We start from the raw sequence: 72,089 nt of genomic DNA, 5'->3' as shown, positions 1-72,089 counted from the left end.
AGCATCACTTCTTGATTTTCCAATCCAAAACCCTAACTAAACTAATTCAAAACCTAGGGATAAGAAGGCTTAAGCATACCTTGATGTTTTCTTGCTATAAACTAAATGATTCCTTGCTCAAAAGCCTCTCAAATTTGGTCTCCCTTAGTCTGGACACAAAGTGGCAGCACCTCCCCTTATTTTTTCTAATTTTTCAACATTTTTCTTGTATTTTAGGAGGGGATATTTATAGACAAATGGACCTGCCATTTTCCCTCTAATTTGGACACCCAAAATAATAGAAAATGAGGTGAGTTGGCAGCCATCAAGTACATCACAACTTCAGATTTAACCATGTGTCCAAACTCTAGATTTTTCCAAGCTTTATCCCTTAATTTTGCAATTTATTTAATTAAAAATAGTGTTGTCCAGAAGCTACACGAAATTGGGCTTGAATGAGGCCTAATGGGGGCCCTACATTTGGTCTACAGTGGCCTAAAAAGGACCACAAACCAATTCAAAAGCCTAAATCATTCCGACACTTTATCGGTTACTATTCACTAATAACATTCCATAATTTTTCCAAACCTCCAAAAATTCATTTCTCCATGATAATTCGCCTTTTCATATAAGAACATGATTTGAAAATTTACAGAATTTTCTTCGGTTAGGCCTCTATCGGTGTTATTATGGGAAAATAAATTCCCTAAAATTAATTCTTGAGCTTCCAAAGTCTAAAATCAACTTCATAAATTCAAAAAAAATATTTAGATGATTTATCCATCTTTTTTCCAAATTTATTGAGACCTCTAACTAATTAAAATAATTATTTTTCTTTAATTTTTTAATATTTTTTTGAAAAACCTTCGTTTACAGGAAATTTCATAACAATTTATTTTCACAATAATTCCACCTTTTGTGCCTCAACTGAGTTTTCAAAACCTCTAATTTTTATTTTTCCTATTTTTCAAGAATTCTCTAGAAATTTTCTCAAATTTTCTCGTTTTGCCCTTCTTAAACTGATAATTGCAAAAATAACAGCCCGGGCCTTATTGGGGTTTCACATCAAAAGTTGTTTCATCTCCCCGTCTAGTTTCTACATTGCCCCTCATCCCAATTTTTAACTTTCTAAGTTCAGATGAAATTTCTCAGGATGTGACATTCTTTCACCAACTTCTCTATAGTTTCCTCCCTTTCTCTACCTATTCCCTTCCCTATCTCCACTCCATCACCTCTCTATATGTCCACTCCACAACTCCCAGCTGTATTCTCTCACGTTCCACCTACTTTATCCTCTTAGGTTCTCGCTCCTATCCCTTTAAACCTTCTTGGTAATGACAAAAAAAGGAGAAAAGTAGCAGCTTGGATGATGTTGACCTTGATTGGTTAGAGTCATTTGTCTAATTAAGTTGTTTTATTTCCAATACTCTTTCTTATGTTACTTTTAGTGTTATTGCTTTTGATATTCTAACTCTGACGAAAAGTTAAGTTGTGTTATAATTTTTGAATGATGTTGATCTCTTGCTCAATTTCTTGTTTCTATGATTATTATCAATTTATTTTCTGCTTTAAAGAGTTTTGCCATCATCAAAAAGGAGGAGAATGTTAGTATTAGGGTTTTGATGATGACAAATGATTTCAGGTTCCTTGCAAAACTCAATATGTACTCAAGTTCCAGCTAAAATACTTTATAAGTTAATTATGGCTTTTCTCGATAATGTTATCAAGTTTTGTTGGAAATGTTTCTAAAGAGTTTTCTGAAGAAGGTTAATAATATTTTCTAGTTTTGAAGTTTATTTTTTGAAGTCTCTAAAATAATCTTTCACCCAATGCTTTTTGACAAATTTATCGAATTTTTTCTTACTCAAGTTCAAACTCGAGTTTTGGCCATTGATATTAAAGAAACTCTTTTCAGAAGATTGTGTGTTTTTACTTAGTTTCTCAAACATATTCTCGAGTTTTCAAGTGTCTTAGTTGTTCTATGACAAGAAGTTATTTTTGCTCTATCAAGCTTGAATATGAACCCCCGAGAAAATTATCGAGTTCTCTTTTGTAAGGATTTTGTTTTAAGCCTACTTTCTTTTGGACGTGATCGAGTATCTATCTATTCATGTATCACCTTATGTTTTATAATTCCATCTCCTTTTATCCAGCATTTCAACTTGACAAATTTTTCAAGAACTATATCTATTGTATGACAAGGATTTTTGACATTTCACAATAATATTTTTGAGTAACCTGTTTCTCAATAATCTGCTCGAGTTTTGGTCTTCATGTTAAAACATCCTTTCGATTATCAATAAAATTTTCGAGTACTGTTTCTTTAAGACTCTCAATAAAATTTTCGATTATCAAAAATCCAGATAGTCACTAACTTTTTTACGTCAACTATATTAATATAAAAAGTTTATTTTTTGCCACATAAGAACTAAGAAGAGGGTAGGGTGTATATAAAACTCTAAAATTCAAATTTTTTAATCTAAAAAAATTGTTGGCAAAAAAAAAATGTAAGAAAAGGAAAGAAACAACAAATTAATTTAGATGTCATTTTTTAATTGATGCAGATGTTTAAAAGTTATGTCCTTGACTTTTTTGTAAAATTAACATAGCAGGCTAAAATAAACTATGTAAAAAGTTTTCTTACTTCTTGGTGTAAATAAAATTATATTAAACTTCATAAAACTGGCAAAATGACAAAAACAAATAGTGAAAATTGCAAATTTCAAATTAGGTATTTTCACAAAAACTGCATTGTTATTTGCAAATCAATTATTATTAAAACCTGTTAAAGTATTGTAACGAATCCCAACATAAGTTTTTTGATATTATAATGAAACTTAATTTGAAATTTTGCGATTTCAACAATCTTTATTTTTCATTTTCCCTTTAGCAACTGACCCTTGCTTCTTAAGGTACAAAACCATATGTTGCCTAATTAGAGTATCAAAAGCTACAACCGTAGTAGCACATGTAATACGTAGGGATTAATTAAAACTACTAGCATAAAACCAAATACAAAACTACAATTGCAAAATTTGACACAAAAGGATGGCTATAAAATCAGATACAGAATTATACTGCAAAACCAGACACAACCCTAGAAACATATCGTACAATTAATAAACTCACCCACATATTATTATATTCAAACGGGCTTTGTTGGGATATGTACCAAATAAAATATAGCACATTTGGTTTCTCCTATTTAAAACTATGAGTAGGCACAAGTTATAGCTACAAATCCAAACACAAAACTACAAACAACAAAACTAGAAACAATGTGTAATAAATTCAACTACAGATTCTTATTATATGCAAATTGGATTTGTTGAGACATGTATCAAACACCATAAATTACTCGTAGTTTCTCTCCTTTAAAAGCATGACCGCAAAAGTAGATACAAAACTACAACCACGAATCAAAAGCAAACTAGGTGCTTGTGAACACCTAATTTTATCCGGGCCCCACAAAATTACTAAATTAAAGAAAAAAAAAAGAGTAAATTAATATCCTCCCTGATTCTTTCTTGGAGGCTAAGTTTAAGAAGTCCACTATATGGCAAATCAAAAAAGGAAAATATCACTCTTACCATAAATGGCAATAAAATAAAATATAAGAATTAAAAGCCAATTTAGGAAATTTGAGGTGGAAACATTAAGGAGGAAAATAAGAAAAATCAGAAAATAAAAATAAATATTTCTCATTTACGATGTTTAGCTCCCCAATTTAGAAACATATTTTGGTGTTATGATAGTTAAAAAAAATAAAACAAACAAAAATTAAAATAAGAAATCATAATTTGATGATGATTTGGTGCTCAAATAGAAAGTTACATTATGAGTTATAATTAAGAAAAAATAAAAAACGAAAATTAAAATAAAAAAAATCACAATTTGATGATGATTTGGTACTTGAATAGGAAGTCACACTATGAGTCATAATTAAGAAAATTTAAAAAAAAATGAAAATTGGAGAAAATTGGAAAAAACCTATGTGAAGCTTATAAATAGGAAAGCAAGGGTTAGAGGAACTTAGTCAGAATTTCCCTGTGAACAAAGGAGACAAGGTAGGGAACTCTTCTATCATCTTATTTCATTGCGATAAGCTCTTTTGGGGAAAGAGAGAGAAGGCCTAACAAGAAAAATAAAAAATCCTTTTTTCCATCTTCTTTCTTCTACCCAAGAAAAGCCTATGCTTTTGTAATTGTTATCACATTTATAAGCTGGAGCAGTGATGGCCAGAGGGTGGATCTAACATGATTTTAGTTAATCCTTACTACTGCCATTTTTTTTAATTTATTTGAAATATGCCTTTATCTATTTATCCTCACATGTACTCATTTCAATATCCACTTCCTTCTTTTTTTTTAATTTTCATTTATTCTATTTTGGTTCATACCTTTTTACCAATATGTGTATATGGTTTTTATTTATTGGCTTATTATGCAATATTTTTTTTTTATATAGCCAATTGATAAGTGAAACATCAAGTATGATTTTTCATTCCCATCTATTATGCTTAACTTGAGTTTCATGTTGACTCTTTTTTTTTTGTGTTCTTTCTTTTTGTTTTTAACAATGTTCCTCGTTTTAAAATCTTTACCATGTGAGGTTTTTAGAACCTCCGCAAGTGTCTAGATTCATTGCTAAGCCGTGTGAGACTATGGGAGTCTCCACAGGAATACCAATCTGGTTATGCAAATTTTTCTTTTGAAATAAAAAGAAAGAAAATAAGTTTGGCGCCATCTTTATAAATAAATAATATAATAGAAATTTTTTTTAATATGTATAAGTAATCTAAAAATAATTTTTTAGGGCCGTGTGAGGTTTTTACCCGTGTGAGGTTATGGGAACTTCCACAAGGAGGATAACCCAAAATTTCTTCAAAAAAATACTTTTAAAATAAGAAAAAAGCTTGTTTTCATATATTAAAAAATACAAATCCACCAAAAACCCCTTTTTAATTGAATAAACCTTTTCTAAAAAATACCAACCAAGTGATGCACATTTTTATCTTTGAATTACATGGGCTTTGATCCCCCTAAAGGGTACGTAAACCCTGGGTTTTTATCCTAGGTCAAGTCCAACATTATAAATATTTTTTCATTTTTTTGTAAATAAAAAATTTTTCTTTATTCTATTTTTTTTAGGGTAATTAAAATATAATTAAAAAGGCCATATTAATTTTGAGTAGTTGACTTAGGATAACCGTTCTCTTGAACAGGTGTTGTGGGGCGCCTAATACCTTCCCTACATATAATCAACTCCCGAACTCTATTTAGTTTTCATAGATGATAGATCACACTTTTTTAGATTCCTAAATTAACTTTTTTAAAATTTTAGTGCCGACTCCTCTTTCTTTCCCTTTTACGGGATGACCAGGATCCGGGCGTGACAATTTGGCGACGCCACTTGGGACGTCTTGAGAGTTAAGCCTATTTAAGTTGATTATTTAAAAATAATATGGCCAAAATTGTATTGTTATTACCCTTTCTTTATTTGTTTATTTATTCTTCATTTATTTCTTACATTTATATATTACTTATCTTCTTTTAATGTGTTTTTTCCCTTTTTTATTTATTCTATGATCTGATTAGCAAATGAGGGTTGGGTAAAATCTAGGTCAACAAGTTTGTATACTCTCCTCACACACTGAACACCTACACTATCTATCTCACACACACATTAGCCCCTATACCTGAGTCTGTGAGTAACTTAACACTACAAAAAAACAGTGAATCACTAGCGGTCACTTTCTAGCGGTTAAAAAAACCGCTACAAAAATAAATATTTCTAGCAGTCATAATACAAACCGCAAGAAATCTGCAGCGTTTTAACCAGAAATGGTGTGGACCCCACATATCTCTAGTGGTTTTGACCCAATCGCTAGAAAATGACTGCTACAACTGTGGCGCCATTTGGCACGAAGTTGGTGTCATAGTGCCAACATTTAATTTCTAGCGGTTTTGTTGCTGGAACCACTAGAAAATGTTGTGTTTTCTAGCTGTTCAAAAACCACTAGATGAGATGGTATTTATAGAGATCAACACTACAAACTATCCTATCTCCAATTCAACTATCTTATTAAATTCAATTCAATTCATTTGACACAATTATAATTTAATTACTTATTATCTATCACAAAATTTAAATATATAACATGTAATACATTGGTAAATACACATATTAACATAATTCTCTAATATAATCTATTTAATAGTTTTTTAATTAATAATATTATATTTTATAATAATGAAAATTTTGAATTTTATCTTTTTTTGCCTGGAATGAATTTTGTAGCGGTTCAGAAACCACTAGAAAAATAAAAAAAAGGGGGAAAAATTTTGTAAAATTTAAATTTGGTCCATCTGGCGCCAAATTTCTAGCAGTTAATAACCGCTAGAAAGGTTTGGTGACAATTTGAAAATTTCGTTCCCCAGCAAAATAAAATTTCATGCACAACTTTTTAGCGGTTCTGTGAAACTTTTTTAGCAGTTTTGAGTCGCTAGAAAATTTGTCGCATTCTTGTTTTTTCTAGCTGTTCATGGAACGACTAGAAATTTTCTGGTGTTTTAACCATATTGTGTAGCAGTTTCTTTAACTGCTAGAAAACTGTTTCTTACACTTGATTTTCTAGCGGTTTTTCTAACCACTACAAATGTTGTTTGTAGTGGTTAAAACCGCTAGAGAAGTCATAATTTAACCGCTAGAAAATACACATTTTTTGTAGTATAATGAGCGGAAGTTTCTAACGGTTTCCCTATGGGGTTTTCAGAACACTCGGAGATTACTGTGAAGACTTCATCTTAGTTGTTACCTATTTAATGGAGTTAATCTCTGTGGAACTTTTGAGTTCTCGGAGGGTCAACCTCATTAAATAGGGTCTTCATCTTTATGATGAGGGCAACTAGGATACCTTTGCCTGTGAGTAACTCATGACTGTCGCTCCATCTGAGTATGTATCTCACATCACTCTGCATATAGATATATCATGATAACGATGCATGCATTAGATAACTAACACTAGTCTGAGGGTCTCTGACCCTAACAAATCACGAGAACATCACATTCATCATTTTAGAAATATTCCCATAAGGGATCACCTTTTAAGGCCCATGGCATATCATTATAGCATGAATAATAGTTTAATATGGGCCTTGGACATAATAATTATTTATAAAACCTTTAGCCGTGTATTGGTCTGGACCATTCGCAAGTTAATGCGCATTTCATTCTCCTTGTGAGGTATTGGGCCTTCGGAGGAGGTGAAACTCTTTCTTAATGTCCATAAACTATATTAAGACTTGAAATACATGTCATCATTCATATTACATGCATATTGTTAATCACATTCAAAGCATATCTTGACAGTCCATTCTTTCTCCTTTCTTTTTCTTTCTTAGGGTTAGCAAGTCATCCAGTAGTTGTGAAAAGTTGGTATAGGGTTTAATGGCATAAGAATTAAGTTCAAATCAAGCCCCCATAGGAAAGATAAAGAAAGGAAAGGATATTAGGCTAGTTGCAGAAATCAAGCCACTTAAGAGTTTAGCACACCTAAGCTGCTTCATTAAGGGTTTAATCAAGCTGGGCTTTAAGAACAAATACAACAATATCCTCGATATGTTACAAGTACTGGTGCATAAGGAGGCTTTAGTAGAATTGGGCCAATATTGGGATGCCATGCTAAGATGCTTCACATTCTCCAACTTCTAAATAACCCTAACCACTGAGGAGTATGGGGAGATCCTCAGGACGCCTATTCAGAAAGACAGTCAAATCTATCAATATAAGGGCATTTGCCTTCCCAAGGGGGGATAGCAAAGTTATTAGGAGTTCACACAAGTGAGATACAAATCATTTGTCCTAGACAAATCATAGGAATTGCTAGAGCTGACGTGGAAGCTTGCTTAACACACCTTGCGGCATAAGAAGATTGGGAAAGTTTTTACAGAATCTTTGCATTGGCTATTTACGGTACCATTATTTTTCCTTCATCAGTAAGGCTGACTAACCTTATGGCTATCAGTGCCTTCCAATCAGTAGAGTATCATCAAGCCAATCCAATACCTATGATCTTGGTAGAGACCTACGTGTCGTTATCTCAGTGTCATATGAAGAGAGGCAGTCGGATGAGATGCTGCCTCGCAATGCTTGATATATGGATGCTAAGCCACTTATACGGCAAGTAGTTACTCTTCAGAAAAAGGGATGATAAACATAGCAATCTACTCACTTCATTTAAGAACTTACCAAGACTCAATGAAATGAATCAGAATGAGTAGAAGATGACCTTTTCACAGCTGACAGAAGATTCCTCTTTGCGGAAGATAGATTGGTGGGAAGGCAACGATGTCATCTATTGTTATGGGGATTTTCCAAATGTGCCTCTCATGGGACCCAGAGGGTGTATTAATTATAATCCCTCAATAGCACTAAGACAGCTAGCATTTTGACAAAGGGTTCCTTCTGAGAGAAAAGTGCAGGCCATACACCTTCTCCACAAGAAAGATGATATAAAGAGGATGTGCCAAAGAATTAAAGAAGCTTGGGGTAAGGTGATGTATAAGGGAAAGGTTGAGCTTGGGAAACGAGAAATAGGTGTAACACAAGACTATAAAGTTTGGCTGAAAGAAAGAATTGAAGGGGCTAATCCTGTTTATGCCCCTCAAGATCCCTTATTAACAACGATGCCCAAGTGGTGAATAAAGAGTTGGCAAAGCGTTTAGAAACAAGGGAGCGAGAATTAGAAGAGCTTGCTGAGATGGACTTAAGAAGCAAACAAAATCTAAGCCAATTAGAGAATGAGTACACTACTCTTTGGGAAAAACTGGCAGAAAAGAGAAAGAGAAGAGACTTAGATGAGAGCTCAAGAATTATGCAACTAGAAAAGGAAAATGAGAACTTAAGAAAGGCCATAAGGGAAAACGAGAAACAAATGAAGAATAATCGAGCTTGACTAATGAGGATGGCTAAAGAAAAAGAGTCACTCGAAAGAGAACTACAAGATATTAGCTCACTTATGGAGGTACAAAAAGAAGTTGACAACCTCACTCAACTCTTAGAGAGCAAGATGAATGAACTAATTGCCATACTGGGAAGAATAGCTGAAACAATTCAAAATCTCTTGAGTAAGTTGAATGAAGAAAGAGAGGCATCAATAAGGTGGGAGGCCCTCTATCATGAGCAGATGAATATGATAAGGAAGTATAGGGAGCTTATTAATTTTGCTACTACCAATATCCCAGAACTCATCAGAGCATTCAAATGCGTAGAAGGCATGATTAGCCTGCTAAATTCCCCTAAAGAAATATCTAAAATTTTCAATTTATGTAACCAAATCATGGAAGAATGAAGAACATAATGAAATTTTGATATTGTTAAGAACTTATTACTAAATAAAAGAATATTTTGGCATACTATTCGATACCTTTTATGATCATTAATAAGATCTTAGGTTGAACAGGATTCAAGATCCTTTCTATCTAATGATCAACTCTAAGTCTCCCTGTAGAGTAACGCATTCTCAAAGGACATTAGAGGTATTTTATGAACTGACAATCTACCATGAGATTATAGGACTCAAGGCCCTTCTTAATGATCAACTTTAAAGTAATGCACTTTTAGATGGGGGCTAACGACAATAATTAAGGTCTTAGGTGTGATAGGATTCAAGGTCCTTCTCATCTAACGATCAACCCTAGACATCACTATGGAATAATGCATTCTCGGAGGAGTCTAGGGGGTGCTAGAAATTCCCTATGCCAATGTGATGCCAGATGACTCACCGCAACCTAATAAGACATAAACTTAGTTAGTCTAATGTAAATTTTTTTTTTCCCTTTCTTATTAGGTGATTCAATATTGCTCCATCCAAGCATCCTAACCAAAAACCCCCGGCGTATCCTTATAACACATTCCCTGTAGTCGAAAAATGGTAGCTAGTGAGAACGAGAATGAGGCTCTAAATGAATGCATGTCACACATGGAGTCTCAAATAGCTGACCTGAAGGAAATGCTGGCTACTTTAATCGTGGCTCTCAAGACTAAAAAATAATCAAAGGAGCCCGAAACGTCTAAGAAAGATGTTGAAGTAAGTGCAGTTAGAGGTGTGGGGAAAGAAAAACAAGAAGAAACAAATAAGACCCCAAATCCACTAGAAGCTAGCACTAAGGAGGAGCCAGGTGATGACGAGACCTACTCTTTCCATATTCCCTGCCATAGTGGAAAGAAAGAGGAATGGAAGGAAGAGCTCAGTGAAATAAACGACCAGCTGCAAGCCCTCCAAGGCTCAACCACTTGGAGTTCACTTGACTTAAAAGAGTTGTGCTCAACACCATCTGTTGTGATCCCCATAAAATTTAAGGTGCCAGAGTTCGATAAGTACAATGGCACTAGAAACCCAATATATCACCTCAAAGCTTATTGCACCAAGATGTTTATGTGGTCTCAAGATGAGAATTTTCTATTGTTATTCTTCCATGAAAACTTGAAGGGACCAGCATTGGAATGGTTATGTAACTTGACCAGTCTACGATCAAGAAATAGAGGGACTTGGTTGATGCATTTGTTAAGCAATATAAGTTTAATATTGATACTGCTCCTACAAGAGAGCAGTTAAAAAGCATGAGCAAGAAAGCTACCAATGTCACACCCTGATAATTTTATCCCAATTGATGAATGATTTGAGACTGAATAAGGTCAAGTAGTATAGTAGACTGGTAGAGGATCCAGGCTATGAGGAAAAATCAAGATAGGGACATAACGGTCATTTTTGAAAAGATCGGTCAAGAAAGGGCAGTATTGGAAATAGTGTCCGAAATTCCTGAAAATTCTCAGAAAATCATGAAAAATAGAAAGGAGGGTACAGAATAATGTTTGAGGCTTAGAAGGTGAATATAGAATAAAAATAACTTATCAGGGAATTATTTGTAATTATTGGAATTTTTGGTTAATTAAGGAAAATTAGCCAATTTCCATTATTTAAAATATATAGAGGCCTCAAAAATTCAAGGAAAAATAGGGATAAATTATGTGACATATTATCCTAATTTATAAAATTACTTCCCACCTTTGGATGTACAGAGGTTAGCTTAAAGAATATTTATTACCGAATTATTATCGGTAGAATACTGATTGTTGACGGAATAAAACTTAGAAAATTATAGTGGGAGGTAGAACTTGAGAAAAATCATGGAATACCCTTGGAATGAGAGGAATTTAAGGAGGTGTTGAAATCAAAATTTTATGACAGTAAATTGGACAGGATTGTTGGAAAATCGGATCGAAAATACACAAATAATCAATAGATTGTACTGAATATTGGATGAGTCATTTTTCTCTCAATTTTTAGAGTAATATTTCGGCCAAATTAAGGGGGAGGACAAAGTTGGAATTTTCTAAATTGTTCAAGGGTATAAAGGGAAATAAGAGACAAAACATTAAAATAATATTTTATTACCACATGAAAATCACATGGTGAATAGGTGTCCGTCCATGTGTCAATTTCTTGTGGTTTGTGCTCTAAGATTTGTCCATGTGTAAAGTGAAAAAAAAATGGACGGCCGAGATCGCGTCTTTTTCCCGAAGGGCATTCTTGGAATTTTGAAAAATTAAAGCCTATAAATACCCCCTCTCATGAACATTTCGGCCAAGATGGTTGCTTGGTGAGGGAATGTTGTGTTTTTGAGTTCTAGGAGAGAGAAAGGAAGAAAGAAGAGAGAGAAGGGAGAAAGCAAAGTTAGACACCTCTAATCGCCGATTAAGGGCTAATTAAGGTATGTTTACCTCCCTAAGTGTTAATTATTTTTAGTTAATTATTTATTTGAGGAAGATTAGGATTAATTACCTTGATTAATTATGGTTTAGCAATAGCTAAGATTAATCATGTTATTTGATTAAAGATTAGTAAGTAATTAAGGTTAGCTACCTTGATTAATTAGTGATTAATGATTAGTTATGCTAATTGAATGATGATTCATGTTGATTAAGGAATGATTAAGGGTTAATCATGTTAATTAGAGAATGATTAATGTTAATCCATAAGGGATTAGTGACTTAATCTTAGAGGATTATGTTGTACTAATGACTATGTGACTTGAGGACCTTAATTAAATATTGGATTAAGGATTAAGGGTTAGTGATTAACCAAGAAAGCGTGATTAATCATGGATTAAGGAAGAATTCCAAGACCTTAACTGAGGATTAAGGCTTGGTCAAACCAAAGTCAAAGGATTAGGAAAGGTATACATAAGTTATAAATTGAAAGGCACAAGGGTAGTATTATATTGAGAAAGAATTGTATACTGGATATGGAATTTACCATACCCTTACTGTATGGTTGATAGGCAATTTCTGGAAACCTAGGAGGACCTCAAGCAAGGAAAACAAGGAGGAAATAGTAAGCGTGGAACTGAGGTAGCGTGAACTTGCAATTATTTTGTTGACCTGCATTTGGTGTTTCTGCTATGTGTGTTTATGTGCCATGAGAATGTTTATGCCCAGATGATGTGAACTCCTTGCAATGTATGCCTTGGCTCTTGCATGATTGAGTTTTGACTAGAATGATTATACGCTCCATGATATGATGACATGGATACAGAATGGTTATGGCATGACATAAAGACTAGCAATATTATTTTACTGCATGTAGCATGACATCTTATGCATGTTGACCTGATGGTTGTATGTTTGACGCTACCGGGATTTCTATGAAATCTCATTCCTCCTATAACATGATATCCTAGGTGCCACTACTTCCAAGGAGAAGGGAAAAGAAGTAATCATAGCTTGAGGAAATTATGATCTACATATTGTATTATATGGTTTTAAACCTTTCTTTTCCAAGCCATGTAAGCATATTCTGATCATGAACACATAACATGATACCCTTTTTGGATATATATTAATGGTAGAGTACCCTTATATGCGAGTATGGTATGCTTATAGTGAAAAACGAATTGGTGCTAGGATTAGTGAAAAAAGGGGATAAAAATGGTCTAAATTTGACCAAACTTTGACCAATTAAGACCCCGGTCAAATGGTTGACTTTTTCTTGAAAATTTGGCATACAAATAGATCTTATTTTTTCCTTTAAAATGAGTGGTAAAGTGTCATAATCGGAGCTCTGTACACGAAGTTATGCCTTTCCGAAGTTAGGCAAAAATCCTAGAAAATAGAAAAACGACCAAATGAACAGTACTTTTTGAAATTAAAATCGGATGCGTTTCTGATTAAAGAGGAACCTGAGGTCATTTTTTCTTGATAGATGATGTTAAGAGCTTCGAGTGAGACTTGGAACAACCTTGTTTCGATTTTTCTAGAATTACTTATGATTTTCTAAAGTTATGCCAAGTTTAAGGTTACGGTGAATAGTAATACGGGAAAAGAAATTTTTAAACTTAGATTTATCAACCCGGTAACCTGAGATTGCGCTTCCGAATATCTTAACTTGGCATAATATAAGGTCACAAACGTAAGGTGTTACAACCAAGACCTTCAAAGACTATGCTCAAACATAGAGACTAGTCGTTGCGCAAGTTTAGCCTCCCCTTATACCATCTGAACTTTACTCCTACTTTATCCGTACCCTACAGGATCCATATTACAAATACATGGTGGGAACACATGTCACAAACTTTTCTAACTTGATTGAAATAGGGGAGAATTGATGCCGACATACGCAATGGTAGGATTATCATTTCGCAAGGAGAGAATAACCTGAGAAGGGGGCAAAACATGAAGAAAAAGGATAGTGATGTGAGTTTCATCCAAAATACTGGACAGCCGCAAAAAGGGGGAAAAGGGTTTAGGCAAGCAAAAACAATCCAATGTCAAATAGGCAAGGATAGGTTATGGGATAGAGGAATTGGCTGTAGAAGGATAACCGTCAACGGCTAAACTTTGGCATACAAATGTTGAACTATATCATTAGCTTTTAGAAGCTTGATTGATGGGGCCACATACTTATAAGCAACCACAACCCCCTTATCCAGCTTGGTGCGATTTGAATGCCTATTATGAGTATCATATGGGTGCCCGGGACACTCAATAGAGGATTGCACCACATTCAAAAGGAACATATTAGACCTAGTTGACTCCAATCATATCCAACTAAAGAAAAGTGATAGTTCCACTATCAAAGCCAATCCTTTGCCTAACCACGAGAAGCAAGTGAATGTTATTGAGAGGATTGAATGCCTTAAAAGTCCCATGACTGACGTTGATAGCACATGCACTCGTCTCAAAATAGCAAGCTACATATCTCGTAAGGATGAAGAAGTAGCCATGGTAGATAGGAAGCCTGTTGAGTTCATTATGAAGGAACTAGCTTCAAAAGAGGATTCTAATGTTGTCTCCTTCACTATCACGATACCCAGCAACAGCCCTCTGTGACCATCAATGTGCTAGCTCCATTCTCATATTGTAGTAATCATGCTGTTCCATGGAGATATAATGGCACTATAGAAAATCCTTCAAGACAAGTAATGGACACTGATATCAATAAGGAATTGGTGACTCGTCTAACAGAGGTCACACGAAGTGGAAAAGCTTACCTTCTAGCTGATACTGGGAAGAAGAAGCGTACTGATAATGAAACCCTATTGGACTTTGACCCAAAGAGAAGCGATGAAGAATTTTTGTAGATAACGAAGCAAAGCGACTATAGCATCATAGATCAGTTACAGAAGACCCTAGCAAAAATTTCGGTGCTTTCCTTAATTCTGAGCTCTAAACCATCGAGTGCTACAAAAAAACATTAGAAGAATCATATGTGCAATCCAATACAACCATAGAAAAGGTAGCAAGCATCATGAATATTGCGAAAGTGATGTCTACTCTCTTATTTATGGAGGAAGAAGTTGTTCGATCTGCTGCTAATTAGTACAAAGCTTTACACATTACTCTAAAGTGTAAAGGGTTCATTATGGCCAAGGCACTAATAGATGGAGGGTCAGTATTAAATGTATTACCATTATGCACATTTGAGCATCTCATAATAGAAGCTTCAGAGATTGAAGGGAATAATGTGGTGGTCAGAGGATTTGATGGTACTCGAAGGGATGCTCTAGGAGTAGTCTGATTGCCTTTGCAGATTGGACCAACTGAGTTCATAGTAGACTTTCAGCTAATGGACATTGACCCATTATATTCGATGTTGCCAGGGTGACCATAGATACACTTAGCTGGAGCTGTGCCTTCAACCTTACATTAGAAGGTAAAATTTGTTGACAAGGGAAAGGTTATAATAGTTAAGGGGGAAGAAGAAATCATGCTGAGTCGGCTGACTTCTCTTCTATACATGGAAGCTGCTGAACATAATGAAGGGACGATATTCTCAAGCTTTGAAGTTGAAAGGTCTAAGGATAGCATAAATGTCAATTCTATAGTCTCCAAGATGATGGAAAAGAATAGATTTAAGCTCGGTGGAAGATTAGGTACGCACCTCCAAGGCATCATATCCCCAATAACTCTGCCTGAAAATTGCAAACATTAAGGGTTAGGCTATGAACCTTCTTTAGAAAGGCAATTGAAAGAGCAAGCAAGTTTGAAGGATGGGGCGTCCCATGAGGTTCCTCACTTAAAGATGACATTCCCAAAGCCTATGAAAGTCTTGAATAAGCCAGTCATTGCAATGGTTTCCTCAATTAGCGAAGGCAAAGACACATGGATCTTAGCTAATGATTCTGGAAAAGCACAAGAAAATTGGGAGTTTAAGGACAACTTCGACTTTATTACCTTAGAGTAACTTGTTTAGATGAAAGTTGTCATTTTATATTTTCTTTAAATGTCTTTAGGCAAAGCTCTTATATGAAGTATGAATAAAATACTATGCAAATAAAATTCTTTTTCTACTTTTTATCTTCTTTCTCTCTATTCATTCATCGTTCTTTCTTTTCAACCTCCAGGAAATCGATTTCTTCAGAACTCCTATCCAACGCAGAGGTTCTCGAGTCCTTGAACGATGATTTGCTTGTCACTATTGATATGCATGATTTTAAGAGTGATAATGAAGAGTTAATCCAAATATACATAAAATTTCTTGAATCTGATGAAAGATAATTGGGCCCGCATAAAGATTTAATTAAAGTAGTAAACATGGGCACTAAAGACGAAAAGAAAGAATTGAAGTTAGTGGATAACCCAGAGAGGAAACAGATGATAGAGCTCTTCAAGGAATACATGGATGTGTTTGTATGGTCTTACCAGGATATGCCAGGTCTTAACCCGAATATCGCCTCTCATAAGATCCCCTTGTTCCGTGATATCAAGCCTAAAAAGCAAAAGTTAAGAAGGTTGGCTTCTGACATGTCATTAGTGGTTCAAGATGAAGTGATGAAACAGTTGGAGGCAGGATTTATAGAAATGGCCAAGTATCCGCAATGGATAGCCAATGTTGTTCTTGTTCCAAAAAAAGATGGCAAAGTTTGAATGTGTGTTGACTACAGAGACCTAAATAAAGCCAGCACAAAAGATGATTTCCTGTTACCCCACATTGACGTCCTCATTGACAATACAACTCGCAGTTACAGGCACTTATTTATGGATGGGTACTTAGGGTATAACCAAATCCCTATGGATGAAGAAGACAAAGAAAAGACCACCTTTATTATGTAGTAGGGGACCTATTGCTACCGCGTGATGCCCTTCGGGTTGAAGAATGCAGGGGCAACCTACCAACGTGCTATGGTAGTGCTTTTCCATGATATGATGCATAAGGAGCTTGAAGTATACGTGGATGACATGGTAGCCAAGTCTGTAGAAGGTGAAAGTCATGTTATAGTACTTAGGAAGTTGTTTGAGAGGCTGCGTAAGTACAAGCTTTGATTGAATCCTAACAAGTGTGTCTTTGGGGCCTTATCTAGGAAGCTATTAGGATTTATTGTGAATCAGAGAGGGATTACAATAGATCCTAAAAAAGTAAAAGCAATTCAAGAAATGTCACCACCCCAAATAGAGAAAGAAGTTCAAAGCTTTCTAGGGCAGCTAAATTACATTGCGTGGTTCATTACCAAATTGACCTCAACCTGTGAACCAATCTTCAAATTGTAGAAGGAGAACTCTACAAAAAGGTGGGACGATAGCTGCCAGTAAGCCTTTGATAAGATCAAGGATTATCTTTTGAATCTACAAATTCTAGTCCCTCCTATACCAGGACAGCCATTAATCCTTTACTTAACAATACTTCCTCACTCCATGGGTGCTATGTTGGGGTAGTATGATGAATCAGGGCATAAAGAACAAGCAATCTACTACTTGAGTAAGAAGTTTAATGATTGCGAATCTTGTTATCAAGCGATTGAGTAAACTTGTTGTGGCCTAGTATGGGCTACAAAGAGGCTGAGACAATATATGCTCTATTACACTACTTGCCTAATCTCTAGAATGGACCCATTCAAGTACATCTTTGAAAGCCCACATGTTGCGGGTAGGGTTTCTAAGTGGCAAGTAATATTGTCTGAGTATGACATAAATTATGTTTCTTCAAAATCCATTAAAGGGGGCATAATAGCCAATCACCTGCCTCTAGATTCTCACTTCCCAGATGAAGACATATGTGCTATGGGAGGAGATCAAGATGAAACAAATGAGCCCAAAGGATGGGAAATGTACTTTGATGGCACTCCAACATGCATGGGAATGATGTTGCAGCAGTAATTATCTCCCCGAGTATAAAACAATTCCCTGTTACCATTAAGCTAGAATTCGACTGCACCAATGACATGGCTGAATACGAGGCTTGCATTATTGGCCTTCAAGCTGCCATTGACATGAACATTAAGAGCCTACAAGTTTTTGGTGACTTGGCCCTTGTAATTTATCAAGTGACTAGAGAATGGCAAACTAAAGACCCAAAATTAATCCCTTATCAAGGGTATTTGGTGGGGTTAATCAAACAATTTGAAATGATCAGCTTCCATCATATGACCAGAGACAAAAATCGCTTCACTGATGCTTTAGCTACTCTAGCAGCCATGATTCAGCTTAATTGTGGGGTCTATGTCTAGCCAATTCAAATTGAAACCAAGAGGTCACCAACCTTTTGCTTGAATATTGAGAGGGGCATGATGAGCTACCATGGTATCATGATATCAAGGTATACATGAAAATCACACTTATCCACCAAACACCACGCAAAACCAAAAGAAAGCCATTCGACAAATGGCTATGCGCTGTTTTATCAGTTATGATATCCTGTACAAAAAAGTTTTGATGGAACGTTGTTGCATTGCGTGGATCTTAAAGAAGCACATAAGATCATGATAGAAATACATGAGGGCATATGTGGTACGCACGTAAATGGTCACACGATAATCAAGCAAATTCAAAGATGCAGCTACTATTGGATCACAATGGAGAAAGATTGTATCAATTATGTTAGGAGGTGCCATGAGTACCAGATCTACTCTAATAAAGCTAATGCTCCCCCAACTCCTATGCATTGTCTGGCATCTCCTTAGCCATTCTCTATGTAGGGCATTGACGTTATTGGCTCGATCAACCTAAAGGCCTCAAATGGTCACCGATTCATCCTTGTTGCTATTGACTATTTTCACTAAATGGGTAGAAGCTAGTTCCTTTGCCAGTATTACATAAAAGACCTTCCTCAAATTCTTAATGGTCAATATCATCTGTAGATACAAGTTACCAGAAAGGATCATCACCGATAATGTGCCAAACCTTAATAGGACAGCAGTCAAAGAGTTATGTGATCGGTTTAAAATCAAACATCACAACTCGGCACCTTATAGGCCACAAATGAATGGTACAGTCGAGGCAGCAAATAAGAACATCAAGAAGATTATTGGAAACATGACCGTGACTTATAAAGATTGGCATAAGATGCTTTCATATGCCTTACATGGGTATCATACCACCATGTGTACCTCAACTAGGGCAACTCCTTATTCCCTAGTATATTGGCTGTAACCCCAATTGAAGTAGAAATTCCATCTTTCAGAATATTGGTTGAGTCTGACTTATATGAAAGTGAATGGATACATTCTCGATTTGACCAATTAAACATGATTAAGGAGAAGAGGCTCTCTGCAATATGTCATGGGTAGTTATACCAATCAAGGATAGCAAGGGCCTATAATAAGAACCTATGACCCATGAAATTTAAAATGGGAGACTTGGTCCTCAAAAAGATCTTGCCAAATCAGGAAGATGATCGAGGTAAATAGGCCCCAAGCTATGAAGGACCGTATATGGTTAAGCATACTCCCTTTAGAGGCATATTGATCTTAACAGACATGAAAGGTCAAGAATTAATGAGGTCCATCAACACAGATGTTATAAAGAAATATTATGTTTAAAAAGAAAAGAAGAGAAAAGCTTGCTAAGTTGAAAATTCGAAAGTGTGGCTTAAGAAAAAATTAGAGCAAAAAAAAAAAAAAAAGAGGAGCTCGCTAGGTTGAAAACCCATAAGGGCAATCAAGGCAAAGATAGAGCAAAAAAAAAAAAGAGGAGCCCGCTAGGTTGAAAACGTAGAAGGGCGATCTAGGCAAAAGTTAGAGCAAAAGAAAAACAAGAAGGAAAAGCTCGCTAGGTTGAAAACCCAAAACGGCAGCTTAGGAAAAAGTTAGAGCACAAAAAAAAACAAAAGGAAGAAAGGAAAAGCTCACTAAGTCAAAAACCTAAAAGGGTAGCTTAAGCAAAAGTTAGAGCAAGAAGAATAAACTAAGACATAAAGAGTGAGACTGAAATGAAGTCGTACGCAAATGATAAAGGGAATTCCTAGCCCTGTAGACTTGGCACATCTATCGTATGGGCATCTTGAATAAAGAATGCATATCTCCGACGACAAAGCAAGACATCTAAAAGGGCTATGCGGAACCAAAAGTGAAGGATCTCCTATCTGCCTCAGGACTTTTTCTTTTAAGTTTCATGTGCTAATTTACACTCCTATCATGCTTTAAAGGGACCATTTCTTTCAAATGGGTCCTCATCCTTTTTGATTCTCTATGCTCTTTCTTTCTTAATCGCATATACCCTGGTTTCATACTATGTGTAAGAGCTAGTTTTTGATGAAAAAGCAACTCTTTTCTAAATAAGTATTCATAGTAATAACGAATGGTATCCTCTACTCCCAAATAACTTGTGCAGTTTTAAGATCATTAACAGGGGTCCTAAATAGATTTTGCACTTTGGGGTTAACAAATTAAAGAGAACATGACTTATGTTGGAGGGGTCAGAAGTATGGCACTCATATGAACAAGTGATTACGAACATCTTACAATATCAAGTGAGCATAGGGGGTACTGGTTAAGAGTGCGACGGAGTGGAGGCATCATCATAGTTCCTTTCTTTTCTCTCTCTCTATCTCTTTTTTGTACTCATCATCCCCATCTTGTGATTTGCATCTCATCATAAGCATTGTTAGCATTATCACCTCCTTATCATACTGCATTTTTGAATCAACACATCATCATCATACCAGTTGTCATCATGTTCATCTCCATCCTAAGTAACATTTCATCATAAGCATTATTTTGATCCGCACGCCTACTCAATAATGCATCACATTATAAGAGATATCATAGGTTTAGTAACACGTCTTCTTAAAGATCTGTAGAAGCAGGCACTCTCAAAGCCTAGTAACAGTTGGCACCTCTTTAAAGCCCTGTAGCAACAGGCACTCTCAAAGCTCAGTAACAGCTGGCACTCTCAAAGCCTAGTAACGGCTGGCACTCTCAAAGCCCTATAATGGCAAGCACCCTCAAAGCTTAGTAATGAATGGCACTTTTTTTTAAAGCCCAGTAACAGCAGGCACTCTCAAAGCCTAATAATGGTTGGCACTCTCCAAACCCTATAGTGGCAGGCACTCTCAAAGCCCAGTAACAGCTGGCACTCTCAAAGGCCAATAGCGACTGGCACCCTCACAACGCAGCAATGGCTAGCGCCTCTCTAGAAGCCTAGTAATGGCTGGTACCTTTCAAAGCCCAGTAGTAGCTAGCACTTCTCCAAAGCCTTGTAGCAGCAGGCACTTCTAAGGCCTAGTAGCGGCTAACACCTCTCCAAAGCCTAAACAGTTGACACTTATTCAAAGCCTAGTACCAGCTAGCACCCCCTCCAAAACTCTGTAACAATGGTCATCTACTAAAGTCCCATATAAACAGGCACTCCAAAATGTGTGAATGATTAATTCTACTGGTCTGTTTTCTTTGTCTTCTCTCCTATGAACCAAGTAAAGAGGGGCACAGACAGTGTATTTTATTAAGACTTTCTTTAGCATCTAGAACAACTTGGTTCCATCTACTTGTATTACATGTTTAGCTAGACAAAATATGTGTTCTTGTCTTTACTTGCTTCATAGGCGAGAAACTCACTTCTCTCACCTGTGAACAAGTAAAGAGAAAATACTGTGGACACCTAATTTTGTCCGGGCCCCACAAAATTACTAAATTAAAGAAAAAGAAAAAAAGAATAAATTAATATCCCTCTTGATTCTTTCTTGGAGGCTAAGTTTGAGAAGTCCACCATATGGCAAATCAAAAAAGGAAAATATCACTCTTACAATAAATGGCAATAAAATAAAAGATAAGAATTAAAAGCCAACTTAGGAAATGTGAGGTGGACACATTAAGGAGGGAAATAAGAAAACCAAAAAATAAAAATAAATATTTCTCATTTAAAATGTCTAGCTCCCCAATTTAGAAACATATTTTGGAGTTATGATAGTAAAAAAAAATAAAAAACAAAAATTAAAATAAGAATTCATAATTTGATGATGATTTGGTGCTCAAATAGAAAGTTACATTATGAGTAAATCACAATTTGATGATGATTTGGTACTTGAATAGAAAGTCACATTATGAGTCATAATTAAGAAATTTAAAAAAAACAAAAATTGGAAAAAATTGGAAAAAACCTAGGTGGAGCCTATAAATAGGAGAGTAAGGGTTAGAGGAACTCGGTCAAAATTTCCCTGTGAAGAAAGAGCAAGGTAGGAAGCTCTTCTATCATTTTATTTCATTGCGATAAGTTATTTTGGGGAAAGAGAGAGAAGGCCTAACAAGAAAAAAAAAAATCCTTTTTTCCATCTTCTTCTTTCTTTTACCCAAGGAAAGCATATGTTCTTGTGATTGTTATCACATTTATAAGCTGGAGCAGTGATGGCTAGAGGGTTGGATCTAACATGATTTTAGTTAATCCTCACTACTCCCCCCCTTTTTTTTTTATTCGAAATATCCCTTTATCTATTTATCCTCACATGTACTCATTTCAATATCCACTTCCTTCTTCTTCTTTTTTTCAATTATTCTATTTTTGGTTCATAGGTTTTTACCAATATGTGTATATGGTTTTTATTTATTGGCTTATTATGCAATGTATTTTTTTTATATAGCCAATTGATAAGTGGAACATCAAGTATGATTTTTCATTCCCATCTATTATGCTTAACTTGAGTTTCAGTTGACTTATTTTTTTGGTGTTCTTTCTTTTTGTTTTCAAAAGTGCTCATCTTTTTGAAATCTTTATCGTGTGAGATTTTTAGAACTTCCGCAGGTATCTAGATTCATTGGTTAGCCGTGTGAGACTATGGGAGTCTCCGTAGGAATACCAATGTGGTTATGCAAATTTTTCTTTTGAAATAAAAAGAAAGAAAATAAGTTTGACACCATCTTTATAAATAAATAATAGAATAGAAATTTTCTTTAATATGTATAGGTAATCTCAAAATTTTTTTTAGAGCCATGTGTGGTTTTTAGAATCTCTGCAGGCTCAAATAATTATTCTCTCGTGTGAGGTTATGGGAACCTCTGCAAGGAGGATAATCCAAAATTTCCTTCAAAAAAATACTTTTAAAATAAAAAAAAAATTTTGCTTTTTTAATTGAATAAACTTTTCTAAAAAGTACCAACCAAGTGACAAGCATTTTTACCCTTGAACTATGTGGGCTTTGATCCCCCTAAAGGGTATGTAGGCCCTAGGTTTTTATCATAGGTTAAGTCCAAATAAATAATTTTTTCACTTTTTTTTGTAAATAAAATTTTTTTCTTTGTTTATATTTTTTTGGGTAATTAAAATATAATTAAAAAGGCCATATTAATTTTGAGTAGTTGACTTAGGATAACTTTTCTCTTGAATGGGTGTTGTGGGGTGCCTAACACCTTCCCTACACACAATGGACTCCCGAACACTATTTGGTTTTCATAGATCACACTTTTTTAGGTTCACAAAATTAACCTTTTTAAAATTTTGGTGGCGACTCTTCTTTCTTTCCCTTTTATGGGATGACCAAGATCCGAACGCAATAGTACTTATCAATAGTACATAAAGAGACTTCTTGTAGAAATTTTCTTGTGGATACCTGAATTCACCAACTAATATCTCATACTTGTTTTTGGCAATAGTATGCTTGAAAACGTTTTCAACAATATGGGGCGTGAGAATGATGAAGAAGATGGAAAAGAAGAATAAATTAAAGGCACATTGTGGTAGAGTCTTTGCCTTCTTAAAACCCTTGTCCCCATGCATATGGCAACTTTAATCAGCACAATAGGAAGAGAAATTCTCTTCTACATCATGTTCCTATAAGGGCCCTTGTAGGACTATTAGTAATGTTATCTCATCTCTTAAAAAAAAAACTTGCTTTGTGCCTCTCTCTCCACATTTTCATGAGATTCAGCCCATTATGCCAACTATGGAGAAAACAATCTTCAATTCCCTATTACGACATTATATTCATAGTCATGCCTTGCATACATGATTCCATCAAGTAATTTAAGTGCATTCTCTATGATATTCTCTAATGTGCGTTTTACACCTATGTTGATTTTCACATACTTTGCATTGTAATTTTCCTTTATGCATCAGTAGCAAAAACCATGTCTCTTACTACCAAATATTGCTTAAACAACATTGATTCAATCTGACACAATTGTTATTTATACTAATCTAGTTATCTCTTTCATATGTTGTAGAAACCAAGCCCATTTATCATTTGTTTGTCTACTAACAATACCATATATTAAGAAAAACAACACATTGTCTACATCAAATGTATAAACTGATAACAAAGTATGCATGAAAATTTCAAAAAAATTCTATAAAATAGGAAATGAGGTATAAATACCCATTTGAGATTAAAAATAATGAAAACATACTTAGAATAAATTTTAATAAATTTTTAGTAAGTTGGTTCATTATGAAAATTTTGACTGATTAAGAAAAAAATTAGTCAAAATTGATTATCTAAAATATGAGGAGGCCTCAAATAATCAAACAAAAATTGTGAGTAATTATTTGAGGAGTATGTAATTTGCTAAGGGACATGTTTAGAATTAATTGAAATATATAATAAAAAAATTCTTTCTACTCATAAGTGTAATTGGGTGGCATGCTATGTGGCATAATCTTGAAAAGAGAAAACATGGTCAAGACATACTAGCATTTTGATGAAATTACATGGCTAAATCATAAGGGATCAAGCTTAAGAAGAAGACAAGTGTTATGGTAAATGGTAACTTAACGTTAACCCAAGGTAAATGGTAACTAAAGTCTTATAAATACCTCTTTTTCCCTCTCATTTATGTGTTTAGATGACCAAGAGAGGAAGAGCAAGGGGAACATGTGATTTTGAGGCCAAGAAGGAGAAGAAAAAGAGCTTCAAGTTTCATGCAAGACCAAGCTTCAAGATTTTTTAATGTAATTCATGATGCTTTATGTCTTGTAAAACTTGGCTATGGCTTTTGATGATTTTGAAAGCATGAAACCCTATGATGATATGCTATCTAATTGTGTTTAAACCATGGAAAGAATTGATTGATATTAGATTAATGATTAAGAGAAAGAAAAGAGTAAAAATCATGCGGGTTTTGCAATGAAATTGGAAAGAATCCAACTTCCCCCTAATTTTATGAGAATTTCTGTCAGATATAGGGGTGGTATTAGGTTGGAATGTGATGATTTGATGTTTCAATGTGTTTATAATGAAATATTGTGTGGGGTAAATGTGAGAAAGTAAGTTTGAAAGCATTGGAATTGAAAATAAAATTTTTGCTAAAAACCTATATGTTTTAGCCAAGGTTTGTTCATGAGAAAGGAGTTTGATTTTGTTTTGATTTGAGATTGAAAATGGATTCTACATGCAAAATTACATGAGAATAGCATATGGAGTTAATTTTATAAAGACTAAAAATTAAACTCAAAAATTAGAAGTCAAGGTGGCTTAAAGAGAGCAAAATGTTAATGTTGAATGTGACCATGGCTCTAACGAGTGAATGGCATGATATGCCATTGTATTTAGAGCCATGAGACATTAGGAAAGATGAATGAAAAATTTTAAGCAAGCAACCTAAATGGATGAAGGCAAAGGGAGCAAAAGGAAACAAAGAGGAAGCTTAATGACACTAGATAGTAAACTTGCCCTTATTGTGTGCTTGATATGTATGCTTTTATATTGATGTTGTTTGATGATGATTTGAAATATGAAAGATTAAATATTACTTGATCTCTTGAATCTTCCATGTCCATGTGTGAATGAAACATTAAGCATTAGATCATGTCATTTTATAGGCATGAAAGCATGAGAGCATATACTAAGCATGTCATACCCCTAGCATTTATCTTGCATGCATATTGGGTAATATTCACTACTAAGATTCTTCTAAATCTTACCCTTCCTTACCTAAACCTAATAGGTGTTCATGAGCAAGCAAGAGGATGTCTGAAGTGGAAGCGAAGAAAAGAAGAATTGAGGAAATGTATTATATCACATTATGCAATTTCTATGTTAATGTATGTACATGGATGGCACTAATGATATTATGTAATGTTAAATGATGATGATAGTATGGATGATAGAGCATGTTAATTCATAAGAATGAATTATACAATGTTAGCATGATTATGAGGATGCAATAAATAAATATGAATTGTTAATTGAAAGTAAAGGAGATAAATGACGCTTAATGTGCAGTAAAGCGGAGACAAAGCAAAAATGAAGTAAATGAATGAGTTTTTCCTTGAAAATGTGTGAGCACTTAGTACATGTCCCAAGCTTTTAAACAAGTGGTAGATCATGTGAAATTGATGTGTGCTAAGAGATATGATTGCTCAAATTTAGGACAGAAAGGCTGAAAAGTACTGTTTGAAAAATGAATAGTAAACTTTGGCAAATTAACTACATGAATTTAGAAGGTTTAAGTCCAAGTTTATATTTTTCCCCTAGATAATTAAAAGAGCTTTTAATAGAGACTCAAATCATCTCAATACAATATTTTTATAATTAGTTATAAATTTTCAAAGTTGGACCAAAAATCTAGAATTTACCCGTGAATAGTAACGTAAAAGGCATAATTCGAAATTTTAATCTACGGGCTTATTGTGTGATCCATTTGAACCGTAACACTTCCAAACACATATTGAAGGAGGTAAATAGAAGGATGTTTCATGGACGCTATGCATAAAAAATGCAATTTGAGTCTTTTATTGGCTTGAGAGGGATTAGATTTGCTATAAAAAAAAGTGCATATATAAGTAAATCTAGAACTTTTGAGTCATAATTAAAGTAAAAAATAGGTGCATAAGAAAATTTGTTTTGTTAGTGCAAAAACTAAAACATCAACACTTTTGCCTGTGTAGTTATGGCAAGCACTTAGTATGAAAGAAGAAAGAGCGTAATTTTTAGCAACTAATCCACCAAGTGTGAGTGGAAGATATTTGACTAAGCCTGATCCACCCTTGTTGGATATAATTAACTGAAGACTTAGGGCTATCATTTTTAGAATACCCTTTATTTATTTGAAATGTTTGGAGGGAATAGTTATAGCACGTAGAATTTTAAGAAATACCGATGAGTGGTTTTATTCTATGTGGGAGTGCATAACTGATATTCCCTCTCTCATATTTTCTCTCTGTAATATTTCTATCTTCTCTTCTCTGAATTCTGCACTTGTTGTATCAAAAACTTTGACTCATCTTTGTGATCGGACCACATGTGGACAACTAGGTATGCTCCAAAATCTCTCTCTCTCTCTCTCACACACACACACACATATTATGGGGTGGGGTGTTTGGATTTTTAAGTTTAAAACTAATATAATCCTAGTAACTAATGTTGCTAATGGCTGTCAAGTGAATTTTTGATATGTGGGTATAAAGGTACTTGTTCATTGTTACTAAGCCATTTGAGAGCTAGAAAATTTAATAAATTTTTTTTATTGTTGCTTCTAAGATTTACCAGCTAAATTACATGCTTAAGACATGGTTAAGAACTATAAAATGATGACTAAAATAAATATGGTTTTTGAGTCTAGAAAATTCCATATTGGTAAGGCATAAAACTATCATAAGTTTTGAAAGTGGATATGAATTGATGTTTGAAAGTAAATACTTCTTAGGCAAAATTCTTAGAGGCTAAAAGTTAATATTACACTTATTAAATGAGGTGTTTGATGCTCCTAGTGCTTTATAATTATGTTTAAAGATACTTTTTAGATTCAAGATTACAGTTGCTTAAACACATATACAGGGCTTCAATGCTCAAATGACAAACTTAGTTAAAATCCCTTAAATGAATATCAGATTAATACTTGATGAGGTAAATTGTGGAAGTATTAATTAATTAGTTAAAGGTAAAAATAAAATTTTGACCAAGATGACCAGTTATTGCGTAAAGGTACAATTTAAAAGAGAATTGGGATTAAGAAAAAAGGGAAGTCATTTATAATGTCTTTAAATATATATATTTCTACCTAGGATAACTAACCACTTTCATAAGGGTAGAATTTGAATAAAGTTAGAATTTAAGAGAAGTTATTTGAAGTTAAAAGTGGAACAAGTATTAACCTACCCTTATGTACATATAAATGATAGGTTTTTATATTTACTCAAGTCTGCTAAGAAAATAGAAGAAAAAGAGGTCTATAAGGTTTGAATTGGAAAAAATCGTATGGGATAGTAGCTATTTCCTATCTTTTGATTATGAATTCATTGCTACATGTCTGTTTGTACCATAATGTTATAGTTAAGCATGAAAACATATAATCTTTTCCTTGCATAGATTATTTACCTATGGCCATGTGAAGCTGATAGACATGGGACAATCTACCATTTATATGTGCAATAATTATCTAAGCTTGTCTATTTGTTTATGTGTGCATAGATGCTTAATTGCATAACTTGCAATTTGTTGTTTCTCCATGGCTTGTTTTGCATGCTTAGTTGTGATCTTGCATGATTATATGATGAAATTTGCGACTACAAGAATTTTTTCAAAACTCACTGCTTTTTCTTTTATATTGTATAGATAAGGCCGATAGCTCTAAGAGCAAGAGCATTGTGATTGAAGTAAAGGAAGGTAGAAGAAGCAGGAATGCCTGCTTACATTTTGTACTAAACTTTAATATATATATATATATATATATATGTTGCATGTAAATATATCTTTTTGGCAAGTTGTATTACTTGTATGTGTGTTTGCGTGTATTCCCTCAATAAGGAGGAGGAAGTAAACAGCTAGAGATAGGTAAGTTCCATTTACTATAATGACTGTATGATGGTAATAAGAGTAGAAGGATCATATTTTGGCCTATTATATTTACTTGTTGAAGTAGATAAAGGCAAGTGTATGTATCATGCTCACAGATAGATGGGTAACTAAAGTGATGAGCATTTAGCATTGATATATTAGCTAAATACAGGCTTAACAATGTTAGAGTCTGGCTCTTAAGATAAAGTTTACCAATGTTTTTTAAAAAAAGGGGTTAAATGAAGTATTTGAACCACTAAACATGTTACATTAAAAGAAACTTTTCAAAAAATTTAAATTTTTTAGAAAATTCCATCCCTCATTCAAGATCAAACCTGTATTTGGAAGAAATTCTTAAAATGATTTAATAAAAGAGTTTCATTTTTTCAAGATGAAACCTGGCTTTTGGTGGGTTGAAGTTAATTAAAATAACTCTATCAGTGTTTTTAAGTAAGATGTTACAATTATCATTTAATTTCAATTTCAGGTCATGCAAAACAACAATTTTTAAGTTTTGCTATCTTTTTTTTTTTGGCATGAAGTTTTGTTATCATTAAAACATGTGCTTTAATAGAGCTAACATATGCATGTTGATTTGGTGATTTTTTTTTCGTTTTTCTGATCGTTATATTGGACTTGGATGGGGTGTCTGTGCACACTGATTATTTATACAACTGCAGTGTTATCTCAATCTATTTATTTAATTTGTTAGATTATAGCTTTAATTTACTGTGACATGTATCGCAATATTGTTGGTTGAAGAGACACAAATTCGACAACCACATGTAGCATTCTGAAAATTGCCTACCCGTAGTACCAGTGCCAATGCTTCTTTATGTTAAACAGTTAAATATTAAAGATCAGATGAATGAAAATGATATTCTGAAAATAAACAATGATCATCATATATACATTTATATATATATATATATATATATTCATTTTATAGGTTTAGGTTGGCTTACAAAACAAAAGATAAAAGCATTCGTAATAATTAAGATTAAATAGAATGGAAATGAAATATTTTCTTCAACTTTATTCATATTTAAGAGTCTGAATGTAAGGATGAGAAACCCTACATTTGGCTTCAAGTAATGTAACAAGGATAATATTTGTTCTTGCAAAAGAGGAACTAGGGTAATATTTGGAAAACGTTCATTAATAATCCACCTAAATTACTTTTTTTTGCCGCCTTTCACCAAGTTACTTATGTTATGTGGACCGCGAATTTCGTTTAGAATATGCTCTATATATTTGAGATCAAAAGAAGATTATGATCGCACGAAATTGAACAAGGAACCAGTTTCATCGTGCACTAAAGAGCGGATAACAAGTACCCTTCTTATCCTATTTATAGGCACTTCCAACATATTTTACCCAAACTAAGAAAAATATTAAATTGATGCATTAACTTTTCTTTTAAAATAAAATAACTTTCTAACTTTACCCCTATTTAATATGTATATCTTTCAAAATAATAATCATTTGCACTATAATAAATAAAGAGGGAATTGCTATTAGCTCCCAAGAAAGTGATTTAATTACCCTAAAATCTCAATGACAAGTGAGCAGCAAAAAAACGGTTGTCATTTCCTACACTGAAGCTTGTCATTGTATGCCTTTTAGTTGTCAACAGACTTTAAGGTAACTAAATCCTTTTCTTGGGACTTGATTGCAATTCCTCAATAAATAAAGAACAAAATAATACATTTATACTAAAAATTAAATGGGGTAATTTATAAATAGGACTAAGAAAAATCTTTTATCTCTGTCTTATAAATAAAATCAGAGAAGTAATGAGAAAAGTATGACTCTGCAATTAATGCCGCCAGCCATTATTGATATTATATTGGCCATTTTCTACGTCCGAAGTCCCAACTAAATTATTGAACCGCACTTTGATTATTCACCACCAACGTCTGATATTTTGTCAACATGTCCCCCCCCCCTAAAAAAAAAAACAAATTCATAAATGAATCAGATTGGGACAGTTGCTTTAGCCATTTGGACATTGATATAACTTGATTCCTGTAGTTTTAACAATATCAGTTGTTGAGTTTCAAAATATTGTTATACTCCTTATAATTTTATTAAAGTTTGGACTAACATATTTTTAAATGGATTAAATTATAAAAATTGATCTTGAGTTGTATCGAATCCAAATTTAGGGACAACTAAGTTTTATTTTAGCCAAAATTATAAGAATTTAATTGCATCAAGTTAAATTTTAGTGACTGAATTTTAACCTGCTCAAAACTATATACATAGGTCACTAAATGATTAATATTTTTTTTCCTTTTATATTTCAAGTATACCTTATTTAAATACAAATCTTAATATTAAATTTGAAAATAATAAGACTTGAACGGTTCAAAAACATTTGAGCGATTCAGATTAAACGTGCACAAAAACCCAAACTTCTTAAACTGCTATATAAACTGCTCATTCTTCTTCCTTACCGCACCAAACACAAACACAAAGCCCACAAAGATGGCTCCTTTGCCATTGTTCTTCCTCCTCCTTCTTGTAGCTTTGGTTATCACCCCTCCAGGGGCTGCCGATTACTACAAGCCTAAGCCACCAATCTACAAGCCCCCAATTTATAAACCACCCATTTATAAACCACCAGTGTACAAGCCACCGATTGAAAAACCACCGCTTTACAAGCCGCCAATTAAAAAGCCTCCTATATACAAACCACCAGTGTACAAGCCACCATATAAGCCTCCATACAAGAAGCCACCTCATGGTAAGTACCCCCCGGCAAAAGATGACACTCATTTCTGAAGACTTTCAAGAGGATGGTGTGAGTATACATACACGTAATCGCTAAATAAGAGCTTCAGAAATCCTTGGCTAGGAGGGTTTATCAGTTTAGGGTGAGCCACATTACTGAATTATATATGATGCTATCTATAGTCATCGAGAGCATTGTGATATATAATGAATGAATATTTACGTGAATTGGTATGCAAAGTGGTTTCGCTGCCTTGTATTATATATAATTGATAAATAAAAAGGTAGTGATTTAAATATACTTTTCCTTTTTCTTCCCTTTGTGGTACACGGCATGACCTTTGTATTTAGCGTGTTCAAATACAAGTGGTTCCGCGACGATGTGAAACCTGTAGTTTGTTATGAAATTTTAACTTCGATGAACCCATATATATTTTTCTTGTTTAAAAATTGAGAAGAAAAACACCAGTAGTTCTGCCAAAAAATTTGATCTGATAAGATAGAATGAGGAAATAACTTGAAAGATGTCTAAATTCCATGGCTTTTTCTCACAAGTAGCTTTGTGATACATAATCCCACGTAGGACAAGTAAGAAAATCAACTGCGAACAGAGATTTCAGATACCTCGTGGCAATTCATGTCGAATTAACTTATCTAGAAAATTGTGTTATTACACCAAAATTGAAGAAGAAAATGACAAGTTCTATGGAATACAAATGGATAGATACCTTACGAGCCTAATATTTTACTATTCTTTTAACTCTGAACTATCCAAATTAGATCATGATGGTATTGATATGATGAATTTTGGCGTGTTCATTATTTTGATAAGCATCAAAACTCATTTCGTCTATAAGATTATTGGCTATTCATCAATTTGCCAACCCATAATTAGGAGTTGGAAGTTCCTAAAGAGGAATGTTAATAAATTTCTTGTGAAATGGCAAAATAAGATCCTGTTTGGATGACATCCAAAACCATGGTTTGGAAGGCAAAACTATGGTTTGGATAAGATGACATCCAAACAGTCTCAATTTTTTTGGAAACCTTGGTTACAGCTAAAAACATGGTTTTGAAGGCTAAAACCATGGTTTGGTGAGAAGTGAAAAATTGTTGCTTCTGGGGAGTGAAGCTGAGTTATTGGAGTGATAATTAGGAGTCAGATAGGAACAATAGTATATTTTGACCCAAAACAACAAAAAATTATTAATTTTCTGTTCACAACAAAATAATTCATCTTCTTCAAAAATATTTTTACTCTTATATTTTATAAATATATATACATGTAGTAACAATTAATTGATTAATTATATTAAAGATCGGAGGTAGTATGTTGTTACAAAAACTAGTTGTGAAAAAATGTTATGGGATTTCATGTTTAATATATTATAAAATCTATCTTTTATGTAATTATCATATTAACTTATGCCCTTTTTAATAATTTACACATATAAAAAGTACTTCTGATAACAACTATCCAAACACTCTCACTTTATCAGAATCACTTTTTCACAAAATCTATTCTTCACAAAATCTATTTTTATCAAAATCTATTCTCTAGAAGCTATTCTCTAAATTATGGTTTGGTTTTATCCAAACACCCTTTTAGTCTTGCTCCATTTACTAAAAAGCTTAAGTTCCCACTTGTAGGTCTCCTTTTCCCCTTCGTCCATGGGTTCAACTAGCAAGGGGTTTGGACACTCTCACCAAGAGAGAGGGTTTGAACCTTAAGTTAGCCACAGCATTGGGGGAGGCATCACCATAGCTAAGTGTAAGTGACCTCTTATGGGCTAATTCCAATGTGGTTAATGTCCTTTAGCCAGGGGGAGGTGCAGGCATGTGTACTCTCCTACCTAGTCCGTAAAGTCGTGAGATCATGAGTTAGGTGCTTTGCTTTTGGATCGTGGGTAAGTCCAACTCCTTTCCTAAAATTTGTGTACCAAAGAAAAAAAAAACAAGAAGTAAATTATCGAGGTTGAATCTTAAGCATATTATCTCTTTAGCATTGAAAATTAGTTATTATTTAAAAATAGTTAGACTTTAATTCATTCCTAAAAATGTTGAAAACGAAACAAAATTCATAATCATTTCCAGAAGTTAACTTTTTGAAGAGTATACTTTTCGAAAAGTTCAATAAATTGAACAAAACGATTTCCTAATCTCGATGAATAAACTTGAAAGTCTCTTATAAAAAAAAAAAAAAAGAACTTGAAAGTTGCGTGTGTATGTTAATTAACACATCCACGTCATGATGAGGCCGAAAAAACTCCATTATCAATGCAAGCAGGAGATAATATCTTATGATATGCGTGGCATGTTCCAATACACACACACACAGAGACACATACTTAGTTTTTTGTCCAGAAATTCCAGGACAGTTGAAGAGCATGTAAATAAAGAATCATAATAATGAATGGATATGGTAACAATGGAACTATATAACTATTTACAGTAAAATATTCACAAATTCTTTAAATAAAATCAATATATAACTGATGCAGCTATTTTACTATAGCGACATGGTCCCTAAATATTAAAAAAGAGAACCTGCTAAAACATTACTACTGCGGCCGTATATCTCTTTTAATTAAACAAGCAGAAATTTGAAACGAGAAAAAAAAAAGAAGAAGGCATGATAGAATTCAAAGAGAAACAGAATATAGAGGTGTTAATTGATGTGGGAACTTTCAAGGTAATTTTATGCTCATTCTAGAACATAGTTATAATCAAAACTAATTGTTCAAACGACATGTAAATGAAAGATAATCAAGAGTTTTCTTAATGAGTTAGAAAGTTTTATAATTATAGTATTAAATGATAAAAATTAATGCTTTAAATAAATTATATTATATTAAAAGAATATGTAGGAGGTTCTTATAAAGGCGGAAGTAAATATAAGGAAAAAGAGTGAAAATATATGTGACAACCTTGGGAGTGAAATTTTAACACTGTACAGACCAAATATGGGAAGCTCTATGGCTAAAACTAAAATTCAATGCCATCTACCCGTTGTCGGATGGCGATGTACGCGGCTTCTCTCTTTCTCCCTTATCATTCGCTGCCCACCTTCACCCTTAATGCTGCGTCGTTTTGAGTAAAAGCAGGAGAGGGTGAGTGTTTTTTTTTTCATGTTAAAAAAATATCTAGCACCTTATGACGTTAAAATTGTTTTTCAGTGTCATTTAGCATCCTAAATTAATTTTTAGTGTACCCACTAACTTAGCATATTTTTTTAGTAGCACCCAATATCTAACACTCAGCACCTTGAGATATTTTTCAGTAGCACCACCTAATATTGTTATTTTGTCCGCTCAGCAGGTAAAGTATTTTGCCAGTAACAATTTCTATGTAGCATCCGACACATTGAAGTATTTTTTTTTTTTTTAGGAGTACCTAGTAACTCAAAATAAATTTAGTGCATCCATCACCATAAAATATTGCTATGATTCAAAATCCTACTAAAAAAATATTTTAGGGTGCTGAATATACTAAAAATTAATTTATGATTTTGGGTGATATTAAAAAAATACTTTAATATGATGGGTATCAGATATTAGGTATTACTGAAAATTTTTAGGATGCTGAGCGCTACATAAAAATACTTCAAAATACTAAAAGTTAAATACTGGGTAATATTAGAAAAATATTTTAGAGTGATAAATATACTAAAAATAAATTTAGCATACTCAATGATATTGAAAATATATTTTAAGGTGCTAAATATTTTTTTTTTAAAAGGCACTCATTCTCTTTTGTTTTTCATTCAAAATGCTACAGTTGAAGGGTAAAGGACGGCAACAGATGTTAAGGGAAAAGGAGAGAAGCCGCCTTCGTCGAGTAGACCCTAACGACTATTATCCCATTTACGCCGGTTATCAAAAGAGATTGACCAAGCCTGATATGTCGATATAATTAAAAGAAAATTAAAAGCAAGAATTGATGGTTTATTTTTCTTGAGCTGATTAGAATGGTCTGCATATGATAAAGTCACATTGGGGGCAACATCTTCAATTCATTTATGACAACGTCACATGTGGGGCAACAAGTCATTGACTTTGGCTCTTGCAGTTTGAAGATTGATGGATTTAGAAATTGAAACGAATGTTGTCTTTGTCAGGGAGCAAGGCCACCCTTTGATCAGTGATCATCCACGTTTTCAATCCTTGTTTTCAAGGGCATTTAACTTGACCGCGGCTTGGTTGGCACCATCTTGCTTGATTGCTTCAAACCAAGCTTGGACTGGGATGAAAATAGATGGAAATAATAAGAGTGAACAATGCGTAACATATAAAATTTGAGTGAGAGAGAGAGAGAGAGAAGTTTTGACTGAAAAAGCCAACATGAATGCCAATATGACCATAGCTGGCAGTGAAGGGAGAAAAATAAAAAATATAATCAAAATAATTCACACGTCTTCTTTTGATAGATTTTGGAAATCAAAATAATCCATCACCTCCGACTCTGAGTTGTACTCAAACTGACTCACAAAGGTTAAAAGTGTGGCTTACCAAGGGGATGGATTTTGAAAAGCTCGATCAACCCAAAAAGACTTACTATAGGGGTTCTAAAAAATAACTAGAATTAAGCTCTATAATATAGTAGCTCAATCTTTGGTCAATCTCACAAGGAGCATAGGTCTGAGGATTTTAGTTCAATTAAATGCCAACTGCAACATCCCAAATTTAATTGGGTTTTACAGTGTTTATGGTTATTTGGGGGACAAAAAACTAAGACAAGTAGATTACTCACTGCTCAAATCTCATCATAAAAGATTAAAGAAAATCAGTAATTTAGAAGAGAATCACATTATATAAATTATATACGTGTAGTTGTACCAAAAAAATAAAATAAAATCAATGAATATATGACAATAAGTATATGCATAAATACTCACTACTACAATGAAGACTTTTTACTTCTGTTTTGCATGACTTTTTATGTCTGTTTTGTAGGGGACATGAAAAGAAGGGACATAAAAAGTACCCCCTTTTACTTCTGTTTGGAATGGACGAGAATTCACGTCTGTTTCCCAAAAACAGACGTGAATTCATGTCTGTTTCGCAAAACAGACATGAATTCACGTCTGTTTTTGGAAAACAGACGTTAATTCACATCTGTTTTTCGCTGAACAGACGTGAATGTACTCTGTTTTTTTTTAAAAAAAGATTCAGTTCGTATATACTACTTCTCCTACAGTCACAATAGCCATAATAGCCACTTTCCAGCAAGTTGAAATAGTATGAACCAGTCAATATTTTCAGCCAAGACATATCAACATCATAACTTCATCTATATAGACACATTAATTAACTAACTAGTCAAAAAAGAAGAACAAATTACAAAAGTCAATATTGATCCTATTGTCTCTAAACATAAACTTGCTCAATCCCTGGACCACAATTCTTGAAGCAGTTGCTGTGCCAAAAGGTCTCGGGTGAAGTTAATGTCATCAATAGTATATGAACAATCATTATCAAAAATCTGTAAATTGACAAATGAACAAATTTAAACATAGGAAGAAAATAAAATAAGTAACAATTCAATTTAAAAATTCAACTATTACAAAACTAAAATTATATTTACTTACCTCATCAAATTTTGTAATACATCCGCTCTCAATAATCTCAAACATATAACGGATAATGTAATATCTGCACTCTGTTGGCCCTTGTTGCTTAGCACACTGCAAATCACAAGGAAATGATAATCCAAATTCATATATAAAATAACTGCCATCAATGAAAGAACTTCAATTTAAAGTACTCACACTAGGATATACCCAAGTTGTTGAGCCATTTTTCCCGGAACGCTTCCCACTGGTTATATAATAAGTCTTTAAAGCCCTATAAGCAAATGAAAGCACAAGTTAAATAATTTATATTGAAAACAAAATTATTGATTTACATTAAGGTACTTACGTGTTGAAAACGCCCCTCATCTCACTGCTTGGACGACGACCCAAGGGATCAAACTAGTAGATGACATTGTCAATGGGACAAGAAACACACAAACTCCAATGACAACTGCATCATAGAGTAAGACTTATACATTACTGGATATCACAATAATTCTTAACAATTTAAGTATGTATAAATAAATATAATTAAGCTACTTGCCCTTCAATAATTGGTGCCAAATAACAAGGTAATTTAGTGTCTCCAATCGTATTGCCCACATATCTGATTCTCCTATCTAGTGGGTTGTACTTCTTCTGGACACTTGCAGGGCATAAATATCCATACAAATTTCTCTTCTCCATTGATGACATGCATTTGTTATGGAAGAAGCTATCATTGAATTGAAATAAGATAATTATTAGTATGTGAAAGTAAGAAATTAGAAATTTAAGTTAGAAATGAAAAAGTAAACTTACATGATTGCTAATTGAACCCATGCTATGTCCAACTCCTTCAAGGATAAGAAATCCCTGATGTCTTTGTTGTCAAGTCCAAAGAAATATGATTTTTCTTCACCCACAATCCCTACAGGCATCTTTATGTCGACCTTGTTAATTGTTTTATATTCCTCATATAATTGTGCCAAGCAGGGATATCTATTAACATCTTCCTGGTCCTCATGAAACATCAAATAAACATAATAAGTATTATGTTAAAAAAAATGCACACAATATAGAATAACATTTTCTTACCATCACAGGTATTATCTCCTCATCAACAAGGTGTCTAGGCCAAAGAATGAAAGTTCCAATTGCCTGACCTAACTTCACAACTTCAGCAGTCAGGAATGGCACATCCGCACCTGTCTCTCCCTCTCGAACAGTCATAACTGTAACCCTCGCTTGGTCCTCTTGAATATGTTGGTGATGGATAGTGCTCCCTTGATTGTAGAGGAGAGCGTCAGCAACAACATGCATCCTTGGGACCTCTAAACGAAGACAACAAGGTTGTCCAAAGTCCGGTGTGGGACTACTAGGATCATGCTCTCCCAATGACCCCGGTGGATTACAACTGTTTTTAGTGCTAGGAAAGACGGGGGAATCCTAAATGAGAGAAATGCAAGTATTAAATTAAATTAAAAAACGTTGGTAAAACTCAACATTAATTTAAGTGAAATTGATTACAAACCTGGGGTGTGCATTGTTGTTGAACTATCCCAATTTGCATGCTAGAGACCATAGATTTCATCTCATCACGAAGCTCAGCCATAAGCTCTTTTCGAAGTGACTGGCGTAACTGGGCCTCAATCTTGACCTCTAGCTCAGATTGGAGCTCATCACGAACTTGGTCTCGAAGTTTAGCTATCATCTCATCAGTGGGTTGACTTCGTAGAGAAGCTCGTGAAGTTTGTCCAAAATATTGGGTAAGACCAACTGTCCTCCCTTCTCCTCTAACGCGTCCGGGGTGATCAGGCTTCCCAATCGCTGTCGCTAAAATGTCCATCCTTCCACTCGGACTAAATGAACCTTCACTGCTTTGCTCTTCAAGTACCTCCTATAACATTTTAAGTATGATAAAAAATTAATGACAGTATCATAGAAAATTAATAATAAAATATAAGGAATATTACCATAAGTTAAAGTTATTTGATGTATACAACTTACAATTTTTTTAGTAATCTCAGCAACTGCTGGATTAATATATTGACCCTTCTTCATCCTTGCTTCCTTCCATTTTCTATGACGTGGAGGAGGAGGTGGGGTCTGAACAACGATACTAGGATCAGATTTTGCAGCTTCCTGCATCGCCTTAAAGTCATCCTGCATGATCCTCTCCTCAAGCATCTTGTAACCTCCACGGGATAAATAGTGCGGATATAAATTTTTAGCTTGCCTTTCTTTATTCATCGCACTTAATTCCTGTGGAAAAGAAAACAAAGTAAATTGAGTAAGTGAAGTAAATTAAATCAAAATTAAATGTTTTATAAGGCAATGTACCTGAAATTTAGGATCATGCCGTGATGCCATAAACCTCCTCCAATCATCTGGATCAAGGAAGGAGTATTTTTCGCACGGATCATCATCTTTCTTAGGCCCTCGCACATACTGGCTCGTGAGTGTGTGCTTAAAATCTTTCCAGCGCTGACAAACTTGCTGCAACAAATGCTTTTTCATTTGCTCAGTACGAGGGATGTCATACGTTTGCTGCAAAGAAAAATATATATGTTTGAGTTAAAGATCTTAGTTATAACTATATTTACAATAAAACAAATGAAATAAAATTAGAAAGTGACATACCAAAATATATTCCCAAATCCTATCCCTCGTCTCCTTAGAAATTGACTTCCAATTAGGCCATAGAATATTAACTTTGCTTCGGGCAACGGAGCCTATATAGCTAATGAATCTATCCTTCTCTTCACCAATTGGATTCATATTGGCATCAAAATCCATATGCCTCTTCTGAATACGACCATGACGTACTGCTAACTTTGGTAGCCTTGTACTACCTCCAACCTTCCTTCCTTCCTGCTGATTGACATCATCGATGTCATAATCCTCCTCCATATCTCTCTCATAACCCTCCTCCATATTGGCATCAAAATCCTCCTCCATGTGCCTGTTGAAAAACCAAAATTAGATAAATAAGTAAATTATAGTGAATTGTATTAATATATAAATAATATCAAGTACATTGCTATGAAATAAATGAAAGAAAATAACACAAGGTACGTTGCAAAATTACATTACTTAATCTGACTTTATGCATTGTCCCATATCCCTTCACAATGATCATCTCTTGCAGCATATTCATCATTATCTACCAATTCTACTTCACTTGGTTTAGGCGGATTTGAAGCAAAAGGTGGTATCTCATCAAGATTCATGGTAGGATCACTGTCCTTCTGCTTTTTACTTTGAAGGACAATAGACAATTTTTTATTTGTTGGATCAGTAACATAAAATACTTGTTTTGCCTGGCTTGCTAAAATGAAGGGCTCATCTGCATAACCAACCCTGCCAAGATCAACTAATGTAAATCTAAATTGTTGATCTATTTCAATACTGTTGTTGTTGACCCATTTACATTTGAAGACAGGAATCTTGAAATTGGTGTAGTTTACCTCCCATATCTCTTCAATAACTCCATAATAAGCCATAGATGCCAATTTGGGGTTTTTATCTTTCGAACTCGAAAAATGCATCGCTTCAGCAACCACCATTACGCCACTATTCTGTACAGTACTTTTGTCATCTTGAGCTTTTGTGTAGAAGGAATATCCATTTATGTCGTATCCACTCCAAGTGATAACTTCAAAACAAGGACCCCAAGCTAACCATTTTATTGTATCAGATACATTGGCCTCTCTCAAAACTTTTTCACTGAACCATGTTATAAATGTTTTGTTATGCTCATTTGCTATCTGCATATCACTTTTCTTTGGATACTTCTCTTTTAAACTTTTTTTGTGATCATCTAAATACGACTGCACTTCTTCCATATTATTCAATATGTATAAGTGCGCTTGTAACACTTCTTCACGACCCATACTCTTTACCTTCAACCCCCTGATTCCTTTACTTGTACCGTTTTCATGCCGAGATGATGTCTTAGCTATAGATAGATATGTTTTGCAAAATTCCATAGCCTCCTCCGCTACATACCTTTCAACAATTGATGCTTCAGGTCGATAAGGATTTTTAGAATAATTTTTTAAGACTTTCATGCACCTCTCAAATGGATACATCCATCTTAGAAAAATAGGACCGCAAAGCCTTATCTCCCTCACTAAATGAATGATCAAATGCACCATGATGTCAAAAAATGCTGGGGGAAAGTGCATTTCTAGTTGAGACAAGATAACATAACCCTCATTTTCCAATTCATCCAATTTCTCTATGTCAATGACTTTGCTACAAATAGCATTGAAGAAGATACATAATCTAGTTATAGTGCTCCTCACATCATCTCTCATTGTGCCTCGAATAGCTACGGGTAATAGTTGTTGCATCAGTACATGATAATCATGAGACTTTATTCCCACTAACTTCAAATCGTGCATTGAGATAAGCCTTTTCATATTAGAAGAATACCCCTGGGGCACCTTGATGTCATGCAAACACCGACACAAGCTTGTTTTTTCGACTTTAGACAATATGTGGGCCGCAGGTTCCATATAAGCCCGCTTACCACCCTCTCTCAATTGTGGATGTAAGCGCTCTCGAATGCCCATTTCAGCCAGATCAAGTCTTGCATTAATTCCATCTTTAGTTTTTCCAGGTATGTGCAAAAGAGTACCGATAAGACTATCACACACATTTTTTCCACATGCATCACATCGATACTGTGTCTTACATCAAGACTGCGCCAATATGGAAGATCAAAGAAAATAGACCTCTTCTTCCATATGTTTTTCTCACTTGCAGCTTTTTGAGTCTTACCGAAAATGACATTGATTCTTTCAACTCGCTGGTAAACTTCCTCTCCAGTTAATGCCTTCGGAGCCATGCCATGCTCTAGTGAGCCATTAAAAACCTTTTTCAATCTCCGGTATGGGTGGACCGATCAAGGAACCTCCTGTGACCGAGGTAAACTGTCTCCTTCCGTGCTTAAGTTGGTGGAAGTATTGTGTCTGCTTCACATATAGGACATGCTTTATGCCCCTTCACACTGTATCCTGATAGATTTCCATATGGAGGAGGAAAGTCATTTATCGTTGTAAAGATCATGGCACGCAACTTAAAGGACTCCTGCTTGTATGCATCAAACACATCCACGCCTTCTTCCCACAACATCTTCAAATCTTCAATTAAAGGTGCCAAGTAGATATCGATATTGTTTCTGGTTGTTTCAGTCCTGAAATCATCATAGAAAGCATCATGTACTTGCGCTTCATACATAACCAGGGAGGTAGGTTGTAAATCACCAACAGTACTGGCCATGCACTATGTGTGCTATTAAGAGTACCGTAAGGGTTATTCCATCTGTACAAAGCCCAAGGCGAAGATTTCTTGGTTCAACGACCAAATTCCGGAAACATTTCATCTATTTTATGCCATTGAGGAGAATCAGTAGGGCGCCGAAGATATCTTCCATCTGATATTCTCTCATCAAAATGCTATCTTAACTTCTTCGCTTCTGTTGCATTAGCAAATAAGTGCTTAAATCGTGGTTTTATCGTATTACGGAAGATACCATAACACCTTCAAAGGTTGCCCTTTACTTGTCTTATCACCATCATAGTTACCAGCACAGTCCATGTTCTTTTTCACCTTATATCGTGAAGTTTTACATTTTGGGCACTCACGTAGACCAGTATACTCTTTTCTATATAATACACAGTCATTAGGACAAGCGTGTATCTTTTCATAGCCCATACCCATCCGAGACAAGATTTTCTTTGCTTCATACACACGATTTGGAAGAACATTATCAATTGGAAGCATATCACTAATCATTGAAGCAACTCTGTGAAACTTTTGTCAGTCCACCCATTATTTGCTTTTTAAACTGAACAATTTCAATACAGCTGTCAATCGTGTATACTTAGAACACCCAGGGTACAAAGGCATCTCTGCATCACTCTTCAAGTTATCATTTGCATGTGATTGCACAAAGAACTCTACCCTTACATCATGAATCATATCGCTCATTCTATCATTTACATCATCCATATCTTCCCTCTTCTTCGAGTATTGAACTGTTCCTACTTACACCCCATTGCCATATCCATTTTGTATCGAAGATTTATACCATCACAAAGCAGGTGATCTCAATATCATCAACACTTAGTCACCTCTCATTTAAACACTGACACAGGGACAAAAATCACATTCGTTATGCTACAAGCATTCTGTTTAGCAAATTCAATAAATCGTTCTGCTCCGTTCTCATATTCATCACTTGTTCTCAAAGCATTCATCCAACTATGATCCATTCTCTTACTACCTAAGGAATTATAAACAATTTAATTCCATTCAGCACAGTCCCAATAAACATTAACCAAATTCAAAAACTAATGATATCAATTGAATCCGATTCATTCTAATATACAACATAAATCATGCCAATTCCAAGCAAATGATTTCAAACTTCAAATCTATTACCCAATCAATGTAAACAAATTTTAACTTATCTAAATGCAATTTTTTCATTAATCATTTAATGTATACACAATCCTTAATCTAAATTCAAACACATATAGCAAAACTATCTAATGCAATCCCTCTTAGGCATTTTGACAAACACCTTGTATGCATTATTTTTCTAACAAGATTAACAAAGCTCAGAAACCAATTCAAAACTCCTCAAGCTACTCAAACCCACCGTACAAAACACTAAACCCACAATGCAACGGTTGAATGAAACTTACCTTCATCGTTCTGGCATGCCTTCGAATCAACGGCCTACAGAGAGGACGACGACGGTGAGCTGCTGTGCCGTGTGAGCTTCACGGCTTCAATGGCGAGCTGCTACAACACAGCTACTGCAGAATGCGCAACGCAATGGAGGGGTCGGCTGCGCCCTTGAAGAGCTGAAACCAGAAGGAGAGACCGAAACAAGTTGAAATAGCTCACGGCTACTTCACAGACAAGAGGAAAATGAGAGGGAGAGACTGAAAATGAAAGTTGGGTGCGAGATAGCTGCGAGCTAGAGTTTCGATCGCGCGCGGTACATGCAGATCTGATAGATAATGATGCGAGATGCGCTGCTGCGGGCAAATTTTTTTTAAAAATGAAGCCCCTTCATGTCTGTTATTCTTAGAAACAGACGTGAATTCACGTTGTTTTTTTGTTTTGCAAAACGACGACAAACACGAGGGAGGTAAATAACACATTTTGTTGTAGTGACTAATAAGGTGAACCGAATTAAAACTCAAATATTACAAATTTTTGTATCTTGAAGTTAGTTTTTTTTTTTTTAAAATCTGGTTTGGTTTCTTAAAAAATATATTTCAAATGATTTTGTGATATTTCTGTATAATCAAATAAGCAAATTTAAATTTAATTTCTTTTAATATTTTAAAAGTGTATATAGTTAGCCTAAGCCTAATTATCTTAGGATATTCTCATTCAATACTCTTCATTCTCTTTTCTCTCTTTCCTCAGATGTTAATTCCTTTTTATGCGTGATTTTGTGAACTCTCACTAAGAGCCTTGTGCTTGGGATTTAGCTGATTTACTGCTTTGATATTGAAGAGAGTAGGTAACTAATTGGGGTTTTTCCGTATGTGTGTAAGCCTTATTTGTTGCAGTTAAATATATATTTATGGCAATGTGTGTGTGTGTTTATATATATATATATATATAACTTTATCTGCTTAAATGGCACAATTGATAAGACCAAAAAGGTAAAAGGATAGGAGTGTATTATATTATACATTATTTGAGCTTTCTTTTTAGCATAATTATGTTATGATTATTGTCATGAAATATATGGTAATTTAAATTTCTTTCCAGCATGCTTGAATGTTTTGGATTTGTTGCGTGATACCTTAGGTTTTAACCATTTTTAACATCAAATAGAAGTAATTGGAGCCACTCATTAAGTCCTTAAATTGAAAAAAATTGAATTTTAAAATAGTTGTTCTCAGGTATTATTTATCATAACCTTAAAATTGGTCCGATTTTAAAAAATTATAACTCAAGTTCTATTTGAAGCTTACTAAATGATCTATAAGGGGGGAAAAAATACTCTCTAGTTATGAATTCATTACACTTGTGCCTAATTTTCACACAAACATGTATTGTTTATATGGTCACTTTTCTATTTTTTCAGAATTTATGTTTAACTTTAGATAGCCATAACTTTTTGTACAAAACTCCAATTTTAATTAATTACTGCTCATTTTAAAACTAAAAATAAGATCTATTGAACTGCCAAGGTTTGTGATCAAACTTCTTCATTTGCTTAGAATTACATGGACTCCAAAATCGGCTCAATTTAGGTCATTTCCATCCCTTTCTAAGTAACCTTCTTGTGTAATTATACTATATCAACTCATAGGAAGCCTTTATCATACAACACCCCATATGATTATATTTGTGAATAGCCAATTTTGTCTAAGCCCCTCAAGAAATATTAAATATAAATGAAACAAATAAAAAAGGAAATAAAAGATTAATATCTTCCTTAATTCTTTCTTCAAAATTAAGTTTGAGAAATCCACCATGTGGGAAATCAAAAAAGAAAAATTAAACAAAAATATCCCTGTTATAGTAAATAACAATAAAATAAAAGATAAGAATTAAAAACCAATGGACCTCCAAATTAGAAAAATATGGGGTGGACTTTTAAGAAAATAATAAGAAAACTCAAAATTCAAAATCAAAATTTCTCATTTAAGGTGATTGACTCCTCAATTTAGAAATATCTTTTGGGGTCATAATTGTGAAAATTTTAAAAATGAAAATAAAAAAAATCACAATTTAATGACAATTTGGTGTTTAAATACGAAGTTTATATGAGAGTCATAATTGAGAGAAATTAAAAAAAAATTGGAAAGCCCTAGGTGGAGCTTATAACACAAGAGTCGGGGTTGGAGGAAGACTGATAAGTTTTCAATAAAAAAGGAAACAAGCCAGTTGATAAGTGGAGCATCATGTATGGACTTTCATCCTTATCTACTGTGTTTAACTTGAATTTCGATAAAGTGTTTTTGGGTATTCTTTTCATGTACTTTCGAAAGCACTTCCTTTTTTTTTTTTTTAATCTGTACTGTGTGAGGTTTTCAGAACTTCCACAGGTATCTAAATTCATTGGTAAACCGTGTAAAACTATGGGAGTCTTTGTAGGAATACCAATATGGTTGTGCAAATTTTCTTTTTGAAATAAAATGAAAGAAAATAATTTTGACCCCATATTTATAAATAAATAATAAAATAAAAAGTCTTTTAAATATGTATATATAATCTCAAAATGCTTTTCAGAGCCATGTGAGGTTTTCAGAACCTTTGTAAACTCGAACGATTAATCTCTTGTATGAGGCTATAAGAAGGTTCGCAAGAAGGGTAATCCAACATTTCTTTCAAAAAAATATTTTTCAAATAAAAATACAAAATTTGTTTTTATATATTAAAAAAAACTAACTCAAAAAGAAAACACCTATTTTAATTGAATAAATATTTTTTTAAAAATACCAACCAAATGACACACATTGTTACCCCCGAACTATATGGGCTTTGATCCCTCTAAAAGATACGTAAGTCCTAGATTTTTATCCTAGGTCAAGTCTTGCTTTGTAAATAACTTTTTTTTATTGAAAATAAAAAGTTTTCTTTGTTTCTATCTTTATTTTCTTAGGGTAATTGAAACATAATAAAAAGGTTATATTAATTTTGAGTAGTTAACTTAGAGTAACCGTTCTATTAAATGAGTGTTATAGGGTGCTTAACACCTTTCCCAAACACAATCGACTCCCGAACTCTATCCAGTTTTCGTAGACCATAATTTTTTTAGGTTCCCAAAATTAACCTTTTAAAATTTTGTTAGTGCTCCTCTTTCTTTCCTTTTTATAGGACGACTAGGACTCAGGCGCAACAATATTTTATCCATGTTACACATCATAAAGTAGTCATTGAGCTACCAAAATATATAGTCATTGCATATTTTCAAAATATTGATCATAAGTCCATACTTTTTTTTTTTGGACAAAATCATAAGTCCATACATAAAACATGTCAAAGACTCTTCATGCTAATACCACTTGCTTGCCTTTCCTTTTACATTTGTAGCCTTTAAAATGGTGTTAATTTAAGCATAATGGAAGTAAGATTATGTTAAATAAGCAAAGCATGTCACATAATGTCTTCATGTTATCAATCAATGATCATTCCATAGAAAGGGAGCAATATATCATACCAATAAGCAACTCAACAACGCACATAGCTAAGGCATAAAATGCAAGGTTAAGCATATCATAACATCTTGAGTTCTGCACATCATGGCATATAAACAAGAAGTAACGCATAACAACAAACCATGCAAGTTAACATCAAAATTGTAAGTTCTATGCTACTTTTCTCAAGCTTGGATTTTAGCATCTTCTCTTTCCTCTTGATTCTCTTTATACCCTTGTGTAATGCCTATCAATTAAGCATAAGGATGCTTCACATTACCACTTAAGTCAACATAAAATATTAATTCATGTCCTTTAACCCTTTTTCTTTGGTTTTTAGAGTCATTGCTTCCTCTCTTTTTTGCTAACACTCTTAGGCCATTCATACACAATTTTGTATCTAGAATTCATATATCTATTCAATTTTAACAAAATCCATCTCCTCCCTATCAAACCATGCTTGGACGAAAGCTGCAGCGTTTAGGGGTTCAAAATTTCATTTATAATTTCAATGTTTACAAACACTTCTTCTTATTGTTTTTCTACACAACATAACATTCTAAACACAATAGAATGTAGAATTCAATAAAAGTGTTTAGAATGTAATACCTATCGATTAAGCATAAGGATGCTTCACATTACCACTTAAGTCAACATAAAATATTAATTCATATCCTTTAACCCTTTTTCTTTGGTTTTTTAGAGTCATTGCTTCCTCTTTCTTTTTGCTAACTCTCTTAGGTCATTCGTACACAATTTTTTTATGTAGAATTCATATATCCATTTAGTTTTAACAAATTCATCTCCTCCCTATCAAACCAGGCTTGGCTAAAAGCTACAGGGTTTTTAGGGTTTCAAAATTTCATTTCTAATTTCAATGCTTTCAGACACTTTTTTTTTTTGGTGTTTTCCTACACAAAATAACATTCTAAACACAATAGAAGCAACAAATCAACTCAAATCAATCCTAACCCCAACTTCTAGCCTTGGCCGAAAAATGCTCTAGTGTTGAGGAGTTGGATCTTCTTTAAGAATCAAACATAGGGATCAATTTTCTTACTCTTTCCAATCTTAAATACAAGTTTTCATTTCCTTTCAGCCTTCCCTTATAATTTTTGAAATTTCATAGCAACATACCAAGGAGAGTTTGTCATCAAAACTTATATAAAACTTGTTCTAACTATGCCAAGAGACTTTCCTAGTAGAACTCTTAAATTTCCTTGAGGTTTCTTGCTCTTGAACTTTCTTTCTTCCTCTTGGTTTTCAGTAAACTTGGTGGCAAAGCCTTGCCCCTTAAAATCTCCCAAATAGCCAAATTGTGTGTCTTTTAGGGGGCATTTATAGACAAATTTTTTACCCCTTTTTTTTTTCCTCTTTTGCCTATAGGAAATCGCCTAATTCCCTTGCTCATTTGGCACTCCAAAAATCTACCTCAACTTGATCTTGCCAAGTGTCCCACCAAGTGTAAGGTTATGATTTAATTCATGTATTAAAAACTTATTATTTTAATCTTTCTTTCAACAACAAAGCACACAATTCCCTCCATGTCCTAGGCACCAAAACGACACCATATAGCAGCAGAAAAATTAGGGAAAAAAATTGCCTCCCATAGCTTAATAACATTCCCCCATTCAGTTATCCTGTATTAGATGAAGTTTTCCTGGATTCTGTATAATCCAATACTTCCAAATATTCATCCCTTTACACCAAAACCTTTCTTTCAATGTAGGAATGTTCCATAATTTTTCTCAGATTCAAATTGGCTCTATAACTCTTTATATTTGAGTTTTCCCCTAAAATTAGTGTTTTACCAACAAGAATTTAGCTTTAAAATATCTTAAAATTAACCTCATCACTTTCTGGGACTAGGACCAACTTTATAACGTGTAATAATCCTTCAAATAATTTTCTCATATTTTTTTTTTTAGAATTACTGAGACCTCTATGTATTTTAAACAATTAATTGTGACTAACTTTACACTGTTTAGCAAAACATACATTAAAATATAGAAATTTCCTTGAGGTTTCTTGCTCTTGAACTTTCTTTTCTTCTTCTCTTGGTTTTCAGTAAACTTGGTGGCAAAGCCTTGCCCCTTAAAATCTCCCAAATAGCCAAATTGTGTGTCTTTTAGGGGGCATTTATAGACAAATTTTTTCCTTTTTTTTTTCCTCTTTTGCCTATAGGAAATCGCCTAATTCCCTTGCTCATTTGGCCTCCCAAAATCTACCTCAACTTGAATCTTGCCAAGTGTCCCCACCAAGTGTAAGGTTATGATTTAATTCATGTATTAAAAACTTATTATTTTAATCTTTCTATCAACAACAAAGCACACAATTCCCTCCATGTCCTAGGCACCAAAACGACACCATATAGCAGCAGAAAAATTAGGGAAAAAAATTGCCTCCCATAGCTTAATAACATTCCCCCATTCAGTTATCCTGTATTAGATGAAGTTTTCCTGGATTCTGTATAATCCAATACTTCCAAATATTCATCCCTTTACACCAAAACCTTTCTTTCAATGTAGGAATGTTCCATAATTTTTCTCAGATTCAAATTGGCTCTATAACTCTTTATATTTGAGTTTTCCCCTAAAATTAGTGTTTTACCAACAAGAATTTAGCTTTAAAATATCTTAAAATTAACCTCATCACTTTCTGGGACTAGGACCAACTTTATAACGTGTAATAATCCTTCAAATAATTTTCTCATATTTTTTTTTTAGAATTACTGAGACCTCTATGTATTTTAAATAATTAATTGTGACTAACTTTACACTGTTTAGCAAAACATACATTAAAATATAGAAAATTTTGCATTAATTTATTTATATTCCTTTAACACTTCCAAGGTCTCAAAAACTTTTCTAGACCCTCTATTCTATTTTTTTAATATTTTTTGAGAATTTTTTTGGAATTTTGGGCATAATTTCCTAGTCTATCCTCGCTTGACCGGATATTTTGAAAATGACAGTCCGTTCCCTATTCAGTTTCAGTTCAAAAGTTGTTCTATCTATCTGTCTACTACACTACTTGACCCTTAGTCTATTTTATATTCCCTATTTCTAGGGTTAAAATTAAGAGGATGTGACATATTTCATATTCATGGTGCTTATATGTTTTGGATTTGTTGCACTGGCAATTGGACTAGGGAGTTTATGATATTGATATATGTGATATACTACAACCACGTGGTTTGCCTCCAATTAGCACAAAATGACTGGCCTTTTTAGGGCCCTATTCCTTTATGCTTATTGGACCAAGTTTATAGAGGGAGAATGTGAGAGAGTAACACCTCTTGGTTTTGTTCTTTAAGGAGGGAGCCATAGTCTAGGTTTGGGCTCTATATCTTTCACTGGGTATATCCTAAGTATTAGAACAACTTTAGTCAGTCTAGTATGTGGGCTAGACCGTGGATAAGCCTATGGTTCTAGTTAGCAGAATAAGGTTAGACGGAGCACTAAGGCAGGAAGCATCTATTGCACAGAAACATGATATGTTATGAAATTAGTAATATCATCTTCTTAAATATGCCGCTATACTTGTTTATATAGTTGTTGTGGACTGCTTGTGTGTAATGATTTGTATGTGCATAGCTGAACTCTGGGTTACTAAGACATTAGTGCTCACCTCAATTATGTAATATCTTCAAGGTAACAGATCTCATAAGGAGCCATGAAAGGTGTAACATCCCAGATTTTCAACCTAGAAGTACCAGAATTAGCTTGAAATAAGCAGGCTATTAGACCCTTTTTAGCAGGAGTTTCAAAAACTCCCTAGAAGGGTGAGAGGATTCCTAAAGACTAAATCCCAAAATAAGATTTTTCTGAAGCCATGAGATAGCCAAGTTAGAGACTCTGATAAAATTTTGAGAGCCCAAGTATGGGAATTGGAGATAATTAAGGGTCAAAGGGTATGCTAGGAACCTCAGTGAGATGTTTCTTGATCTTAAACCTGAGTAGGAACCTAATCGTAAATTCAAAAGGCCCAAGGCTAAAAGGGTAATAATGGAAAGTATGCCTGAAAATTTCTAAAAGTTTTAGAAAAATGGAAAATGAGGCTCTGAGGCCTGTATGAGGCTAAAAATGACAAAAATACTCTTGGAGCAAATTGATCAAATTCCTAAGCCTTTGGCTAATTATGAATATTAATCAAAATTGAATTATTTAAAATATAAGAAGGCCTTGAATAATTAGAGATAAATTGGGAATAAATACTTGAGAAATTATCATAGGTTTTAAAAATAATTTTGTCCCTAAAAAGCGAAGAGGTTAACTATAACAAAATTTAAAGCCTATTTATACACTATTTGGGAAAAGTCAAAATAAACCGTTTATAGATTGACTTTTGATGTAATATCCTGAATTTGGTCCTAGAAATGTAAGAAATAACCTGAGATAGGTAGGCTATCAGACCCCTTTGGTAAGAGTTCTAGAAGTTTCCTAGAAGGGTAAGAGGATTTTCAGGCCAAACTACAATGCAAAAGTTTTTTAGCAGCACAAGACAGGCAAGTTAGAGACTATGATAAAGTCTGGCGGGCTTAAATATGAGAATTGGAAATGATTAAGGGCCAAAGATTGTGCTGGGAATCTTAGTGAGATGATTGTTGAGGCTAAAACCGAGTAGGGATCTAATCGTAGATTCAAAAAGTTTTGGGCCGGAAAAAGTAGTGATGAAAAGTATGCCTAAAAATTTCAAAAAATTCCCAAAAAAAAAAAAAGGAAATAAGGTTTTGAGGCTCTTGTGAGGCTAAAAAAATGATGAAAATACTTTGGGAGCAAACTGATGAAATTCCCAAGTTTTTGACTAATTATGAATACTAGATGAAATTGAATTATTTAAAAAATGAGAAAGCCTCAAATAATTAGAGAAAAATGGGAAATAATACTTAAGAAATTATCACAAGTTTTAAAAATGATTTTATCCCTAGAAAGGTTAGAGGTGGGCTTTAACAAAATTTAAAGCTTATTTATACACTATACCTAAAAAGTCAAAATAAACCATATAGGGGTTGACTTTTGACCTGAGAAAAATTAGAGAAATTCCCTATGATAAAAAACTAATGTTAGAACTCAGTCAAGTTACTTCGAAATAAATATTATTAAACATTTTAATTAAAAAACAAAGGGACGAGCATCCCTCCCTCTATATGCATGTTATATAATGTGATGTGAAGTCATTTGTGATGAAAAAGGGGTGTAAAACATGTCTCTGTTAGATATGATTAGTTTTGATGATGTCAAATAATAGAGCAAAAAGTTTGCATAAATTGTTTACCTCATATTTTGACTAACTATCATACTTAATATCTTGTGTAGTTTTCTCAAGAAAAGAAAAGAGTTATTATGTTGCACTTTGAGTTATGGAGAATGATCAAGAGGAAGAAGAAGAAGAGAGATTGAGAAAAGAAGAACTTGCAAGATCAAATGAAAATATCAAGATTCAAGTTCATAGATTTGATGTTAAATGTTGCTACACTCAATCAGAAGTTTGGATGGCTCAGTCGGAAGCTAAAATATACAACCGGGAAATTATACCATCATATATTGAGTCACCCTTCATATAAACATGGAAAATAAGCTTCAGAGGTGATTTTCATGGGCAATTATCGATCACTTGATCGATCATCCATTTATCGATCAAGTTATCGATAAAATACATCCTCTGTTATGCTCTGTTCTTCATTCAGCTCTGACATAGGTTCGGTATTTCCTCAATATCTCTCAAATCACAAATCCTTTTGAGGTGAAACTTGATTCCTATGAAACTAGACTCAGAACACGGTTCATGGACACCAAGTTCATCTTCAAAGAGTTTCATATGAGAGAGATATGTTGTTCGAAAGATTGCAGTAAGGATTAACGCCTTTATTCCGACCTTTAGTCATTGTGATGAAGATAACTTTGCAACCACAATGAATTTTGGGGTGATTCTTGTTGCATTAGAAAGTAGACTCAAATATCTTTCTGGGGATAGGTCATTTACAAAATTTGGAGTTGAATTGGAAGATCTATGATCACCCAAAGTTGACCTTCGTTTTGCTGGAATCAGACTTCGAATTTATTGAGGCAAAGACCAGAAGTTCTACACTGAACGATTAAGTTCTCAAGCAACATGCTACTCAAACATGTTATTGAGTAAAAGTTCTAGAAGAGATGAAGAAATGAAAAGCCATTATCATATGTTACTCGAGCCTGATCAAGCGACTACATACTCATCGAGTTACTGGTATTATCTCCTCAATTCTTCTCTTTTATCTTCATACATATTATTAAGGTTTCATCAGTAACATGTTGGATAAATGATTTTTGGATAAGGTTATAGATGAATATGTTTATCGATCACTTGATCGATAACTGTCAAGTTTTATCGGTCACGTGATAGATAATTTTGTCTGCTCAATAACTTGCTAGATTGATCGATCAACTAATCGATCATTGGTATAGCTGCTTAATATAAGATGTTGTAGGAAATAATCGATCACTTAATCGATCAGACCTTTATCGGTAACTTGTTCGAATATTACATGTCTTCTTACTCGATATAGTGCTCTGTCAAAACCATTCGTTCAAAATCTTTTATCGAGCAATTGATCGATCAAACATTTATCAATCAAATGATCGATTATTATCTTCATTGCATTAACTTGTGTTGAATCATTTTTTCAATCACCTAATCGATAATTGATTTATCAATAAAATGATCGATCATCCGATTTCCTAAAACTCCTGTTTTCACATAACGTGATCGATAATCAGTTTCTTTACTTTACAGGATTAAATCTCCTTGTTTTACTTTATCGATAACTTTATCGATCACTCATTAATCGATCACCTATTCGATCAACCTACATAGCATGTGTTTTCTCCGAATATACTTTTGCTTATTGTTTATCGATAAGGTTATCTATTATTTGTTTATCGATAATGTGTTCGATTATTATTGGTTTAATATCTGTTTCTATAATACTTTGTTTATCGATAACCTGATCGATCAACAAGTGTTCGATCACTTGTTCGATCATTGTGCCAGTTTATTTCATAACAGCATTTCACGATGATTTCGAAATCTTTTATATCTTTTTATCTCAAAGCTTTTCTCAGCCTTCTTTTTACACATAACTCTCTATTAAAAGGATACAAAGGCAAACATAACTTGAAAAGGTTTATTCTTGCATAAATCATTTTTGGGTCACTGTATTCATGCTTCATCATTTATCGATCATTTGTTCGATCATCATATGATCCATAATCTATTCGATAATTGCATCTATCTGCTATATCTTTTCTTCATGTAATTAATCGATAATATAATCGATCAAAGCTTTATCGATCAAGACATCGATCAAGTAAGTTCATCTTACTTTCTGAATATCTGATGATTGATTCCATGTTTTCCAACCTATTGTTTCTATGATTATCAGATACTTATCACTTGATCTGAGAAACATTATTTCAGATAAAAATCCACAACGAATTTATGATGTGAAGAATCGACGTTCATCAGAAGCTTCATTTTTGTTTTGCATTCAAATGATTTTCAAAATTGGAAGTTAATATTTTGAGTGCTAAAAGTCAGAAATGCTTCAAATCCTTCTAACATTGTTTTCTCCATCTCCAACGTGTTAATTCCTGGTTTTAATGTGCTATCCTATACTTGAACTCCTACATCCTATTTTTCAACAAGTTAGACCTTCAGTCTAACAAGTTAACCATCCATGTGAGTTTCAAGTCTATCTTTACAGAAAGATTCCAACACGTCAAAGCCTTATGCTTAATGTGTTTATCCTTATTGACTGAGTTATTCCAAGCACGATTATGTGATTAACCATTTCAATGGAATGACTTGTATAGCTTCTGGAATCTATTTAACCTGCTAGTCATTTGGACTAACGAGTTAATGTACTTCATTATTCAAAAATCTAGTATTTGAGTGTGAGCAAAGTCTTTGAACCTCCATCGTGAAAAGCCTTTCAGGTAACATCTTATCCATATGACTTTTACTCTCAGAAAAACTCTCTAATGTGTTAATATTGTTGTTTGACATGTTATCCGATCTGATCTTACAAATTGAAGCTATATGATATTTTCCCTCAATTTGTTGACTTCCACATTTTTTTTTGAACAAAAGTGTTTGCTTTTAACAAGTTTTAAAACTTTGTTTTCAACATTCATGTTTTAAATAAGTGCATTAAAAACCTTATTTCAAAGGAAGCATTATTTATCTTCTAGCTTCATGTGCATATTTTTACATAATGCTCATGATTTGAATAAATCCTCATTTTCAAATTCATGACCATTCATAGCCAAATTGTTTTCACGCAAGCTTTTAGTTTTTCATAAAGTTGATCTGATCAAGTTTGATTTCAAAAAGAATGTATGATAGATGGTCATTTAGTTATAAAATCTTTTGATACCTTCTTTGCTCAGAAATCATATGGTTTAACCCATATAAGAGCATGAGAGTCAATGTAGCTAACATGGTGTGGACCCAAGAGAAGTTGGGTACCGAAGAACTAATATTGGTGTTGTAGGCATCCTAAAGAATTATAAGATAAAATTCTATTGATGGAGATGTCAATGATGGGAGAATTGAATTTCTTCCTCGGGTTGCAAATCAAACAGAAGAAGAATGGGATCTTCATATCTCAAACAAAGTATCTCAGAGAACTTCTAAAGAAATATGGTCTGGAGCAAGCCAAAAGTACAAATACACCTATGAGCTCAACTATATCATTGGACGTAGATGAGAATGGCAAGGATGTGAACTTGATTAAATATAGAGAGATGATTGGATCACTACTCTACCTCACGGCAAGCAAATCAGACATTCAGTTTAGTATGGGAATGTGTACCAGAGATCAATTAGCTCCCAAGCAATCATATGAAGAAGCTGTGAAGAGGATTCTCAGATATCTTATCAGAACACCAAATATGGGAATATGATATCCGAAGAAAGGTGCAAAATATCTAATAGGATACTCAAATGCTGATCACAGAGGATACAAAATAGATAGAAAAAGTACCAGTGGACAATGCCAATTCCTAGGAGGCTGTCTTGTTTGTGGTCTAGTAAGAAACAAAACACTGTGGCCATATCTTCTACAGAATCAGAATACATTGCCATTGCCAGCTATTGTGCTCAGATTTTATGGTTAAAACAATAATTACAAGATTTGGGAATCAAGTTGAAGGAAATCCCAATCCTGTGTGACAACACAAGCACAATCAGCCTGTTTAAGAATCCAGTCAATCATACCTGAACTAAGAATATTGATGTTCGATATCACTTCATTCGGGACCATGTTCAAAAGAAAGATGTAGAAGTACAACTCATTCCTACTGAATATCAATTAGCAGACATTTTCACAAAGCCTCTCGACCAGCAGAAGTCCAAATACTTCAAAAGAGAATTGGGAATGGTAAATCCCAATGAGCTGTAAGAAATTTTGCATTACTTCTTTATTTTGAGTATTTTGATTTAATGTTTTGATGATTAGAAGACTGACTTAAGCATCAAAGAGGATAGAAATTTGTTGTGTAGGAAAGCTCTGTTTTGACGTTGAAAAACAGAGATGAACAGAGTATGGAATGATCGATGAAGACATCGATAATCATGCTACAAGGAAAGGTTAATTTATCGATCACCTGATCAATAAATGAAGTATGTAAGGCGAAAGAACAAAATTGGAGGGAGAATTATCGATACGCTTATCGATAAGTCAATTATCGATCAACACATCAATCAGGAGCAACAAGGATTTGAGACACATCACTCAATTTGGTAAGAATTATCGATTAATTGATCGAATAACTGTTAATCGATCACATGATCGATCAACTTAGATAGGTATGACTTCTCACTACAAAAATTATTCATAACATATTCGATCAATTGCTTTAACGTGATCTATAATTATGCATTGTGTTTCTACTATTCTTATTCGATCATCCTTAGTCTCCACCTCATCAATTTTCTAATTAAAGGGGAACTTCACATTCACATGTGTCTTATATCTTAAAATCTCATCTCCTTCGTCAAAATATTATACTCATCTGCATTCATTGTCAATTGATTAGTTTTGATGATGAGTTGCTTTCACATTTTCCTTTCATGATTCAATTCGAAAACAAATTTATAGAAAGGATTATGTATACATTTGATATTTGATTGTACTAACTATTCTCCTTGCAAGAAGTTGTTGAATTCATAACAGGAGAATTTATGCTATGAAAGAAACTCCTCACTGAGCTACAGGATAAATTATCAAATTTGAGGATTGATAATGATAATTTAGTGCACAATCAAAATATGGAGAAAAGAGAAAGTGACTGAAGATAGAAAGATTATTGGCATCAACCTTCAAAGCATAATCACCAATGCCAATACGAATGAGCATTAAGCTTGGCAATGGACTTCATGGATCAATTTCTCAACTTGCTAAATTCAAATGAGCATTTCTAAACCCTCTCCTTTATAATTTATGAATATTGATGCATTACATGGTTTGTGCGCACTGAGAGACGAGAATGATATAGGGGGAAAGATTACCCCCCACACGGGAGCTATGTCATTTAAACTTTTTGCTGATGTCAAATAGGGGGAGAGATAGGCATGAAAAATATGTTGCATCTAATTTAATTTCATATCATCCATATTTTTCACAAAGGATTTGCCATCATCAAAAAGGGGGAGAATGTTAGATATGATTAGTTTTGATGATGTCAAATAATAGAGCAAAAAGTTTGCATAAATTGTTTACCTCATATTTTGACTAACTATCATACTTAATATCTTGTGTAGTTTTCTCAAGAAAAGAAAAGAGTTATTATGTTGCACTTTGAGTTATGGAGAATGATCAAGAGGAAGAAGAAGAAGAGAGATTGAGAAAAGAAGAACTTGCAAGATCAAATGAAAATATCAAGATTCAAGTTCATAGATTTGATGTTAAATGTTGCTACACTCAATCAGAAGTTTGGATGGCTCAGTCGGAAGCTAAAATATACAACCGGAAATTATACCATCATATATTGAGTCACCCTTCATATAAACATGGAAAATAAGCTTCAGAGGTGATTTTCATGGGCAATTATCGATCACTTGATCGATCATCCATTTATCGATCAAGTTATCGATAAAATACATCCTCTGTTATGCTCTGTTCTTCATTCAGCTCTGACATAGGTTCGGTATTTCCTCAATATCTCTCAAATCACAAATCCTTTTGAGGTGAAACTTGATTCCTATGAAACTAGACTCAGAACACGGTTCATGGACACCAAGTTCATCTTCAAAGAGTTTCATATGAGAGAGATATGTTGTTCGAAAGATTGCAGTAAGGATTAACGCCTTTATTCCGACCTTTAGTCATTGTGATGAAGATAACTTTGCAACCACAATGAATTTTGGGGTGATTCTTGTTGCATTAGAAAGTAGACTCAAATATCTTTCTGGGGATAGGTCATTTACAAAATTTGGAGTTGAATTGGAAGATTATGATCACCCAAAGTTGACCTTCGTTTTGCTGGAATCAGACTTCGAATTTATTGAGGCAAAGACCAGAAGTTCTACACTGAACGATTAAGTTCTCAAGCAACATGCTACTCAAACATGTTATTGAGTAAAAGTTCTAGAAGAGATGAAGAAATGAAAAGCCATTATCATATGTTACTCGAGCCTGATCAAGCGACTACATACTCATCGAGTTACTGGTATTATCTCCTCAATTCTTCTCTTTTATCTTCATACATATTATTAAGGTTTCATCAGTAACATGTTGGATAAATGATTTTTGGATAAGGTTATAGATGAATATGTTTATCGATCACTTGATCGATAACTGTCAAGTTTTATCGATCACGTGATAGATAATTTGTCTGCTCAATAACTTGCTAGATTGATCGATCAACTAATCGATCATTGGTATAGCTGCTTAATATAAGATGTTGTAGGAAATAATCGATCACTTAATCGATCAGACCTTTATCGGTAACTTGTTCGAATATTACATGTCTTCTTACTCGATATAGTGCTCTGTCAAAACCATTCGTTCAAAATCTTTTATCGAGCAATTGATCGATCAAACATTTATCAATCAAATGATCGATTATTATCTTCACTGCATTAACTTGTGTTGAATCATTTTTTCAATCACCTAATCGATAATTGATTTATCAATAAAATGATCGATCATCCGATTCCCTAAAACTCCTGTTTTCACATAACGTGATCGATAATCAGTTTCTTTACTTTACAGGATTAAATCTCCTTGTTTTACTTTATCGATAACTTTATCGATCACTCATTAATCGATCACCTATTCGATCAACCTACATAGCATGTGTTTTCTCCGAATATACTTTTGCTTATTGTTTATCGATAAGGTTATCTATATTTGTTTATCGATAATGTGTTCGATTATTATTGGTTTAATATCTGTTTCTATAATACTTTGTTTATCGATAACCTGATCGATCAACAAGTGTTCGATCACTTGTTCGATCATTGTGCCAGTTTATTTCATAACAGCATTTCACGATGATTTCGAAATCTTTTATATCTTTTTATCTCAAAGCTTTTCTCAGCCTTCTTTTTACACATAACTCTCTATTAAAAGGATACAAAGGCAAACATAACTTGAAAAGGTTTATTCTTGCATAAATCATTTTTGGGTCACTGTATTCATGCTTCATCATTTATCGATCATTTGTTCGATCATCATATGATCCATAATCTATTCGATAATTGCATCTATCTGCTATATCTTTTCTTCATGTAATTAATCGATAATATAATCGATCAAAGCTTTATCGATCAAGACATCGATCAAGTAAGTTCATCTTACTTTCTGAATATCTGATGATTGATTCCATGTTTTCCAACTTATTGTTTCTATGATTATCAGATACTTATCACTTGATCTGAGAAACATTATTTCAGATAAAAGTCCACAACGAATTTATGATGTGAAGAATCGACGTTCATCAGAAGCTTCCAACGGCTAGTTTCAACGGTCATATTCTTCAAGCCAAACGGGAAGAAAGTGCTCAACGGTCAAGTACCCAATATCATCTATAAATAGAAGAGCATTCAGAACAAGAAAGAAAGAGAAGAGTGCGAGCTTACAACATCAAATGCTAAAATGCCGAATCAATATATTGTCATTTAGAGCTCCGAAAGAAAACTCCCTGTCTCTGTGCTCCATAGACAAAAACATATGTATCCGTAAGATAGAGAGGAGAGTTTCCCAAACGTGCTTAAGATTCATCTATCACTTCTTTGAGAGAAGAAATATTCAATCTTCATTATCATTATTAGATTGTATCCTTACGGTGAGTAAGGGGGAGTATTACCTCGGTGTGAGGTTGTTGTTGAATTAGACTGGTTAGCCTAAGAATTGTAAGTGGCGTCACAAGTGCCCGGATCAAACTTGTGATTGTAGTGGTTCTCAAGTACCCGTGTTAAACTTGAGGGAGATAGTTGATTGAAAATCTCAGGGGGAGCCTGGGGACTGGACGTAGGTCAGTGAGGACCGAACCAGGATAAATCACTGTTTGCATCTTCTCTTCCCTTACCTCTTTATATTTCCAGCTAAACCATTTTACTACTGTGATTATACTTATCTCGATTCATTGTTTTTTATACTTAGAATTTCTTATGAATTTCATTACATTGCGAAAAGATTTTTAATTTTAATCAACACCCAATTCACCCCCCCTCTTGGGTGTTCAGCCATTCCAGCAGTCTCAACATTACTAAGTAAGTCACAACCCGAAAAAGTATTTGATATGATGTAAAATTGTGAAATGAGTAGAGGAATAGTCAAGGGTGAGAGAAAGCATGAATTTCTACCTATTTTTCTTTCTATTTTAATGCAAATTTGATGAGGAGACATGGATGGAATTTCACAATTTGTCAAATGGCATGCTTGGAAGAAATGAGATTATTTATAAAAGATTGTGTTTTACCACACGTGTGATTAGGTAGTACGCAATGTGACATTATCTTAAAGAGAGAAAATATGATTAAGACACCTAGCAAATTACATGATAAGATGATAAATGACGTGATTTAATTAGATGACAAGTGTTATGCTAAAGGTAAATTAAATTAACGAAGGTAGATGGTAACTCTAGCATCATAAATGCCCCTTTCCTCTTCTTATTTGTGTTTTTGGATAACCAAGAGGAAGAGCAAGGGGGAGCATGAAATTTTGAGGCCAAGAGGGAGAAGAAGAAGAGTTTCAAGCTCCACGCAAGACTAACCTTCAAGAAAACATAAGATCGTGGCTTTTAATATGGTTTATGATACTTTATGTCTAACAAAACTTGGTTGTGGTTTTTGTTGGCTTTTGGAAGCATTAAACCCCAAGATAAAATTGTCACATCCTGTTAATTTTAACCCTGAAAATGAGGAATATAAAATAGACTAAGGGTTAAGCAGGATAGTAGATAGATAGACGACGCAACTTTTGAATTGAAACTAGACCAGGGATCGGACTATTATTTTCAAAATATCCTATCAAAATTGAACAAAGTGGGAAGGTGTACCTGAAATTTTAGAAAATTCTCAAAAAAATCATGAAAAATAGAATAAAGAGTATAAAAGAATATTTTAGGCTTGAAAGATGAAAATAGTATGGAAATAATTTATTTTAAAATTTTTTTATTTTCCTAGAATTTTGGCCAAATTGGATTATTTAAAATAGAGAAGGGTCTCAATAATTTATGAAAAAATTAGGAAAATTATTTAAGAGTTATTATAAATTTTAAAATTGTTCCCAGTCTCTAGAGATGCAGAGGTTAGCTTTAAATTATTTAAAGTCAAAATATATCGATAAAAGGCCAATTCTGTGTAAAATTTAATTGAAGGAGTTATAGGGCAAAATAAAATAGAAGAAAATTAGGAGAACCTCTCCTCATCAAGAGAAAGCTATTGGTGCAAGAAAATAAATTTTTCCGAGACCATAGATTTAACAGAATCCAAGAAAAATTTAACTAATATTGTGAAATTATACAGTGCAATAACTACAAGCTTAGTGGGGGCAAAATTTCCCTCATTCTTCTGATCAAAATGGTGCCATTTGAGGAAGGATAGGACCTAAGTGGAATAATACAATTTGTTGAAGGATAGAATTAGAAGATTGGAATTATGAATAAAAATGAAGATTTATACACATGGGTACTTATGTGTCTGTTGAGGTGGTATTTTCATTTAATTTGGAAGACATCTCAGGGGACATGTGGTGTGATCTTAACAAAGAAGAGAGAGGATGAAGCCATGTGTGATGTGGTAAAAAGGAATGGTAACCTAAGTTGCCACATAGTGTAATATTCATCCTTTGACCTCTCAGAGTACGCAATTAGAAGCATTAGAGTTCTAGTGAATCGCATTGCAAGCTCGTCAATTAAAATTTTCAGTTAAAATTCTCAAGTTACTATTCACTTAAAATTCCAGATTTTATATGTAACTTTAAAAAATCATAACTAGTTCTAGAAAAATTATCTCTAGGTACTTCAAATTTCTATTTCAAGCTCTTTTAACCCTCTATAGGGAAAAAATAATCATTAGCTCAATTCCTTGACCAATTTGTATAGTTTAATACGTAAATTTTACTATTTATTTGGTCAATTTGCCAATTTTCAGTTTTTTTTGGCTAACTTTGATCAACTATATCCTCTAGTATACACATCCAATTCAAGTGATCTACCATTTGTTTTAAAGCTCTAGATGTGTAATAATCACTCACCACATTTCATAAACAAACTCATTCATTTGCTTAGAATTTGCTTTGTCTCAGGTTGGCCGCTTACTTAGGGGTACCTTATCCCCTTAACTTGCAATAATAATTCATAATAAATTCCATACATAAATAATACCAATCTATCATTGCATAAAACATTCTTATACATTATCTTATTCAGTCGTACATGTCAATATCATTGTGTATTAATTAATCCCATCCATAACACATTTGTGAGTATACTGTCATAGCATAGTACATAACATAATGTAATATTTATTTCTATCTTCTTCTCTTCATTCTTACACTTCTACTTCTTGGTTTCTTCTCCCATGCTTTTTGCACCTATTATGGTTGGTTAAGGGAGGGAGAGATTTGGGACAATCCCAGTAGTAAATGTTACCCAAATGCATGCAAAACAAATGTAAGTGTATGACATGTTTGGTTTCACATGCTTTCATGCTCTAAAAATAACATATTCATATGCTCAATATTGCATACATGCATGGCCATAAATTAAGAAAAACACAAAGCAACATTTAAGCAATCATTCTTTAAAATCATCATCAAACATCATTAACACACAAGCATACATTTCAAGCATTCAAGAGGGTAAGTTCACTATCTTGTAACCTTTAAGTTTTCCTCTTGCTCCATCTGCTTCCAACCATCAAAATTGCTTGATCAGCCTTTTCATTCATTTCTCTTAATGTCTCATGGCCCTAGTTAACATTAACACATAATGCCGATCACTCATTAGGGCCATGATCACAAGCGACATAATACTTTGCTCTCTTTAGGCCATAATGTCTCCTAACTTTTAAACTTGATTTCCAACCTTTCTAAAATTAATTTCACATGCTATTCCCCCATAATTTTTCATGTAGAATCCATTTCTCAACTCAAAACAATCAAAATCCAACTCCTTCCCTAAGAATGCAAAAAGGCCAAGGGGTACAGAGTTATGGCTCAAAATTTCTATTTTCAATTCTAATGCTTCCAAACTTATTTTCTTACCTTTGCCCCACATGATTCTTCATTCCAAACTCATTGGAATCATCAAAATCAAACCTTAACCTATCCAACTGTACAGGGCAAAAAAATACCAAGTAAAAGGGGAAGTTGGATTTCTTGAAAATTAATCACAAAACCACTTGATTTAAGCTAGTTTCAACCTCTCAATCATTAATCTAACATCAATTTCATCTTCCCTTACACTTAACAACTTTGTGCAACATGTCCCCTTGGGGTTTCAAGCTTCTGAAATCCAACAAAACCCATAACCAAGCTCATAACGACAAGGGTAATGGAAACTACATCAAAAACCATGAACATACCTAGTTTTGGAGCTTGATCTTGCATGGGCTCACTTGAACTTTCTCTTCTCCTTCTCCTCTTATGAAACTCAGCCTCCCCTCTCTCTTTTCTCGTCTGGCCAAAACATTGCATAGAATAAGAGGGAGGCATATTTATAATAAGCAAGATTAAATCTTGGCCATTAATCATGTGTATGTGTGGCTTAATGTTGGCCATCCATTTGATCCCTTATGATTTTGCCAAGTGTAATCAAGATTGACAAGTATCCTTATGAAATCATGCTTACATCACCTTGCTTACACCATCAAGCCAGTGTCTCTCATCCAACTGTACATATAATACGTTCTCCTCTAATCCAACCATACACATAATCTCTTGCATATCCCTTCATCATTTTGGCATTAAAATAGGAAGGAAATTAATAGGAAGTTCATGTAAAATGCAACCTCTAGATATTCCTCTACCTATCTTGCCATTCTGTACCGTATTGGGTATTTTTTCCGAGTCCTGACTTACCTGGTACCACTAGGACATGTCGTGGTACCCTTTCTCATCTCAAATAAATCAATATATGGTGCCATCTCAAAGGAGCATAGAAGAAAATAGTTGGCTCTACTGATAGACTACTTAGCTTCACTGAGTCATGCAGTAGAGATTTCGCTATATTGGGTAGGTAAAGGACTATCTACAACATACAAGTACTGCGTTCATTTTTTTTACTGTCTATAAATATTTTTTGGTGACTTAGCACGCTGACTCAAAGGTGTCATAATTGCGTCATAAATGTACTTGGTGATTCAGCATGTTGAGTCTACACCATAATAAATACGCCATCATTACCTTTAGATATTTTCTCCTTTTTTTGTGGTCATCATTTGTTTAGCTTATTTAAAACAATCCAAAGTTCCAAAAATTCATTCGGTCATACTATAAACTTATTTTAATTCAACAGAAAAATTGTGAATTTTCTCGGGCCATAACTTGATTGGTAAGTATTTATTTTTGAATTTCCCGTAAAATGCCTTTAAATGGCAGAACTGGATTTTAAATATTCTTAAATTAGTTATGCGCCCCTTTTAGGGAGGAGACTAATTTTATAACTAGATTTTTGCTCATTTTTTTGAGGCCTTCTTGTGGCTCAAATAACTAAATCAATCTATACACCTCAAAATGAGTCATAATCTCTAAAATTCAATTAAAGCTAACTCGAGTGCATTTTTATCATTTTTAACCTCAAATAAGCCTTAGAATCTCATTTCCTATTTTATGGGAATTTTATGAAATTTTAGGGCTTATTTTTCAGTATTGCCCTTTCTGGCCAGAAATCTTTCAACTTTACAATCCAATCCTTACCAGGACTTAACCTCAAAAATCATTCTTTTAAGGTCTATAGCACAATTTTTGGCTCTCATTCATCCCTATTTTTTATTCTTGAGCCTTAAAACTTCTCTCAAATCTCTAACTTAAATTACATTTTAGTTCCCAGAATTTTTTCAATTTGCGGTTTAGTCCCTGAAAATCTTATTTCTTTCCTTTCACATTTCTGAGACTCTTGCTGATAGGGTCCAGTAGCATACCCACCTCTGGCTATTCCTAGTACTTTTAGGTCTAAAATTTAGAATGTTATACATAGCAAGGGTTAAAGACAAGTTTAGATATATATCACTTCCTCTCCTCCCTACTCATTTTTTTTGGTCACTTTTAGCACTTGGGGAGGCAGAAGCTTTCGGCCAAAAAAGAGGGAAGAAGGAGTAGAGAGAGAGAATAAGGAAAATGAAGGTAGTTTCAAGTCCTTAATCAATGTAAAAGCATGATCATCTCCTCTAATGCTTGATGTCCTATAGGTGGATGGTTTTAAACATGGTTTTACAAAGCTACTAGTAGTGATCTTTGTCAAAAGTCTATGTCACATCCCGAAAAATTTCACTTGGACATAGGGAGTTAAAAATTGGGATAAAGGCTAATGTAGAAACTAGACAGAGAGATGAAGTAACTTTTCATGTGAAAGCCTGATAAGGCTTAGGGTGGCATTTTCGGAACTATCAGTCTAAGAAGGGTAAAAATGGGAATTTTTGAGAAAAATTCTGAAATTTTTTTGAAAAAAGGTAAAAATATGAATAAGAGGTTTTGAAACCTTAATTGAAACTTGAAGGGTGAAAATAGTATAGAAATAGCTAATTACGGAATTTTCTGAAAACGAAGGTTTTTTAGAAAAATAGTAGAAATTTGAAGGAAAATAATTATTTTGAGTAGTCAGGAGCTTCAATAAATTTGGAAAAAATATGAATTAATTATCTAAATATGGGATGTAATGTAAAAAATTGGTTTTAGGCCTTGAAAATGTAGGAATTAATTTTAGAAAATTTATTTCTATCAGTTTTACCGAAAAAGGCCTAATCAAAGAAAATTGAAAATAAATATCTAGAGGTGGAGAAAAATTCTGAAAATTTTTAGATCACATTCGTATATTAAAAGAGGGTTTTTCATGGAAAGAAATGAATTTTTAGAGGCCTTAAAAATTTACAAAATGTTACAAGTGAATAGTAACTGCCTTTTGTCGCTTCCTTCTTCTTTAGTTTAGCACCAAAAAAGTTTCAGAATGGTTTGAAATTGTGTTTTGGTTTGTCAGCCATCTTTTTGGAACATCCTATTCGATCAGAATGTAATCTTGGGGTAGGAGTTTGTTTTAATATGATTTGATGATTCTAATGAGTTTAAAAGATGTTTTTGTGTAGGGATATACTAAGGAAAAGTATTTGGAATCATTGGAATCGAAAATGAAATTTTTGAAAAAACAATAATACCCTTATTTGACCAAGTCTAATTGAAGGGGAAGGAGTATGATTTTGTGGAATCTAATTTGATATTTGAATTTTACATGAAAAATTGTGCAGGAATGACCCAAGAGATTGGTTAAAACAAAGAGGGAATAATTTGGCCAAAAATCAAGGAAAAAGGGATGTTAATTAAGCCTAATGTTAGATTATTATGTTTATGCTTGAATGGTTGGTAATTTGGAATGTATTTGTGCAAGGAATGATAGGCACATTGCAAGAGATCAGAGAAGGACACTAGTTCCCTAAAGAGGCTGAATTGAGTTATCAACCAAGAGATGGCATTAAACTCATAATTTGAATGCTTTCTTGCTTGTTTAAATGTGTATATGTTATGTTATTGATGTTGCCATGACGTGATTGAGCAATATATGTGATGATGCGTGAAATTATATGTTAAATGTGGCTTGGCAATATGTGCAAGGAATGACTTGATGGCTTAATGAATTGCTCTTTTTACATGGCAAATGATATGCACATGAAATGTTGCATAATGGTATTGATTTTATGCACACATGTTACATTTTTACATGGCATGAATTGCATGATGATTATAGTTCTTTGCTAGTGAGATTTCTATGAAATCTCACTCTTTATGTCTAAAATTCGCTATTTAGGAGTTGGCTCAAGCAAGGACAAAGAGAAGGAGATCATTTTAGGAGATATTTGAATTACATATCTCTTGAACAATATTTATGTATTATGTAAATTTGTTACGAATTATCATGAATATTGGTATAAGTGACTCCAAACTTTATGTGTGTGAATATTGAATAATATTTAGGCTTTAGTAATGTAATTATGAATGGCATGACGGTTGGTAGGGAAAAGGAAAGGAAAAACCAAAATGGTTACTTAAAGGGATAAATATTGACTTTTAGGGGTCAAGTTTGACCAATGATGTTTTGAGCAATCGGATGAGTTTGGATCTGAAATTTAACATGCTTATAGATGTCATTCTAGTTTCAAAATAAGTGGTAGTTGACTAAATTTGGAGTTTTATGCTAAGAGATGCCCTTTTAAAGTTGGCCTAAAATACTAGAAATTTGAAAATTGACCCAATAAAAAAAACTTGTCAAATTTTCTGGCTCTGTTTCAGACAGATATGAGACCAATGAGTATTTTTTTCCTTATAGTACACATAACAAACTTCAAATAGAAATTAGAAACACTCAGTTTTTATTTTTTTATATTTAGTTATGAATTTTCAAAGTTGACCCAAAATTTCTGTGAATAGTGTATGAAAATCCGAAAATGGAAATTTTAAAGATGAAAATTTTCCATCCTTAAGCTTTGGAAAATGACCTTAAATGGTTCTAATGGATATATAATAAGGTAATAAAAGAGATGTGATACTTTTTGGTATCAAAGCAAAGATTCTGGCTCTTTGTAGTTGCACTGTATTGACTGTTATATGTTGTGAAATAGGATAAAATGTTCATATTGGTTGTTGATTGTTGTTATGAATTATGATTGACTGTTATTCATGGTTTGCAAACTGGACTGCTTTGGTTGAGTTAAATATTATAAATTGAGTTAAGTGTAGGAAAAGAAAATGGTCTGTTGTGAGAATAGTGATTTCGGGACCATCATTAACCAAGGGGTACCGAAGGAAGATCTTGTAATTCCCTAGGATATCATGATATACCCAATGACGCGGTACTGTCTAGTGTAGCTTACAATTGGATCGGCGAAGGAGAGCTACACGATGATACACAGAGTGCAGTGAAACCCAATCTTGACAAGGTAAGCCGTAGTGGAATTAGGATTGTACTAATAACTGTTGTGGGTTCGGGTAAGGTTAGAATTAAAAACTTGCCAGACAAGAAAAGACCCCTATTAGCAAAAGAAGAGTTCAAAAAGTATGATGATGTCTTTCAAGAGCTTATAAAGCTGGGCAGGTATATGGATAAATTCACCACCCAAGGCTTAACTACCCAAGACTCGGATGTGGCGGTCTGAGATAGAACTCGGCTATTGGTATTGCTTTTACTCTCCCTTTTCCTTATATATATCTTTGTTGGATGACTATATATATAGTTATGGTTGTGACTGGTTGACTGTGAAACTTACTGTGCTAAACCATCAAGTAATAGGTAAAGTACTTTTACATATCCATAATTTCCCTATTCCTCTTGTAGTTAAAGAAGATAAAGAAAAATGGTAAGAACTAGACACGGAAGAGGTTGGGCAAGAGAAACTTCCCCTAGACCCCCAATTAATCCTATCCAAACTATAATGGATAAACTGGAGGAACAGCAGCGGACTATGCAGGAACTGCAAGTTGCACAAGCCTGCCAAGAACAGGAACGAGATGCTGCTATAGCTGGGGCAGTAGCAATAGCACTAGCATAGCTATAACAAGCCGGCCAAGGAATGGCCAAAGTAACCCAACCAGTCCAACCTCAACCCGTCTAGTAATCCCAACAACCTTAGGCAGGGATTGTTAAACAAGCACAAGTGGCTGCAGAGCCTGATAGCTTGTAGCAATGGATAATATGTTTTGGCAAGCATAACCCCGCATCTTTTGAGGGAACCCTTGATGTACAAGTAGCTAAGGACTGGATAACCTAGCTTGAGAAAATTTTCATGATTCTTAAGTGATCCTCAGAAAGGAAGGCCTAGATGGCTATATATAAACTCAAGGGAGAGGCAAATAGATGGTGGAAGAATACAGAGCTGGTCCTCCAAGCCAACAAAACCCGTGTTAATTGGGAAGTATTTAAGGAGCAATTCTTTCAAAAATATTTTTCTTGATCAGTGAGGGACGAAAAAGAGACTAAGTTCCTCACTATTAAGCAGGCAACCAATGAATCCTTTGATGAGTATTTGGCTAGATATTATCAAGTTGTTTTGATACTCAACATACGTCCAGTACTTGAATGATGAAAGATGGTTTACAGAAAAGATACTTAAGGGGCTGAGGCCTAAGTTGAGAGAGAAGGTAGCCTCGTGATAGCTTGAAGTGTTTAATAAGGTGGTGGAGGTTTGCCGTATCACAGAGAGCAGCCAAAACCATCAGGATTTGGCTAAGGTAACCCAAAAGGCTAAGAGACCCACAGTGAGCTCAAGTCAAGAAGGAACATCCTGCAGTAACAGTAGGAAAAGGAAGAGGCCTAACTTCTCTAGAAGGCTTAGATGAGGAGAAGGAGTAAGGTAAGGAGGGACAAACAATACTCACCGAGGAAGGGAATGCGAGATTTGTGGTAAGAACCATGAAAATAAGCCATGCTTGCTAGGTTAAAACGTGTGCTTTAAATATGAAAAGCCAGGACATTTCATCGGGGTGTGCCTATAAAATATGGATGGTTCGAGGCCATAAGCTCAAGGCAGGGTGTTCATCCTTAGCAAGGAAGAGGCTAGTAATTCACTTGAAATGATCCAAGGTATGGTTATTATGGATAGTTTTTGCGTGTGCATGCACTGATTAACTCGGGTGCCAGCCACTTGTCTATATCATATGATTGTGCTAAGTGCATAGGCCTCCCTATTAACATGTGTTATATGATTTCTATGTTTCCACTCCTACTAGCACTTTAACTTTTGATGTGTCACATCCTAAATTTTGGGCCTAGAAATACCGAAATTAGCCTGAAATGAGCAGACTACCATACCCTTTTTGGTAAAGGTCCCAGACATTCCTGAGAAGGACAGAGGGATTCTTAAGAACTAAATCGTGAAGGAAAAGTTTTTTAGGACTGAGAAAAAAGGAAGTTAGAGACTTAGATGAAGTCTCGGTGCCCAGGAATGAGAAATAGAGATAAATATAGGCCAAAGGTTATGTTAGAGGCCTTAATAAGGTGAATTATGGGGTTAAGCTGAACCAAGGCAAGATCATAATTTTGCAAAGTTTGGACTAGTAAGGGCAAAAATGGAAATTATGCCCGAAAATCTCAAAAAAATCTCAGAAAATAGAAAATAGTAGGTTAAGGCCTGAATACCTCAAAAATTTTAGAAAAATAGGAATAAGGTTCAGAGGCCCGTATGAGGCTAAAAATGATGAAAATGCCCCTGGAAGGAATTTATGGAATTCCCAGGGTTTTGACTAATTTTGAATATTATCGAAAATGAATTATTTAATATATAGGGAGGCCTCAGATAATTAGACAAAAATGATAAAAAAACCTGAGGAATTATCATAGGCTTTAAAAATAATTTCATCCCTAGAAAGTGAAGAGGTTGGCTTTAATAGAATTTAAAACCTATTTATACACTATTCAGGAAAAGTCAAAGAGAACTATCTAGGAGTTGGCTTTTGACTTATGAAAAATTAAAAAAATTTCCCATGATGAATAAATAGTATTGGTACTCAGAGATAGATTCTCAGAGTCATAAACCAATAGAAAGAATACGGTCAAATTTACTCCAAAATAAATATTATTAATTATTGTAATGGAAGAATAAGGGAAGAGCATCACTGCCTCTTTAGACATGTTATATAATGTCATATGGACTTATTTGAGGTCATAAAATTGATGGAGGAGCATGATGTGATCAAGAGCAAGGGCAAGGAGCCTAAACAAAGAAGTCCAACATTCCAAAAGATCTATTACAAGGCATTAGAGGCCCAATGACAAGAGCAAGGATTAAAGCTATGAAGGAAGCCCTAAATTGTCTAATAAGAGAGCTAAAAGAGTTAGAACCCATTTATTTGAAGGAAGCACATTTTAGTGAGCCTAAAAGGAGTTCAAAAATAGTGATCATATTGCTAGAAGCCCAATAAGATGATGTAAAAGGCCCATATAGGGTTCAGATTGAAGAATTCACTTAAAATACCATGTGACAAGCATGTGCCTTAGACAAGGATCATAAGTGACATCCAAGAACCTTCAAGAAGGCATCATTATGAATTGATTATGATTTAAATTCGTTTTTCTTGTCAAGGATTGTTTTAGAAGATCATGTTTTGATCTACTTTCCTATTTTTAAATAGCATACTTGTTCTTAAAGTTTATGTTATTTTCTTTTATTTCTATGTAATAAATGGTACCTCCCATAGTCAAATAATCATTAATAAGGCATCATCCCTAGCAATTATGTCTTAAGATGCTAATTCTAATGTCTTCTATGGTTGCCTATGTATAGGCTACTTTTTTGTAATTGAATTTTCAGACTTAGATGAATGAGAATTGATTTTGTTTCTCTCTATGTGAGCTTTGCTTGCATCTTTGTATTCTCGTGAGAATACTTAACAGTATCAAGAGATTAATCAACCTTGTGGTGTATTCATGGCTAGGGTTGTAAGAGACAGGCTCTCTTAAGGTCCTAC

At 33.9% G+C, this 72,089-nt stretch overlaps 2 long non-coding RNA genes across 2 annotated transcripts; both read right to left on the bottom strand.

Moving 5' to 3' along the window:
* Positions 1-36,644: 36,644 nt before the first annotated feature.
* Positions 36,645-37,013, bottom strand: LOC114726078 (uncharacterized). Its single transcript, XR_003738477.1, has 3 exons — positions 36,960-37,013; positions 36,780-36,875; positions 36,645-36,673 (listed from the first exon to the last, which is right to left on the bottom strand). It is a non-coding gene; the product is annotated as an uncharacterized LOC114726078 (long non-coding RNA).
* A 431-nt stretch (positions 37,014-37,444) lies between these two features.
* On the bottom strand, positions 37,445-37,928 carry LOC114726077 (uncharacterized). The gene is made up of 3 exons (XR_003738476.1): positions 37,842-37,928; positions 37,566-37,765; positions 37,445-37,479 (listed from the first exon to the last, which is right to left on the bottom strand). It is a non-coding gene; the product is annotated as an uncharacterized LOC114726077 (long non-coding RNA).
* Between the last annotated feature and the right edge of the window lie 34,161 nt (positions 37,929-72,089).

Source organism: Neltuma alba, unplaced genomic scaffold (genome assembly GCF_004799145.2).
Source record: "Neltuma alba isolate B1F8T4 unplaced genomic scaffold, ASM479914v2 tig00012335_pilon, whole genome shotgun sequence".
Classification (NCBI taxonomy): Eukaryota; Viridiplantae; Streptophyta; class Magnoliopsida; order Fabales; family Fabaceae; genus Neltuma; species Neltuma alba.
This window is presented reverse-complemented; position numbering and strand designations above follow the sequence as displayed.